Genomic DNA, 72,089 nt, shown 5'->3' on the forward strand with positions numbered 1-72,089 from the left:
AATAAAGATGTTTACAGCAGAAATAAATATGTTTACTGCAGAAATAAAGATGTTTACAACCTGGTACAATTAATAGGTCAGGTTTACCTTCATGACAACTATGGGGGGAGTGAATTTTTTTCTAACTCATCGTTTAAAAGTAATTTAATCTCGAAATTTGGCATATTTAGGGGCGTGTCCTTTTGATTGACAGGTACCCGATCAGAAGAACGTAGAACAACCGCGGTTTTTAGCCGGTTAACAACGTGACTTAGCTTTAGCCCGCTTACCTCCGTTAGCTGGTTAGCTTCTGTTAGCTCCGGGTTAGCTCGGTTAAGTCTTAGCTACAGGCAGCTGGGAGTTCGCTCGATGTCAATCATCCACCATGATGCTCACAGCCCCCCTCTCAGCCACCTCTTTGCCCATATTTGTATTTTCCGGGTGAGGCGAAACACATGCCCCTGCCAAGATGGCGATGGTAGGAACCGCCCACCGAGCTTCAATTCAGCTCTTCAGAAACCTACGGGTGACGTCACGGAGGCTCCGCCCATCTTTTTATATGCAGTTTGATTTTCAATGATAAAATATGTTTAATATTATATCTTAAAGCTGGAAAACTATGGTTTTTCAACTTTAAGGTTTTTCTGGTTGAATCTATTCACTGCTGTGATAAAACACGTACATGTTCAAAATCAGCTTCTCTAGTATAAATGATGCCAAATTCAACTGTTTATGACACGTTTACTAACTTTTTTTTTTTTAGTTGTAGGTTTAAAATCATTCAGGTGCAAATTTCACAGATTTATCAACATTAATAGTTTAATCTCGACAGGCCTGGTAAAAACCACCAATTAATTTAATAAATATGGGACATATGCATTTTTTACAATAATTTGGCAACCCCCAGTTTGAGAAACGCCAGGCTAGAAATCTGATGGCCCCCATGCAGGGTAATCGTGAAAAGGAAGATACATATCTTTACCCCTTAAATACACACACACTCAAGGATGACACTTGACTGATGATTTTTAGGTTTGATGACAGTAAACCCACAAATTCCCTGTCAGAGCTGGGGAAATACACAGAAAAGGTACATAAGCTACGATCCATACTCTTACATAATTTTCCATTAATTTAAATCTGTCAGTAAACTCAGAAAATGTATCTATTTGTCAAAATAAACATTTAAATAATCCTCTTATCAACATGCTAAACATACCTTGTTCTTCTAACAACGGGGCTGCTAATGAAAAAAATAAAAATATATTTTCATCGAGAACTCCCTATCAAACACCTTTTTATTGTCTTTTCATTGCCGTTAAGTTGGCTTGCACCTCAACTGATGGGCGGAAGTACCTTCAAAATGAAAGTGTTAACAGAAAGTTAACTGTAGCTGATGGCAAAAAAAAAAGACAAATACAAAAATAAAAGATTATGTTGAGCGATTACTAGGAGGTATACCATGGTCCTGGAGAATACTTGATTCTGATTTGTTGCAGGGTGTCCATTAAAAAGTGACATAGGACACCAGTTAAAAAAGTTGCGTCAAATAGCCAAATGACTCTAAATTACTGCACCGGCTCAAACATCAATTGGTAACCGTGGCAACAGAAATTTTAACCGACAAACGGACAAAACATCCATCCATCCATCCATCTTCTGCCGCTTATCCGGGGTCGGGTCGCGGGGGCAGCAGCCTAAGCAGGGAAGCCCAGACTTCCCTCTCCCCAGCCACATTTGCCAACTCTGCGGGGGGGATCCCGAGGCGTTCCCAGGCCAGCAGAGAGATGTAATCCCTCCAGCGTGTCCTGGGTCTTCCCCGGGGTCTCCTCCCAGAGGGACGTGCCTGGAACACCTCACCAGGGAGGTCCAGGAGGCATCCTGACCAGATGCCCGAGCCACCTCAACTGGTTCCTCTCGATGCGGAGGAGCAGCGGCTCTACTCTACTCGACCCGGAGAGGGCAATACACCCTATTCTGGCTGAGGACCATGGTCTCAGATTTGGAGGTGCTGATTCCCATCCCGGCCGCTCAAGTGAGAGCTGGAGATCACGACCAGATGAAGCCAACAGGACCACGTCATCTCCAAAAAGCAGGGACCCAATCCTGAGGCCACCAAGTCAGATCCCCTCAACACCTCGGCTGCACTTAGAAATTCTGTCAAATAAGTTATGAACAGAATTGGTGATAAAGGGCAGCCTTGGCGGAATCCAACCCTCACCGGAAACGAATCCGACTTACTGCCGGCAATGTGGACCAAGCTCTGACACCTGTTGTACAGGGATCGGACAGCTCGTACAAGGGGGTCCGGTACTCCATACTCCCGGAGTACCCCCCACAGGAGCCCCCGGGGGACTGTAATTGGAACACACCCTCCGGTTCCCCTTCTTAAAAAGGGGGACCACCACCCCAGTCTGCCAATCCAGCGGTACTGCCCCCGATGTCCACGCGATGCTGCAGAGGCGTGTCAGCCAGGACAGCCCCACAGCATCCAGAGCCTTAAGGAACTCCGGGCGGATCTCATCCACCCCCGGGGCCTTGCCGCCAAGGAGCTTTTTGACCACCTCAGCAACTTCAGCCCCAGAGATAGGAGAGTCCACCCCTGAGTCCCCCAGCTCTGCTTCCTCATCGGAAGACGTGTTGGTAGGATTGAGGAGGTCTTCGAAGTATTCCTTCCACCGACCCAACCTCAACCTCAAATCGGGACGGACAAAACAGAAAACAGAATATCTGGAAGGATTATGTTAAACAGCGGCCCATGGTTACTGATTAATGTATCTGATCTGCCAGCTTTTAAGGTATTTTATTTTTTCAGTTAAATCTAGACCATCGGTTGAACAATAACCAGTAGAAAAGGAGAAAGGGGAAAAAAGTCTCCTAAACCATCCCCATCTCACTACTGTCTCATGTTCATGTTCTACCGAGATCGTTAGTTGAAATCAGTCACTGAAGGTAAAATATCCATCATATTGTTTAAACCATATTACATAATATTTAATCAGTTAGTTTGTGATGAAGGTCCAGATCTCTGAAAGAGGGACAGAGCGGCTCTGACGTCACCCTGCAGCGGACCGTGTTTCTCTTCATTGATGCTCCAGCGGTTACGCCAATTTCACAGCCATCTTCATGAATTAAAAAGGTTCGTGCTGTATTTAGATTTTTCCACCGCCGAATTTTTCTTATGCTGTTATAGAAACCAACCATCGCACGCCCTTCCCGATTTTCATTGGAATCCGTTAAAAGGAGGGGGCGGCACTTCCATTCAACACTCTTATCTTTCAGGCTCGATTACCTGACGGCCCACCGTGCACACACTCACTCACGTTCATACACACTGATCTCCCTGGACCACACAGTTACACACATCCCGCAACACCATCATGTTTCACCATCATCAGTGATTTGTTGCAATAGTATCTGCTGCCGAACGAGCTGCAGGTGCTGCCAATGGCGGTTACCTTGGCGACATTAAGAGACATTAAATAGTCCGCTCCGCCGCTTCTTGTTAAAAACATGATTTTAACAGTAAAAACATTAGTAATTGATCCTATATTATTTCCTGACCATTGTATAAGCAGGATAATACCTTCCGAGATGTCTATTATCAGAAACTAATGGACGTTCACGCCTCCACGTCGTCCAATAATTTCTCATAATGGACACCTTGTCAGGCGTTATTCCCTACTTCTTTACACACACACACTGTTTCCATGTTTCCACGTCTTCCTGCTACTATCTACCTGCTGTCCTCACTGCAGCACCTCCACCTCAGCTGCATCCCAAACGTCTTCTTGGCTTTATTCCAGCCATAGAGGATCATTATTTTCCTGCTTTTCTCATCACTTGTTGATCTTTGGCTGCTCCTGATTGGACGTTACCGTCAGTTTAAGCTCTCTGATTGGTGGAAAGTCTGACAGGAAGTGTCTTCATGATCATGTCCAGGTGAAAATAGAGGTCTCTTAGCAACATGGTGGTGATGGTGATGTGATAAATAATGGTGTTATCATGATGGATTTACTATGTTGCAGGAATCACCAACTCTGGACCTTTCAGGCCTCCTTCTGCAGGTTTTCCATGTTTCCCTGCTGCCACACACCTGACTCAGATGAATGGGTCATTAAGAGGCTGCTGCAGAACTGGACAACAAGCTGCTAGAGAACCTTTTCATCTGGATCAGGTGTGATGCAGCAGGGAAACATCTAAAACCTGCAGGACCCTGGACCAAGAGGTCAGAGTGGCTCATCCCTGCAGAACATCTAGAGGCTGGATTGTAGATCTCCTGGACGGATAGAAACGCTGGAAAACCTCCGTAGACCAGCTGGAGAAAGAGAAACTGGGAGCAAGGATCCATGAAAAAGTTTATTCATCAGAGCAGATTATTGATACGCAGCTGGACTACATGGGCCTCCGTAGGCCGACCTGAGACTGAGCCTGATCTCCCCTTTCATCTTACAAATATAGAAAAAGTCATTTCTAGAAAAGAAGCATTGGCCTTGTGCACCGTGTTTCTGTGGAAGAGTTGCAGGTTTGTATCTTTGCATTACATTCACAACAAAAAGTTTTAACATGCAAATCAATATGGCTTCCTTTTCCTCCTGGACATGGCTTCCTGTGCAGCACAGAGGGACCCCGGACGCCGGTCACTGCTCCGATTGTCTTCTCTTTCTGCTGGAGGAAAGAAAGTCACATCAGATGAAGTCTAAGCAGGAAAAGGACGTCCAATCAGCCGTTACCTTTCCCCGGAGGGCTTTGAGGTCATGACCCAGAGTAAATACTCTTTGGCAGCTATGGAGTCCAGCACCTTGTTGACGTCGCTGGTGAAGCTTCCGTCTACATGCCGCTCCGATCTGAGAGCACACAGGGACAGGACGTAAACACCCCCATTGGGGTCGGCAGCGCACCAGGAAGAAAGCGGGGGGGGGCTCTATGTTGCATCAGGAAATCATCTCTACTGATTGTTTCGTGTCTGATTGTGTTGAAGGTGCAGGGATTCATGAATCAACACAGCCAAAAGGTTCAGGGGATTTATTCAAGCAAACATGGAGAGGAGCGAAGGGAAAGGAGGAAGCGACAAGAAGCGGCTGATTGGCTGAGATCACTCTGTCCCGGTCCTTGTGGCTGGCGGGGCTTTCTGGAAGGACGGAGGGTCAGCCTACACTCTTCGGACTTGTCCAGACTTCAGCTTGGCCACGAAGTCCTTGATGGCCTGGTCTTTGAGGTAGGAGCTGACATCGCTGGTGAAAGTCCCGTCTGCGTGGCGTTTATCTGCAGCTCTGCAACACAAAGAAGCTTTCACACCGAGCATCTCCCGCTTCGTGGGCTTCAGAATGGCGGGAGAAAGCTGTATAAACGGGGTCACATGACATCAAATGCTGGTCAAATGCTCCTCAGACCAGCAATGTGCAGATCAATACTAACTGCAGATCAATACTAACTGCACATCAATGCTAAATGCAGATCAATGCTAACTGCAGATCAACGCTAACTGCAGATCAACGCTAACTGCAGATCAATGCTAACTGCAGATCAATACTAACTGCCGATTAACACTAACTGCTGATCAATGCTAACTGCAGATCAATGCTAAATGCAGATCAATGCTAAATGCAGATCAATACTAACTGCAGATCAATGCTAACTGCTGATCAATGCTAACTACTGATCAATGCTAAGTGCAGATAAATACTAACTGCAGATCAATGCTAACTGCAGATCAATGTTAACTGCAGATCAATGCTAACTGCAGATCAATACTAACTGCAGATCAATGCTAACTGCAGATCAAAACTAACTGCAGATCAGTGCTGACTGCTGATCAATGCTAACTGCAGATCAGTGCTGACTGCTGATCAATGCTAACTGCAGATCAATGCTAACTGCAGATCAATGCTAAATGCAGATCAATACTAACTGCAGATCAACACTAACTGCTGATCAATGCTAACTGCAGATCAATGCTAACTGCAGATCAATGCTAACTGCAGATCAACACAAACTGCAGATCAACGCTAACTGCAGATCAATGCTAACTGCTGATAAATGCTAACTGAGATCAATGCTAACTACAGATCAATGCTGACTGCAGATCAATACTAACTGCAGATCAGCGCTGACTGCTGATCAATGCTAACTGCAGATCAATGCTAACTGCAGATCAACACTAACTGCTGATCAATGCTAACTGCAGATCAATGCTAACTGCAGATCAATGCTAACTGCAGATCAACACAAACTGCAGATCAACGCTAACTGCAGATCAATGCTAACTGCTGATAAATGCTAACTGAGATCAATGCTAACTACAGATCAATGCTGACTGCAGATCAATACTAACTGCAGATCAGTGCTGACTGCAGATCAATACTAACTGCAGATCAGTGCTGACTGCAGATCAATGCTAAATGCAGATCAATACTAACTGCAGATCAACACTAACTGCTGATCAATGCTAACTGCAGATCAATGCTAACTGCAGATCAACGCTAACTGCAGGTCAATGCTAACTGCAGATCAATGCTAACTGCTGATAAATGCTAACTGAGATCAATGCTAACTACAGATCAATGCTGACTGCAGATCAATACTAACTGCAGATCAACGCTGACTGCAGATCAACGCTAACTGCTGATCAATGCTAACTGCAGATCAATGCTAACTGCAGATCAATGCTAACTGCAGATCAATGTTAACTGCTGATCAATGCTAACTGCTGATCAATGCTAACTGAGCTCAATGCTAACTACAGATCAATGCTGACTGCAGATCAATACTAACTGCAGATCAACGCTGACTGCAGATCAACGCTAACTGCTGATCAATGCTAACTGCAGATCAATGCTAACTGCAGATCAATGTTAACTGCTGATCAATGCTAACTGCTGATCAATGCTAACTGCAGATCAATGCTAACTGCAGATCAATACTAACTGAAGATCAATGCTAACTGCTGATCAATGCTAATTGCTAACTTCCAGTACGTTTCACCTCAGTTTAAACTGTTTTACATCTGTTTTCTAAACACGACGTTTTTGCATCGATCAGTTACAGCAACAGAGTTTTACTTCGTATCGTCTCGGACAGAATACTAGTGGTTCTTCACGTCAGCGACCTAAGACTACACTCTGGTTGTAAATCATGTAAACCTCTGTAGGTCTAAATCTTCTGCTTTTAGCTCTTTGTTCCAGTTTTATCCTGTTTGCTGCTGTTTTCATCTCCTTCTGTTTTAAGTTTGATTAATTGAACTTCATGTAGCCGTAATCGAAGCTGGCATGATGTCAGCTGCTATATGAAGCAAAACCAAAGTTTAAATGTTGTAAACCAGAAGGTCCAAATCTGTAAATAACAGATCAAATCCATTAATATTCTGACTTGATCTATATTTTCCATCTTTCAGACCTCGGTTTGTATATATATATATATATATATATATATATATATATATGTATATATATATATATATATATATATATATATATATATATATATATATATATATATATATATACATACATATATATATATATCCTGTTTGCTGTATATATATATATATGTATATGTATATATACATATATATATATATATATATATATATACGTATATATATATATATATATATATATATATATATATATACGTATATATATATATATATATATATATATACGTATATATATATATATATATACGTATATATATATATATACGTATATATATATACAATTCAGTAACACAAATGCATAAATATAAAAATATTTAAATTATTATTAAAAATATGATATTTGAGATATTTTAAACATTCTATATTTCCATTTGTGAAAATTTAGTTGAAACTTATTTTTTCGTTATTTTCAGGTTGTTTGTAATATTTTCTTAAAGTATCATTAGAAGTAAACGTTCTGATGATGTACTTGTACGTGTCTGTTGTAAAACAATATGTGTTTTACTATGCTGATAGTTTACTGGTCTGGTCCAGCTGGAGACCAGTTTGTTCTGGTGGTGCACCCTGGACTGGGAGGACTGGGACCTTCTGGTTTACGTGGTGGTCTGAACAGCGATGCTGCACCAACCCGCTCCTCTTGTTGTTCATGAGCCACTGAACAAAGTCCTGCGCCTTCCTGTCCTCCAGGTATCTGCTGTAGTCGTTGGAGAACGTTCCCTCTGAGTGGCGCTTGATGCTGGACGGACCTCTGGACTCGTCCGCTGACCAATCAGCCGCCTCCAAACTGCACAACATCAGAACACCAAAACATTTCCATTAAACCCAAACTACTGAAAATCAGTCCAGTTTCTCTCAGAGAAAATAAAGTTTGAGTTTTTCCTCCTAACTTGGAAAATCATTTTTAAAGCAGGTTGTGTCAAACATCAGCCCCTCGCCTTTTATTAAAAACCTCATTAATCCGATTAAAATCCTCCAAAAGGTTTATTTTTAATCATTAAACCACAACGTTTCCTTTGGTAACAGAACTCTGATGATTATGTCAAAGTAAGAAATTAATTGTTTAAGAAACTGAGTGATGAACCATCTGAAAATGATGACAGATTTACTTTGTATTCATTTTATTTCGTCATGTTTTGAGGGAAAATATGTCAAATGTTTGTATATTTTCATGTTTAGTCAGAATCTACACTGTAAAAATGCAGCCTTCACTTTAAAATACAATAATAGAAAACATTAATAATATTTATTAACATTAAGTAGAATATATCCAGCTTGTTTTAATCTGAATGTTATTAACACTTAAATCAGAAAAATGTTGAATAAATTACTAAACAAGGTGAATTATTGTAAATAAGATGATGATCGAAGAATTTTTTACTTTCAACCATTTTTTTTAAAAGTTGCACCTGTTCAATAATTTACAAGGAATAAATATATTTATAAATATTTTAGAGGAAAGTAAAAAGGTTTCCTGTTTAAACTTTTTTCTTTTTGGTTCCGACTGAGAAATTAAACCAAGTTATTTAGAAATAATAAAAAAGTAAAAATGTATTTTAGTAATAAAATAGTTAATATGTTGATGATGTGAGATTATTTTACTAAAAATAAAAGCGACTTCCTGCGGCTGAACGGGTTAAATGACCAGTTGAAGCTTCTCGGATCCTTTCCAGACTCTTTTCATCTTCCCTGTTAGATGTTTTGAGTTGAGATGAAGCGAAGCTGCGAAGCTGCGAAGCCTGACCTGGCGGCGGCGTCGGCCTGCAGCAGAGCCACCTGCCGGCTGCTCTGGACGAAGCCGAGGACCAGGAGGAGGCCGGCCAGGAGCTGGATGCTTCTCATGCTGGGAGCCTGAGACGGGAAGCAGCACATCGTGACACAAACACGACATGAAGCTTCTCCTCCTGCAGGAAGATGAAACTCACCTTTTCTTTTCCTTCCAACAGCGACGTTAATCCCTCTGGTCGGTGTCTGGGTCCAGCAGCGTCGGACTTTGGGCCTTTTATACCGACTCATCCTGTTACTCTCGAGCCATTAGACACGGGGCCCCTCTGCAAGGGCCCAATCAAGCCGGCCGTTTGTCCGTGGAAGGAAAGGCGGCAGCCATGCGTGATGCTCGCTCGTACTTAGGTGTCAAGATTAAACAACTGCTGCTCATCCTGTCAAACAAACGTCGGAGAGCAGCTTTAATGTACTACTGTGTCCTGTGTGTGTGTGTGTGTGTGTGGCTTTTATCTGGATGGACAGTCAGTATTTACCAGCTCTCTCTCATCACACTCTGAAAAACTGATCCGTTTCTGCATCAGTGACTGATCAGAGTTTTACAGCTGCCGCAGCTTTTTATTTTATTTCAGGGAAAATTTCAGGTTTTATTCAGGAGAAATGATTCCTGCTGCGTCGTTCCTTTCCAGAGATGTCGACCATACGTCATCCGAATGATCACCTGGAGGCGTCTGCCGAATTTCACAACTTCTCAGGAGGGTTTAGGGTCAAGTCTGAGCAAGTTGTGCTGACAATAATAATAAATAGGGCCATAAAAATGTACCAATATGAAATATATGATATACTATACAGGAGAAATGTAAATAAAAATATAAGTTTGATTATAAGTTTTAGGAAACTTTATTCAATTCAGTGGAAAATTTTAGGACAAGTTATGTAGAACAAACATGAGTGAGCAGATTTATGTAAATATTTTGGATAAAACTACACAAAATATTTGTTTCATGGTAAAATATTTGAACAGACGGCGCTTCGATGTTTGCTGATGTCTCAGATTCAGTCCTGATCCGGTTTCAGTTGAATGATCTGAAACCATATCGCAGCTAAATAACTTTTTTATTCCTAAACTCACATTTCTAAATGAATCAATTTAAATGAAAAAGATAGTTTAATAAACAAAAACAACTCAAAATGCAGCCACTTTCAAAATAAAAGTGCATTTGATATTGATGTTTACAATATGGGTCAATGTCATCGACTCATGAACCAGATGATAGATCTATTGATGAATGAGAAACAAACGGAGAAAACTAGCTGCTGTTAGTGAATAAACCTGCAGACGTCTCGGTGACTGTGACACATGCAGAACATGCAGAGTGGAACGTGTTCAGAGAAGATCATGCCAATGTGGCCCCGCCCACACACTGTGGCCCCGCCCACACAAAGGCAAGAGGCGCGCCGGCAGTACCCCCGAGACCTGTGAAATCTGTGAAATAAACACGTTAATTTCCTCTGCATAAACAGAGTTCCTAAACTTTATAACGTTTCTGAAATTTTCTTCTTTTTTTTTAATTTGGAATATTTTTCATCACTGGTCCAGAAACATGACGGTTCTGTCAGAAGCTGAACTTTGGCAAACTGGTTCTGTGGCATAATCCATTAAAAACACCTTAATTTTGATTCTAATGAAGATTTGGAGAGATTTTCTGTGTGAACATGCAGGATGGCCGCCGGACGATTTACCGTTCAGTCGACGCTCGAACGCGTTACTGTCGGGTTTTAGACCGCTGAGCTTCTGGTGACTGGAGGCCGTTGGAGTTCAGAGAATACATCGTCATGTTGGAGATCAGTTCAGATCATCTTAAAATATCCAATATTTATCCATTTTATTGATTTTGTAATGTGGCCAAACTTTATTTATGTCCGTAAATGTCTGCCCTACAAACCAACATGAGTTCTGATAAAGTCAACAGTACACGCTGAAAGTTTTTATTAATTACACAAAGTAAACATGTAAACAATAAACAGTTCCGGTAGATAATTAACAAATCATTCAATACAGTCATTTTTATTCTGTGTAAGGCACATTACATATCAAATTTACACACTGCATGAAATGAATTGTATTTTGATGTAAATTTAAAGACTAAACATTCCTGTTCTAATTTTCAGCTTTTCTTTATGAAGAAATTTAACAGACAGAAAAAAACTTTTTCATTAAACTTTTGACTAAAAAATGGGGGAAAAAAAGAGTGAAATGCATTTAGAATATTTTTTTATTTACATCAAAATCAAAATAATCTCATAAAGTCAAAATATGTGCCAAAAAGTTCTATTTATCAATCACTCAATCAATATAAACAGCAAACAATCTTTAATTTTTAAAAATGTAAAAAATTGTATTTTAGTGCAAAATTCTTCACATAATTTTGGTGACATTTTAACTTTCAGGTCCATACATACATTTCTTTGTTGGTTATGGCATTTTTAAATATAAATTTACAAACTATGTAAAATAAACAGTATGTAGATTTTGTGAAAATATTTTTCTTCATAAAAGACACAAACATGTAGTTTGGCTTGTTTTCATTCAACTTTGACCCAGAATGAAGATGAAAGCGTTTAGAATAACAATAATCTGTTATTCACACCAGAGATTTGTTGAGGGAATTATTTTGCTGATGAAGTGGATTTCATGCGAAGCAGCGCTGCAGGAAGTGGCTCATGTGGGTATAGACGTGCTGATTGGCTGAGCCGTCGAGCCCATGATCCTTGTCCGTGTACCACTGGAAGAACATCACAAGTAGGGATCAAAATTTACTAAATGTGATAAAACAATAAGAAACATCGAAGTAGAAGAAATAAAAAACTTAATTTAATCTGAAAGTAAAAAAGTTCTGATTTCATTAACGACTGAATTGTTTGAACAGAAGAAGAAAATGGAGGATTTCTGATGTTTTAAGTGACAAACGGTGAAATCTTTTCAGATTTGTGTCTGCTGATGGATGCAAACATTAAACGTCCTTTTTAATTTCAACCGTCTCCATGACAACCACGAGCATCGTAAGGACTGAGGTGAGTTTAAGATGTTGTCGCAGCAACATGTAGCGTCTCCGTCAAACGTTTGTAGCAAGATGAAACCGTAAAGATGGCCGATTCTATGGAAAATGCTCCAAGAAAGAAAATAAATAAAAAACAAAAAACCTCCTTTCCTATTGGTGGAAAAATGCACCACATCAACCTCTTGGTAATATTTTCCGTATAATATTCATTTTCACAGCTTGGCGGAGACACCCAGCTCCACCTCTCCAGCGAATCAAACCCCCCCCCCCCGATCTTGAAACTTGTTAAATACTCTGCAAAAAGCTGAAACTTTGTTTTTGTTCTTGTTGACTCAAGAATGAAAAATGTAGTAAGGTCAGAGGTCATAGTTCCAGCCAGGTATTTAAACTTGTGACCTGGATATTCAGACTGTAGAGTTGAGGTTGTGGAACACATGTTTGCTGTCTACGCCGGTTCTCCTTTAACATACAGAGTTTTGTCCCTTCAGAAACACCGTAGTAAAAATGGCAGCAGCTGTTATGTACATGAGGAGCTAGAAAGGCTTCACTGAGAGAACACGTTATTTTATTTAAGAGACTTAAATGGTTTACGAGTAGTTTTATGTTAAATGGAGGATTGTAATTATTACTTAACGCAACATTGTGGGAATTTGTAAGATTTTAAATTGGCAGATTGAAATCTTAAAGTTGACTTCTGGATATTAGAAATGAAAACACATCACTCCTTTAATTCATACTATGGATTGTCTAGACCAGGGGTGTCCAAAGTCGGTCCTCGAGGGCCGCTGTCCTGCAGGTTTCCCATGTATTCCTGTTCCAACACATCTAGCTTCCACTAAATGGATCAAACAGCCAATGACGTGCACAACTGATTAAGCTCCACTACTAATTAATTTGAATCAGGTCTGTCTGAGCAGGGATACATAGAAAACTTGCAGGATTATGGCCCTCGAGGACCGGAGCTGGACACCTCTGGTCTAGATGACTCACCATGGCCTCGAAGTCCACCTGTTCCTTCACCAAAGCCTCTGAGATCTCAGCTGCCTGCTGGAAATGAACATTGTCTACAAAATAAGAAGTAAAGTTCAACAGAAAAGTTTGATCCGATGACAGGGAAGTTCAAATCTTTACGGAACTCACCGTCAGCCGTTCCATGAACCAGAAGATACTGAACCGATTGGAAGTTCTTGGCCCTGGCCATTACTGTGGAATTCTGCAAACAGCCACATCGACAGTAAAGAAACGGAACAATAATGAAGAAATGTTCTGATAATAGTGTGAACCTTACAGCGTAGGCGTCGGGATTCTCCGAAGGCTGCATCATGTAGCGCTCCGTGTAGATTGAATCTGAAATGAGCCAATGAAGCCGATATTTTAATGCAATGTTCAGAAAGTACACTGGAAAGTTGACTGGTCTAGAAAATCAAAGCACTGAAATGATCAAAACCAGATCTTTGGAATAATCTGATTACTGTGGTAGTCTACTTCTGAAATACGATATGTCAAAAATTGTTGGCATTCCATTATCGGATTAATTTTGGAGAACATATGTGCTTTCTAATACTGGGAGAGATTGCTGCCTTAGCATTAGCTGCTAATGTGAGGCTGCTGCCCCCTTCTTAAAAAGGGGGACCACCACCCCAGTCTGCCAATCCAGCGGTACTGCCCCCGATGTCCACGCGATGCTGCAGAGGCGTGTCAGCCAGGACAGCCCCACAGCATCCAGAGCCTTAAGGAACTCCGGGCGGATCTCATCCACCCCCGGGGCCTTGCCGCCAAGGAGCTTTTTGACCACCTCAGCGACTTCAGCCCCGGAGATAGGAGAGTCCACCCCTGAGTCCACCAGCTCTGCTCCCTCATGGGAAGACGTGTTGGTAGGATTGAGGAGGTCTTCGAAGTATTCCCTCCACCGACACACAACGTCCTGAGTTGAGGTCAGCAGCTCCCCATCTCCACTGTACACAGTATTGATGGAGCACTGCTTCCCCCTCCTGAGCCGCCGGATGGTGGACCAGAATCTCCTCGAAGCCGTCCGGAAGTCTTTCTCCATGGCCTCGCCGAACTCCTCCCATGCCCGAGTTTTTGCCTCGGCAACAGTCGAAGCCGCATGCCGCTTAGCCCGCCGGTACCCATCAGCTGCCTCCAGAGTCCCACAGGCCAAGAAGGCCCGATAGGACTCCTTCTTCAGCTTGACGGCATCCCTCACTGCTGGTGTCCACCAACGAGTCCTGGGATTACCGCAACGACAGGCACCAACGACCTTACAGCCACAGCTCCGGCTGGCCGCCTCAGCAATAGAGGCACGGAACACAGCCCATTCAGACTCAATGTCCCCCGCCTCACTCGGGACATGGTTGAAGCTCTGCTGAAGGTGGGAGTTGAAGCTCGCTCTGACGGGGGACTCAGCCAGACGTTCCCAGCAGACCCTCACACCACGTTTGGGCCTGCCAGATCAGACCGGCTTCCTCCCCCACCATCTGAGCCAACTCACCACCAGGTGGTGATCAGTTGAAGCTCCGCCCCCCTCTTCACCTGAGTGTCCAAGGCATGTGGCCGCAGGTCCAACGATACGACTACAAAATCGATCATCGAACTGCGGCCCAGGGAGTCCTGATGCCAGGTGTACATATGGACACTCTTATGTTAGAACATGGTGTTCGTTATAGACAATCCATGACGAGCACAGAAGTCCAATAACAAAACACCATTTGGGTTCGGGGCGGGGGGCTCCCAATCACTCCCCTCCAGGTCTCACTGTCCCCCACCCAAAGGCAGAGGGAAACTACCCTTTCATCCACCGGGGTAAACCCCAACGTGCAGGCACCAAGCTGGGGGCTGATGAGAATGCCCACACCTGCTCGGCGCCTCTCACCATGAGCAACTCCAGAGTGGAAGAAGGTCCACCAGATGCTCGCTCTCGTACCCCACCTCCAGGCCTGGCTCCAGAGGGGGGGTCCCGGTAACCCGCGTCCGGGCAAGGGAACATTTATGCCCAGGTTTGTTGTCATCATAGAGGTCTTTGAGCCGTACTTAGTCTGGTCCCTCCCCTAGACACCTGTTTGCCATGGGTGACCCTACCAGGGGCATAACGCCCCCGACAACATAGCTGCTAGGATATTTAAGATCCAAGCAGAAGGGGGACCGGAGGGTGTGTTCCAATTACAGGGGAATCACACTCCTCAGCCTCCCTGGTAAGGTCTATATTTAGGGGTCCTGGAGAGGAGGGTCCGCCGGATAGTCGAATCTTGGATTGAGGAGGAGCAGTGTGGTTTTCATCCTGGTCGTGGAACAGTGGACCAGCTCTATACCCTCTTTGGGGTCCTGGAGGGGGCATGGGAGTTTGCCCAACCAGTCTACATGTGCTTTGTGGACCTGGAGAAGGCATTCGACCGTGTCCCCCGGGGGCTCCTGTGGGGGGTACTCCGGGAGTATGGGGAACCGCACCCCCTTGTACGGGCTGTCCGGTCCCTGTACGACAGGTGTCAGAGCTTGGTCCACATTGCCGGTAGTAAGTCGGATTCGTTTCCGGTGAGGGTTGGACTCCGCCAAGGCTGCCCTTTATCACCGATTCTGTTCATAACTTATATGGACAGAATTTCTAGGTGCAGCCGAGGTGTTGAGGGGATCCGACTTGGTGGCCTCAGGATTGGGTCCCTGCTTTTTGCAGATGACGTGGTCCTGTTGGCTTCATCTGGTCGTGATCTCCAGCTCTCACTTGAGCGATTTGTGGCCGAGTGTGAAGCGGCTGGGATGGGAATCAGCACCTCCAAATCTGAGACCATGGTCCTCAGCCGGAATAGGGTGGATTGCCCTCTCCGGGTTGGGAGTCAGGTCCTGCCTCAAGTGGAGGAGTTTAAATATCTCGGGGTCTTGTTCACGAGTGAGGGAAGGATGGAGCGTGAGATCGACAGACGGATCGGTGCGGCGTCTGCAGTAATGCGGACTCTGCGCCGGTCTGTCATGGTGAAGAAGGAGCTGAGCCAGAAGGCGAAGCTCTCCATTTACCAGTCGATCTACGTTCCTACCCTCACCTATGGTCATGAGCTGTGGGTCGTGACTGAAAGAACGAGATCTCGTATACAGGCGGCTGAAATGAGTTTCCTCCGCAGGGTGGCCGGGCTCTCCCTTAGAGATAGGGTGAGGAGCTCGATCATCCGGGAGGAGATCAGAGTAGAGCCGCTGCTCCTCCGCATCGAGAGGAACCAGTTGAGGTGGCTCGGGCATCTGGTCAGGATGCCTCCTGGACGCCTCCCTGGTGAGGTGTTCCAGGCACGTCCCTCTGGGAGGAGACCCCGGGGAAGACCCAGGACACGCTGGAGGGATTATATCCCTCGGCTGGCCTGGGAACGCCTCGGGATCCCCCCCGCAGAGTTGGCAAATGTGACTGGGGAGAGGGAAGTCTGGGCTTCCCTGCTTAGGCTGCTGCCCCCGCGACCCGACCCCGGATAAGCGGTAGTAGATGAATGGATGGATGGTAAGGCTGCTACCTTAGCATTAGCTGCTAATATAAGAGCCTGTGGTCTTAGTGTTAGCTGCTCATGTGAGAGATCTGTGGTTTTAGCATTAGTTGCTAATGTAAGAGAGCAGCTGACATGTTTGAATGATGCTTTTTTTTGCTTCAAAGTTTGATCGAATCAAAATTTCTGTGTAAACGTAGCTAATGAAACATATGAAGGATCACTTTTCTTTTTCAGAGAAATTGTCGTTCCTTCATTTCTACGACCAATCAAAACATGCTCGGTGAAATTCGAAAAAAAAATGTACACTGATTCAGTGTTAGCCAGTGTCAGAAATTCAGTCACGATCCAATTTCAATTCAAGTTAGGACCGAACAATATGAAACTATCTTACAGGTAAAGCAACAAAAACATCATCAAACATTTTTATTCCTGAGATCAGATATTGGAATTAATGTAAGTAACAAAATTATTTCTCATACTGAAGACAGATTAATAATAAACAATAACTCAAAATGTCAGTTTTCAAAATAAAAGTGTGACTGATAAATGGTGATTGTATGGATTTTTGCAAGTTGGATTGATATCATTGGCTCATTGACCACACGATAATCATATTGATGTAGATAACTGTGTCATTATACCCCAGCAGTTATCTCTTTAAAGATAATGGGATTATGCTGTTTTTTTTGGTGTCCATGGAAACAGGCCTATCGAGTTAAAGGATGATACCATAAAACTCCCATTTGGATACTGGAGCGACCGCCATCCCACATTTGAAAACTCCACTGCCAGAACCCAGAACCATGGAGGTGACGTATCCTCCGTACGACTGAGGAAGAGAAACGGCTGGTCAAACATTAACTCGTCTTCACATTTCATGACCTTTGAACGACATCTTCAGCACATCTTTATTGACTTTTTAAAAAAATTTTTTTTAATCATTTCTACTCACCCATCCCCAAATAGCAACTCTTTCCCGGTCTATGAAGCCCATTTTGATGAATTCCCTTTAAGAAAAAGGATAAATATTTTATGACGCATCAGGAAACAGTTGGTCAAAAACCTAATCACAAAGAAACTAGTCAAATCCAGTTCTGGTGAGTTTTCCTGGTAGGGGTTGTGTGTGTGTGTGTGTGTGTGTGGGGGGGGGGGGGGGGGGGGGGGGGTCGTGCTGATTTGTCCAAACTGCTCCTCTCACCTTGTTGCTATTATCTGATCTTCCACCTCATAGGTTCCCAGACGTTTGTAGATTTCAAACATTAGCTCGTCGCCCTGGTAACCGCTTCCCCTGCCATCAAAGCTGGCGACGATGATTCCCTCAGTGCTGGCCAGGTAGGTGGACCAGCTGACCCGGTATCTGAAGTCCACTTTCTGGCTGCAGGGACCTGCATATCTTCAGAGTCGAACATGTCCAGTCAGATAAAGAAGTGGTTTATTTGTTGAATTAAATATGATTAAAAATGCAAAGTCTTACACGTCAATCAGCAAAGGGTACTTTTTGGATTCATCGAATTCTGGAGGCAAAAACATCTGATACCACAGATCTGTTAATGAAAACACGTAGATTAACCCCTAAAAGCCTAAATTTATTCTGTTATATAAAGCATACAAGGCAAAAAATAAATATATAAACAAACATGTAAAAATAAACAAAACAAAATAAACAAAAATGTGAAAAGAAAATACATACAGTACATTATAAGTACATTTTAAAAAACAAATAAGGGTAAATGAAAAATATATTGTAAATATGAAAATTTACAATAAATAAAACAAATTCATAAGTAGAAATGAAAAATCTTTTTAAAAAAATCAATAAAAGTAAATAAATAGAATAACTCTGTTACATGAACATATAAAAAAAGTGGTTTGTAACAAAATTGCCACAACAGGTAGCAAGTAGACAGTACAATAATTCTGATAAAATCCTTTTAAATGGGTGAATTCCTCCTGGTTGCACAACAGATTGCATGAAGACCTCTGACTTTCCACTAAACGTTTCTTACAGCCTTGTTTTCTTTTCTCTACGCATGACACAGATTTTCCGTTTGCTGAGTCATGAAACTACGCCGCCTGATCAGATCATTTTATTACTGCAGGCTGAAACACACACGCGCCAGTAGATGATGGAAAACGTGTCTCATTTACAGCTCAACTAAAAAACAAAACAGTCAGGATCCCTGTTATATAAGTTGAGTTGGTCTGGTTAAACTATCCTGAACGCTGACAACTCAATAATCGGTTCTGCAAAACATTAATGAAATGAATCAACATCTGTTTTTGTGAACATTCATGAAAAAAGCCCACTGTCTTAATGTTAACTGCTAACGTTGGAGCCCACTGTCTTAATGTTAACTGCTAACGTCGGAGCCCACTGTCTTAATGTTAGCTGCTAATGTTGGAGCCCACTGTTTTAATGTTAACTGCTAACGTTGGAGCCCATTGTCTTAATGTTAGCTGCTAATGTTGGAGACCACTGTCTTAATGTTAACTGCTAACGTTGGAGCCCACTGTCTTAATGTTGACTGCTAACGTTGGAGCCCACTGTCTTAATGTTGACTGCTAACGTTGGAGCCCACTGTCTTAATGTTGACTGCTAACGTTGGAGCCCACTGTCTTAATGTTAACTGCTAATGTCAGAGCCCACTGTTTTAATGTTAACTGCTAACGTTGGAGCCCACTGTCTTAATGTTAACTGCTAACATCGGAGCCCACTGTCTTAATGTTAACTGCTAACGTTGGAGCCCTCTGTCTTAATGTTAACTGCTAACGTTGGAGCCCACTGTCTTAATGTTAACTGCTAACGTCGGAGCCCACTGTCTTAATGTTAACTGCTAACGTCGTAGCCCACTGTCTTAATGTTAACTTTAAATGTTGAAGCCCACCGTCTTAACATTAGCTGCTAACGTTGGAGCCCACTGTCTTAATGTTAACTGCTAACGTCGGAGCCCACTGTCTTAATGTTGACTGCTAACGTTGGAGCCCACTGTCTTAATGTTAACTGCTAACGTCGGAGCCCACTGTCTTAATGTTGACTGCTAACATCGGAGCCCACTGTCTTAATGTTAACTGCTATCGTTGGAGCCCACTGTCTTAATGTTAACAGCTAATGTTGGAGCCCACTGTCTTAATGTTAACTGCTAACGTCGGAGCCCACTGTCTTAATGTTAACTGCTAACGTCGGAGCCCACTGTCTTAATGTTGACTGCTAACATCGGAGCCCACTGTCTTAATGTTAACTGCTATCGTTGGAGCCCACTGTCTTAATGTTAACTGCTAACATCGGAGACCACTGTCTTAATGTTAACTGCTAACGTTGGAGCCCACTGTCTTAATGTTGACTGCTAACGTTGGAGCCCACTGTCTTAATGTTAACTGCTAACGTCAGAGCCCACTGTCTTAATGTTGACTTCTAACATCGGAGCCCACTGTCTTAATGTTGACTGCTAACGTTGGAGCCCACTGTCTTAATGTTGACTGCTAACGTTGGAGCCCACTGTCTTAATGTTGACTGCTAACGTTGGAGCCCACTGTCTTAATGTTGGCTGCTAACGTTGGAGCCCACTGCTTAATGTTAACTGCTAACGTTGGAGCCCACTGTCTTAATGTTAACTGCTAACGTTGGAGCCCACTGTCTTAATGTTAACTGCTAACGTTGGAGCCCACTGTCTTAATGTTAGCTGCTAATGTTGGAGCCCACTGTTTTAATGTTAACTGCTAACGTTGGAGCCCACTGTCTTAATGTTAGCTGCTAATGTTGGAGACCACTGTCTTAATGTTAACTGCTAACGTTGGAGCCCACTGTCTTAATGTTGACTGCTAACATCAGAGCCCACTGTCTTAATGTTGACTGCTAACGTTGGAGCCCACTGTCTTAATGTTGACTGCTAACGTTGGAGCCCACTGTCTTAATGTTGACTGCTAACGTTGGAGCCCACTGTCTTAATGTTGACTGCTAACGTTGGAGCCCACTGCTTAATGTTAACTGCTAACGTTGGAGCCCACTGTCTTAATGTTAACTGCTAACGTTGGAGCCCACTGTCTTAATGTTAACTGCTAACGTTGGAGCCCACTGTCTTAATGTTAGCTGCTAATGTTGGAGCCCACTGTTTTAATGTTAACTGCTAACGTTGGAGCCCACTGTCTTAATGTTAGCTGCTAATGTTGGAGACCACTGTCTTAATGTTAACTGCTAACGTTGGAGCCCACTGTCTTAATGTTGACTGCTAACGTTGGAGCCCACTGTCTTAATGTTAACTGCTAATGTCAGAGCCCACTGTTTTAATGTTAACTGCTAACGTTGGAGCCCACTGTCTTAATGTTAACTGCTAACATCGGAGCCCACTGTCTTAATGTTAACTGCTAACGTTGGAGCCCTCTGTCTTAATGTTAACTGCTAACGTTGGAGCCCACTGTCTTAATGTTAACTGCTAACGTCGGAGCCCACTGTTTTAATGTTAACTGCTAACGTCGTAGCCCACTGTCTTAATGTTAACTTTAAATGTTGAAGCCCACCGTCTTAACATTAGCTGCTAACGTTGGAGCCCACTGTCTTAATGTTAACTGCTAACGTCGGAGCCCACTGTCTTAATGTTGACTGCTAACGTTGGAGCCCACTGTCTTAATGTTAACTGCTAACGTCGGAGCCCACTGTCTTAATGTTGACTGCTAACATCGGAGCCCACTGTCTTAATGTTAACTGCTATCGTTGGAGCCCACTGTCTTAATGTTGACTGCTAACGTTGGAGACCACTGTCTTAATGTTAACTGCTAATGTTGGAGACCACTGTCTTAATGTTAACAGCTAATGTTGGAGCCCACTGTCTTAATGTTAACTGCTAACGTCGTAGCCCACTGTCTTAATGTTAACTGCTAACGTCGGAGCCCACTGTCTTAATGTTGACTGCTAACATCGGAGCCCACTGTCTTAATGTTAGCTGCTAATGTTGGAGCCCACTGTTTTAATGTTAACTGCTAACGTTGGAGCCCATTGTCTTAATGTTAGCTGCTAACGTCGTAGCCCACTGTCTTAATGTTAACTTTAAATGTTGAAGCCCACCGTCTTAACATTAGCTGCTAACGTTGGAGCCCACTGTCTTAATGTTGACTGCTAACATCGGAGCCCACTGTCTTAATGTTAACTGCTATCGTTGGAGCCCACTGTCTTAATGTTAACAGCTAATGTTGGAGCCCACTGTCTTAATGTTAACTGCTAACGTCGGAGCCCACTGTCTTAATGTTAACTGCTAACGTCGTAGCCCACTGTCTTAATGTTAACTTTAAATGTTGAAGCCCACCGTCTTAACATTAGCTGCTAACGTTGGAGCCCACTGTCTTAATGTTAACTGCTAACGTCGGAGCCCACTGTCTTAATGTTGACTGCTAACGTTGGAGCCCACTGTCTTAATGTTAACTGCTAACGTCGGAGCCCACTGTCTTAATGTTGACTGCTAACATCGGAGCCCACTGTCTTAATGTTAACTGCTATCGTTGGAGCCCACTGTCTTAATGTTAACAGCTAATGATGGAGCCCACTGTCTTAATGTTAACTGCTAACGTCGGAGCCCACTGTCTTAATGTTAACTGCTAACGTCGGAGCCCACTGTCTTAATGTTGACTGCTAACATCGGAGCCCACTGTCTTAATGTTAACTGCTATCGTTGGAGCCCACTGTCTTAATGTTAACTGCTAACATCGGAGACCACTGTCTTAATGTTAACTGCTAACGTTGGAGCCCACTGTCTTAATGTTGACTGCTAACGTTGGAGCCCACTGTCTTAATGTTAACTGCTAACGTCAGAGCCCACTGTCTTAATGTTGACTTCTAACATCGGAGCCCACTGTCTTAATGTTGACTGCTAACGTTGGAGCCCACTGTCTTAATGTTGACTGCTAACGTTGGAGCCCACTGTCTTAATGTTGACTGCTAACGTTGGAGCCCACTGTCTTAATGTTGGCTGCTAACGTTGGAGCCCACTGCTTAATGTTAACTGCTAACGTTGGAGCCCACTGTCTTAATGTTAACTGCTAACGTTGGAGCCCACTGTCTTAATGTTAACTGCTAACGTTGGAGCCCACTGTCTTAATGTTAGCTGCTAATGTTGGAGCCCACTGTTTTAATGTTAACTGCTAACGTTGGAGCCCACTGTCTTAATGTTAGCTGCTAATGTTGGAGACCACTGTCTTAATGTTAACTGCTAACGTTGGAGCCCACTGTCTTAATGTTGACTGCTAACATCAGAGCCCACTGTCTTAATGTTGACTGCTAACGTTGGAGCCCACTGTCTTAATGTTGACTGCTAACGTTGGAGCCCACTGTCTTAATGTTGACTGCTAACGTTGGAGCCCACTGTCTTAATGTTGACTGCTAACGTTGGAGCCCACTGCTTAATGTTAACTGCTAACGTTGGAGCCCACTGTCTTAATGTTAACTGCTAACGTTGGAGCCCACTGTCTTAATGTTGACTGCTATCGTTGGAGCCCACTGTCTTAATGTTAACAGCTAATGTTGGAGCCCACTGTCTTAATGTTAACTGCTAACGTCGGAGCCCACTGTCTTAATGTTAACTGCTAACGTCGTAGCCCACTGTCTTAATGTTAACTTTAAATGTTGAAGCCCACCGTCTTAACATTAGCTGCTAACGTTGGAGCCCACTGTCTTAATGTTAACTGCTAACGTCGGAGCCCACTGTCTTAATGTTGACTGCTAACGTTGGAGCCCACTGTCTTAATGTTAACTGCTAACGTCGGAGCCCACTGTCTTAATGTTGACTGCTAACATCGGAGCCCACTGTCTTAATGTTAACTGCTATCGTTGGAGCCCACTGTCTTAATGTTAACAGCTAATGATGGAGCCCACTGTCTTAATGTTAACTGCTAACGTCGGAGCCCACTGTCTTAATGTTAACTGCTAACGTCGGAGCCCACTGTCTTAATGTTGACTGCTAACATCGGAGCCCACTGTCTTAATGTTAACTGCTATCGTTGGAGCCCACTGTCTTAATGTTAACTGCTAACATCGGAGACCACTGTCTTAATGTTAACTGCTAACGTTGGAGCCCACTGTCTTAATGTTGACTGCTAACGTTGGAGCCCACTGTCTTAATGTTAACTGCTAACGTCAGAGCCCACTGTCTTAATGTTGACTTCTAACATCGGAGCCCACTGTCTTAATGTTGACTGCTAACGTTGGAGCCCACTGTCTTAATGTTGACTGCTAACGTTGGAGCCCACTGTCTTAATGTTGACTGCTAACGTTGGAGCCCACTGTCTTAATGTTGGCTGCTAACGTTGGAGCCCACTGCTTAATGTTAACTGCTAACGTTGGAGCCCACTGTCTTAATGTTAACTGCTAACGTTGGAGCCCACTGTCTTAATGTTAACTGCTAACGTTGGAGCCCACTGTCTTAATGTTAGCTGCTAATGTTGGAGCCCACTGTTTTAATGTTAACTGCTAACGTTGGAGCCCACTGTCTTAATGTTAGCTGCTAATGTTGGAGACCACTGTCTTAATGTTAACTGCTAACGTTGGAGCCCACTGTCTTAATGTTGACTGCTAACATCAGAGCCCACTGTCTTAATGTTGACTGCTAACGTTGGAGCCCACTGTCTTAATGTTGACTGCTAACGTTGGAGCCCACTGTCTTAATGTTGACTGCTAACGTTGGAGCCCACTGTCTTAATGTTGACTGCTAACGTTGGAGCCCACTGCTTAATGTTAACTGCTAACGTTGGAGCCCACTGTCTTAATGTTAACTGCTAACGTTGGAGCCCACTGTCTTAATGTTAGCTGCTAATGTTGGAGCCCACTGTTTTAATGTTAACTGCTAACGTTGGAGCCCACTGTCTTAATGTTAGCTGCTAATGTTGGAGACCACTGTCTTAATGTTAACTGCTAACGTTGGAGCCCACTGTCTTAATGTTGACTGCTAACGTTGGAGCCCACTGTCTTAATGTTAACTGCTAATGTCAGAGCCCACTGTTTTAATGTTAACTGCTAACGTTGGAGCCCACTGTCTTAATGTTAACTGCTAACATCGGAGCCCACTGTCTTAATGTTAACTGCTAACGTTGGAGCCCTCTGTCTTAATGTTAACTGCTAACGTTGGAGCCCACTGTCTTAATGTTAACTGCTAACGTCGGAGCCCACTGTTTTAATGTTAACTGCTAACGTCGTAGCCTACTGTCTTAATGTTAACTTTAAATGTTGAAGCCCACCGTCTTAACATTAGCTGCTAACGTTGGAGCCCACTGTCTTAATGTTAACTGCTAACGTCGGAGCCCACTGTCTTAATGTTGACTGCTAACGTTGGAGCCCACTGTCTTAATGTTAACTGCTAACGTCGGAGCCCACTGTCTTAATGTTGACTGCTAACATCGGAGCCCACTGTCTTAATGTTAACTGCTATCGTTGGAGCCCACTGTCTTAATGTTAACTGCTAATGTTGGAGCCCACTGTCTTAATGTTGACTGCTAACGTTGGAGCCCACTGTCTTAATGTTAACTGCTAACGTCGGAGCCCACTGTCTTAATGTTGACTGCTAACATCGGAGCCCACTGTCTTAATGTTAACTGCTATCGTTGGAGCCCACTGTCTTAATGTTAACTGCTAATGTTGGAGACCACTGTCTTAATGTTAACTGCTAATGTTGGAGACCACTGTCTTAATGTTAACAGCTAATGTTGGAGCCCACTGTCTTAATGTTAACTGCTAACGTCGTAGCCCACTGTCTTAATGTTAACTGCTAACGTCGGAGCCCACTGTCTTAATGTTGACTGCTAACATCGGAGCCCACTGTCTTAATGTTAGCTGCTAATGTTGGAGCCCACTGTTTTAATGTTAACTGCTAACGTTGGAGCCCATTGTCTTAATGTTAGCTGCTAATGTTGGAGACCACTGTCTTAATGTTAACTGCTAACGTCGTAGCCCACTGTCTTAATGTTAACTTTAAATGTTGAAGCCCACCGTCTTAACATTAGCTGCTAACGTTGGAGCCCACTGTCTTAATGTTAGCTGCTAATGTTGGAGACCACTGTCTTAATGTTAACTGCTAACGTCGTAGCCCACTGTCTTAATGTTAACTTTAAATGTTGAAGCCCACCGTCTTAACATTAGCTGCTAACGTTGGAGCCCACTGTCTTAATGTTAACTGCTAACGTCGGAGCCCACTGTCTTAATGTTGACTGCTAACGTTGGAGCCCACTGTCTTAATGTTAACTGCTAACGTCGGAGCCCACTGTCTTAATGTTGACTGCTAACATCGGAGCCCACTGTCTTAATGTTAACTGCTATCGTTGGAGCCCACTGTCTTAATGTTAACTGCTAATGTTGGAGACCACTGTCTTAATGTTAACTGCTAATGTTGGAGACCACTGTCTTAATGTTAACAGCTAATGTTGGAGCCCACTGTCTTAATGTTAACTGCTAACGTCGTAGCCCACTGTCTTAATGTTAACTGCTAACGTCGGAGCCCACTGTCTTAATGTTGACTGCTAACATCGGAGCCCACTGTCTTAATGTTAGCTGCTAATGTTGGAGCCCACTGTTTTAATGTTAACTGCTAACGTTGGAGCCCATTGTCTTAATGTTAGCTGCTAATGTTGGAGACCACTGTCTTAATGTTAACTGCTAATGTTGGAGCCCACTGTCTTAATGTTAACTGCTAACGTTGGAGCCCACTGTCTTAATGTTAACTGCTAACGTTGGAGCCCACTGTCTTAATGTTAACTGCTAACGTTGGAGCCCACTGTCTTAATGTTAACTGCTAACGTTGGAGCCCACTGTCTTAATGTTGACTGCTAACGTTGGAGCCCACTGTCTTAATGTTGACTGCTAACGTTGGAGCCCACTGTCTTAATGTTAACTGCTAACGTTGGAGCCCACTGTCTTAATGTTAACTGCTAACGTTGGAGCCCACTGTCTTAATGTTAACTGCTAACGTTGGAGACCACTGTCTTAATGTTAACTGCTAACGTTGGAGACCACTGTCTTAATGTTAACTGCTAACGTTGGAGCCCACTGTCTTAATGTTAACTGCTAACGTTGGAGCCCACTGTCTTAATGTTGACTGCTAACGTCGGAGCCCACTGTCTTAATGTTAACTGCTAATGTTGGAGCCCACTGTCTTAATGTTGACTGCTAACGTTGGAGCCCACTGTCTTAATGTTGACTGCTAACGTTGGAGCCCACTGTCTGAATGTTAACTGCTAACGTCGGAGCCCACTGTCTTAATGTTAACTGCTAATGTTGGAGCCCACTGTCTTAATGTTAACTGCTAACGTTGGAGCCCACTGTCTTAATGTTAGCTGCTAATGTTGGAGCCCACTGTTTTAATGTTAACTGCTAACGTTGGAGCCCATTGTCTTAATGTTAGCTGCTAATGTTGGAGACCACTGTCTTAATGTTAACTGCTAACGTTGGAGCCCACTGTCTTAATGTTGACTGCTAACGTTGGAGCCCACTGTCTTAATGTTAACTGCTAATGTCAGAGCCCACTGTTTTAATGTTAACTGCTAACGTTGGAGCCCACTGTCTTAATGTTAACTGCTAACATCGGAGCCCACTGTCTTAATGTTAACTGCTAACGTTGGAGCCCTCTGTCTTAATGTTAACTGCTAACATTGGAGCCCACTGTCTTAATGTTAACTGCTAACGTCGGAGCCCACTGTCTTAATGTTAACTGCTAACGTCGTAGCCCACTGTCTTAATGTTAACTTTAAATGTTGAAGCCCACCGTCTTAACATTAGCTGCTAACGTTGGAGCCCACTGTCTTAATGTTAACTGCTAACGTCGGAGCCCACTGTCTTAATGTTGACTGCTAACGTTGGAGCCCACTGTCTTAATGTTAACTGCTAACGTCGGAGCCCACTGTCTTAATGTTGAATGCTAACATCGGAGCCCACTGTCTTAATGTTAACTGCTATCGTTGGAGCCCACTGTCTTAATGTTAACTGCTAATGTTGGAGACCACTGTCTTAATGTTGACTGCTAATGTTGGAGACCACTGTCTTAATGTTAACAGCTAATGTTGGAGCCCACTGTCTTAATGTTAACTGCTAACGTCGGAGCCCACTGTCTTAATGTTGACTGCTAACATCGGAGCCCACTGTCTTAATGTTAACTGCTATCGTTGGAGCCCACTGTCTTAATGTTAACTGCTAACATCGGAGACCACTGTCTTAATGTTAACTGCTAACGTTGGAGCCCACTGTCTTAATGTTGACTGCTAACGTTGGAGCCCACTGTCTTAATGTTAACTGCTAACGTCAGAGCCCACTGTCTTAATGTTGACTGCTAACGTTGGAGCCCACTGTCTTAATGTTGACTGCTAACGTTGGAGCCCACTGTCTTAATGTTGACTGCTAACGTTGGAGCCCACTGTCTTAATGTTGACTGCTAACGTTGGAGCCCACTGTCTTAATGTTGACTGCTAACGTTGGAGCCCACTGCTTAATGTTAACTGCTAACGTTGGAGCCCACTGTCTTAATGTTAACTGCTAACGTTGGAGCCCACTGTCTTAATGTTAACTGCTAACGTTGGAGCCCACTGTCTTAATGTTAGCTGCTAATGTTGGAGCCCACTGTCTTAATGTTAACTGCTAACGTTGGAGCCCACTGTCTTAATGTTAGCTGCTAATGTTGGAGCCCACTGTCTTAATGTTAACTGCTAACGTTGGAGCCCACTGTCTTAATGTTGACTGCTAACGTTGGAGCCCACTGTCTTAATGTTAACTGCTAATGTCAGAGCCCACTGTTTTAATGTTAACTGCTAACGTTGGAGCCCACTGTCTTAATGTTAACTGCTAACATCGGAGCCCACTGTCTTAATGTTGACTGCTAACGTTGGAGCCCACTGTCTTAATGTTAACTGCTAACGTCGGAGCCCACTGTCTTAATGTTGACTGCTAACATCGGAGCCCACTGTCTTAATGTTAACTGCTATCGTTGGAGCCCACTGTCTTAATGCTAACTGCTAATGTTGGAGACCACTGTCTTAATGTTAACTGCTAATGTTGGAGACCACTGTCTTAATGTTAACAGCTAATGTTGGAGCCCACTGTCTTAATGTTAACTGCTAACGTCGTAGCCCACTGTCTTAATGTTAACTGCTAACGTCGGAGCCCACTGTCTTAATGTTGACTGCTAACATCGGAGCCCACTGTCTTAATGTTAGCTGCTAATGTTGGAGCCCACTGTTTTAATGTTAACTGCTAACGTTGGAGCCCATTGTCTTAATGTTAGCTGCTAATGTTGGAGACCACTGTCTTAATGTTAACTGCTAATGTTGGAGCCCACTGTCTTAATGTTAACTGCTAACGTTGGAGCCCACTGTCTTAATGTTAACTGCTAACGTTGGAGCCCACTGTCTTAATGTTAACTGCTAACGTTGGAGCCCACTGTCTTAATGTTGACTGCTAACGTTGGAGCCCACTGTCTTAATGTTGACTGCTAACGTTGGAGCCCACTGTCTTAATGTTAACTGCTAACGTTGGAGCCCACTGTCTTAATGTTAACTGCTAACGTTGGAGACCACTGTCTTAATGTTGACTGCTAACATCGGAGCCCACTGTCTTAATGTTAGCTGCTAATGTTGGAGCCCACTGTTTTAATGTTAACTGCTAACGTTGGAGCCCATTGTCTTAATGTTAGCTGCTAATGTTGGAGACCACTGTCTTAATGTTAACTGCTAATGTTGGAGCCCACTGTCTTAATGTTAACTGCTAACGTTGGAGCCCACTGTCTTAATGTTAACTGCTAACGTTGGAGCCCACTGTCTTAATGTTAACAGCTAATGATGGAGCCCACTGTCTTAATGTTAACTGCTAACGTCGGAGCCCACTGTCTTAATGTTAACTGCTAACGTCGGAGCCCACTGTCTTAATGTTGACTGCTAACATCGGAGCCCACTGTCTTAATGTTAACTGCTATCGTTGGAGCCCACTGTCTTAATGTTAACTGCTAACATCGGAGACCACTGTCTTAATGTTAACTGCTAACGTTGGAGCCCACTGTCTTAATGTTGACTGCTAACGTTGGAGCCCACTGTCTTAATGTTAACTGCTAACGTCAGAGCCCACTGTCTTAATGTTGACTTCTAACATCGGAGCCCACTGTCTTAATGTTGACTGCTAACGTTGGAGCCCACTGTCTTAATGTTGACTGCTAACGTTGGAGCCCACTGTCTTAATGTTGACTGCTAACGTTGGAGCCCACTGTCTTAATGTTGGCTGCTAACGTTGGAGCCCACTGCTTAATGTTAACTGCTAACGTTGGAGCCCACTGTCTTAATGTTAACTGCTAACGTTGGAGCCCACTGTCTTAATGTTAACTGCTAACGTTGGAGCCCACTGTCTTAATGTTAGCTGCTAATGTTGGAGCCCACTGTTTTAATGTTAACTGCTAACGTTGGAGCCCACTGTCTTAATGTTAGCTGCTAATGTTGGAGACCACTGTCTTAATGTTAACTGCTAACGTTGGAGCCCACTGTCTTAATGTTGACTGCTAACATCAGAGCCCACTGTCTTAATGTTGACTGCTAACGTTGGAGCCCACTGTCTTAATGTTGACTGCTAACGTTGGAGCCCACTGTCTTAATGTTGACTGCTAACGTTGGAGCCCACTGTCTTAATGTTGACTGCTAACGTTGGAGCCCACTGCTTAATGTTAACTGCTAACGTTGGAGCCCACTGTCTTAATGTTAACTGCTAACGTTGGAGCCCACTGTCTTAATGTTAGCTGCTAATGTTGGAGCCCACTGTTTTAATGTTAACTGCTAACGTTGGAGCCCACTGTCTTAATGTTAGCTGCTAATGTTGGAGACCACTGTCTTAATGTTAACTGCTAACGTTGGAGCCCACTGTCTTAATGTTGACTGCTAACGTTGGAGCCCACTGTCTTAATGTTAACTGCTAATGTCAGAGCCCACTGTTTTAATGTTAACTGCTAACGTTGGAGCCCACTGTCTTAATGTTAACTGCTAACATCGGAGCCCACTGTCTTAATGTTAACTGCTAACGTTGGAGCCCTCTGTCTTAATGTTAACTGCTAACGTTGGAGCCCACTGTCTTAATGTTAACTGCTAACGTCGGAGCCCACTGTTTTAATGTTAACTGCTAACGTCGTAGCCTACTGTCTTAATGTTAACTTTAAATGTTGAAGCCCACCGTCTTAACATTAGCTGCTAACGTTGGAGCCCACTGTCTTAATGTTAACTGCTAACGTCGGAGCCCACTGTCTTAATGTTGACTGCTAACGTTGGAGCCCACTGTCTTAATGTTAACTGCTAACGTCGGAGCCCACTGTCTTAATGTTGACTGCTAACATCGGAGCCCACTGTCTTAATGTTAACTGCTATCGTTGGAGCCCACTGTCTTAATGTTAACTGCTAATGTTGGAGCCCACTGTCTTAATGTTGACTGCTAACGTTGGAGCCCACTGTCTTAATGTTAACTGCTAACGTCGGAGCCCACTGTCTTAATGTTGACTGCTAACATCGGAGCCCACTGTCTTAATGTTAACTGCTATCGTTGGAGCCCACTGTCTTAATGTTAACTGCTAATGTTGGAGACCACTGTCTTAATGTTAACTGCTAATGTTGGAGACCACTGTCTTAATGTTAACAGCTAATGTTGGAGCCCACTGTCTTAATGTTAACTGCTAACGTCGTAGCCCACTGTCTTAATGTTAACTGCTAACGTCGGAGCCCACTGTCTTAATGTTGACTGCTAACATCGGAGCCCACTGTCTTAATGTTAGCTGCTAATGTTGGAGCCCACTGTTTTAATGTTAACTGCTAACGTTGGAGCCCATTGTCTTAATGTTAGCTGCTAATGTTGGAGACCACTGTCTTAATGTTAACTGCTAACGTCGTAGCCCACTGTCTTAATGTTAACTTTAAATGTTGAAGCCCACCGTCTTAACATTAGCTGCTAACGTTGGAGCCCACTGTCTTAATGTTAACTGCTAACGTCGGAGCCCACTGTCTTAATGTTGACTGCTAACGTTGGAGCCCACTGTCTTAATGTTAACTGCTAACGTCGGAGCCCACTGTCTTAATGTTGACTGCTAACATCGGAGCCCACTGTCTTAATGTTAACTGCTATCGTTGGAGCCCACTGTCTTAATGTTAACTGCTAATGTTGGAGCCCACTGTCTTAATGTTAACTGCTAATGTTGGAGACCACTGTCTTAATGTTAACAGCTAATGTTGGAGCCCACTGTCTTAATGTTAACTGCTAACGTCGTAGCCCACTGTCTTAATGTTAACTGCTAACGTCGGAGCCCACTGTCTTAATGTTGACTGCTAACATCGGAGCCCACTGTCTTAATGTTAGCTGCTAATGTTGGAGCCCACTGTTTTAATGTTAACTGCTAACGTTGGAGCCCATTGTCTTAATGTTAGCTGCTAATGTTGGAGACCACTGTCTTAATGTTAACTGCTAATGTTGGAGCCCACTGTCTTAATGTTAACTGCTAACGTTGGAGCCCACTGTCTTAATGTTAACTGCTAACGTTGGAGCCCACTGTCTTAATGTTAACTGCTAACGTTGGAGCCCACTGTCTTAATGTTAACTGCTAACGTTGGAGCCCACTGTCTTAATGTTGACTGCTAACGTTGGAGCCCACTGTCTTAATGTTGACTGCTAACGTTGGAGCCCACTGTCTTAATGTTAACTGCTAACGTTGGAGCCCACTGTCTTAATGTTAACTGCTAACGTTGGAGCCCACTGTCTTAATGTTAACTGCTAACGTTGGAGACCACTGTCTTAATGTTAACTGCTAACGTTGGAGACCACTGTCTTAATGTTAACTGCTAACGTTGGAGCCCACTGTCTTAATGTTAACTGCTAACGTTGGAGCCCACTGTCTTAATGTTGACTGCTAACGTCGGAGCCCACTGTCTTAATGTTAACTGCTAATGTTGGAGCCCACTGTCTTAATGTTGACTGCTAACGTTGGAGCCCACTGTCTTAATGTTGACTGCTAACGTTGGAGCCCACTGTCTGAATGTTAACTGCTAACGTCGGAGCCCACTGTCTTAATGTTAACTGCTAATGTTGGAGCCCACTGTCTTAATGTTAACTGCTAACGTTGGAGCCCACTGTCTTAATGTTAGCTGCTAATGTTGGAGCCCACTGTTTTAATGTTAACTGCTAACGTTGGAGCCCATTGTCTTAATGTTAGCTGCTAATGTTGGAGACCACTGTCTTAATGTTAACTGCTAACGTTGGAGCCCACTGTCTTAATGTTGACTGCTAACGTTGGAGCCCACTGTCTTAATGTTAACTGCTAATGTCAGAGCCCACTGTTTTAATGTTAACTGCTAACGTTGGAGCCCACTGTCTTAATGTTAACTGCTAACATCGGAGCCCACTGTCTTAATGTTAACTGCTAACGTTGGAGCCCTCTGTCTTAATGTTAACTGCTAACATTGGAGCCCACTGTCTTAATGTTAACTGCTAACGTCGGAGCCCACTGTCTTAATGTTAACTGCTAACGTCGTAGCCCACTGTCTTAATGTTAACTTTAAATGTTGAAGCCCACCGTCTTAACATTAGCTGCTAACGTTGGAGCCCACTGTCTTAATGTTAACTGCTAACGTCGGAGCCCACTGTCTTAATGTTGACTGCTAACGTTGGAGCCCACTGTCTTAATGTTAACTGCTAACGTCGGAGCCCACTGTCTTAATGTTGACTGCTAACATCGGAGCCCACTGTCTTAATGTTAACTGCTATCGTTGGAGCCCACTGTCTTAATGTTAACTGCTAATGTTGGAGACCACTGTCTTAATGTTGACTGCTAATGTTGGAGACCACTGTCTTAATGTTAACAGCTAATGTTGGAGCCCACTGTCTTAATGTTAACTGCTAACGTCGGAGCCCACTGTCTTAATGTTGACTGCTAACATCGGAGCCCACTGTCTTAATGTTAACTGCTATCGTTGGAGCCCACTGTCTTAATGTTAACTGCTAACATCGGAGACCACTGTCTTAATGTTAACTGCTAACGTTGGAGCCCACTGTCTTAATGTTGACTGCTAACGTTGGAGCCCACTGTCTTAATGTTAACTGCTAACGTCAGAGCCCACTGTCTTAATGTTGACTGCTAACGTTGGAGCCCACTGTCTTAATGTTGACTGCTAACGTTGGAGCCCACTGTCTTAATGTTGACTGCTAACGTTGGAGCCCACTGTCTTAATGTTGACTGCTAACGTTGGAGCCCACTGTCTTAATGTTGACTGCTAACGTTGGAGCCCACTGCTTAATGTTAACTGCTAACGTTGGAGCCCACTGTCTTAATGTTAACTGCTAACGTTGGAGCCCACTGTCTTAATGTTAACTGCTAACGTTGGAGCCCACTGTCTTAATGTTAGCTGCTAATGTTGGAGCCCACTGTCTTAATGTTAACTGCTAACGTTGGAGCCCATTGTCTTAATGTTAGCTGCTAATGTTGGAGCCCACTGTCTTAATGTTAACTGCTAACGTTGGAGCCCACTGTCTTAATGTTGACTGCTAACGTTGGAGCCCACTGTCTTAATGTTAACTGCTAATGTCAGAGCCCACTGTTTTAATGTTAACTGCTAACGTTGGAGCCCACTGTCTTAATGTTAACTGCTAACATCGGAGCCCACTGTCTTAATGTTGACTGCTAACGTTGGAGCCCACTGTCTTAATGTTAACTGCTAACGTCGGAGCCCACTGTCTTAATGTTGACTGCTAACATCGGAGCCCACTGTCTTAATGTTAACTGCTATCGTTGGAGCCCACTGTCTTAATGCTAACTGCTAATGTTGGAGACCACTGTCTTAATGTTAACTGCTAATGTTGGAGACCACTGTCTTAATGTTAACAGCTAATGTTGGAGCCCACTGTCTTAATGTTAACTGCTAACGTCGTAGCCCACTGTCTTAATGTTAACTGCTAACGTCGGAGCCCACTGTCTTAATGTTGACTGCTAACATCGGAGCCCACTGTCTTAATGTTAGCTGCTAATGTTGGAGCCCACTGTTTTAATGTTAACTGCTAACGTTGGAGCCCATTGTCTTAATGTTAGCTGCTAATGTTGGAGACCACTGTCTTAATGTTAACTGCTAATGTTGGAGCCCACTGTCTTAATGTTAACTGCTAACGTTGGAGCCCACTGTCTTAATGTTAACTGCTAACGTTGGAGCCCACTGTCTTAATGTTAACTGCTAACGTTGGAGCCCACTGTCTTAATGTTGACTGCTAACGTTGGAGCCCACTGTCTTAATGTTGACTGCTAACGTTGGAGCCCACTGTCTTAATGTTAACTGCTAACGTTGGAGCCCACTGTCTTAATGTTAACTGCTAACGTTGGAGACCACTGTCTTAATGTTGACTGCTAACATCGGAGCCCACTGTCTTAATGTTAGCTGCTAATGTTGGAGCCCACTGTTTTAATGTTAACTGCTAACGTTGGAGCCCATTGTCTTAATGTTAGCTGCTAATGTTGGAGACCACTGTCTTAATGTTAACTGCTAATGTTGGAGCCCACTGTCTTAATGTTAACTGCTAACGTTGGAGCCCACTGTCTTAATGTTAACTGCTAACGTTGGAGCCCACTGTCTTAATGTTAACTGCTAACGTTGGAGCCCACTGTCTTAATGTTAACTGCTAACGTTGGAGCCCACTGTCTTAATGTTGACTGCTAACGTTGGAGCCCACTGTCTTAATGTTGACTGCTAACGTTGGAGCCCACTGTCTTAATGTTAACTGCTAACGTTGGAGCCCACTGTCTTAATGTTAACTGCTAACGTTGGAGACCACTGTCTTAATGTTAACTGCTAACGTTGGAGCCCACTGTCTTAATGTTAACTGCTAACGTTGGAGCCCACTGTCTTAATGTTAACTGCTAATGTTGGAGCCCACTGTCTTAATGTTGACTGCTAACGTTGGAGCCCACTGTCTTAATGTTGACTGCTAACGTTGGAGCCCACTGTCTGAATGTTAACTGCTAACGTCGGAGCCCACTGTCTTAATGTTAGCTGCTAATGTTGGAGCCCACTGTTTTAATGTTAACTGCTAACGTTGGAGCCCATTGTCTTAATGTTAGCTGCTATCGTTGGAGCCCACTGTCTTAATGTTAACTGCTAACATCAGAGACCACTGTCTTAATGTTAACTGCTAACGTTGGAGCCCACTGTCTTAATGTTGACTGCTAACGTTGGAGCCCACTGTCTTAATGTTGACTGCTAACGTTGGAGCCCACTGTCTTAATGTTAACTGCTAACGTCAGAGCCCACTGTCTTAATGTTGACTGCTAACGTTGGAGCCCACTGTCTTAATGTTGACTGCTAACGTTGGAGCCCACTGTCTTAATGTTGACTGCTAACGTTGGAGCCCACTGTCTTAATGTTGACTGCTAACGTTGGAGCCCACTGCTTAATGTTAACTGCTAACGTTGGAGCCCACTGTCTTAATGTTAACTGCTAACGTTGGAGCCCACTGTCTTAATGTTAACTGCTAACGTTGGAGCCCACTGTCTTAATGTTAGCTGCTAATGTTGGAGCCCACTGTTTTAATGTTAACTGCTAACGTTGGAGCCCACTGTCTTAATGTTAGCTGCTAATGTTGGAGCCCACTGTCTTAATGTTGACTGCTAACGTTGGAGCCCACTGTCTTAATGTTGACTGCTAACGTTGGAGCCCACTGTCTTAATGTTAACTGCTAATGTCAGAGCCCACTGTTTTAATGTTAACTGCTAACGTTGGAGCCCACTGTCTTAATGTTAACTGCTAACATCGGAGCCCACTGTCTTAATGTTAACTGCTAACGTTGGAGCCCTCTGTCTTAATGTTAACTGCTAACGTTGGAGCCCACTGTCTTAATGTTAACTGCTAACGTCGGAGCCCACTGTCTTAATGTTAACTGCTAACGTCGTAGCCCACTGTCTTAATGTTAACTTTAAATGTTGAAGCCCACCGTCTTAACATTAGCTGCTAACGTTGGAGCCCACTGTCTTAATGTTAACTGCTAACGTCGGAGCCCACTGTCTTAATGTTGACTGCTAACGTTGGAGCCCACTGTCTTAATGTTAACTGCTAACGTCGGAGCCCACTGTCTTAATGTTGACTGCTAACATCGGAGCCCACTGTCTTAATGTTAACTGCTATCGTTGGAGCCCACTGTCTTAATGTTAACTGCTAATGTTGGAGACCACTGTCTTAATGTTAACTGCTAATGTTGGAGACCACTGTCTTAATGTTAACAGCTAATGTTGGAGCCCACTGTCTTAATGTTAACAGCTAATGTTGGAGCCCACTGTCTTAATGTTAACTGCTAACGTCGGAGCCCACTGTCTTAATGTTAACTGCTAACGTCGGAGCCCACTGTCTTAATGTTGACTGCTAACATCGGAGCCCACTGTCTTAATGTTAACTGCTATCGTTGGAGCCCACTGTCTTAATGTTAACTGCTAACATCGGAGACCACTGTCTTAATGTTAACTGCTAACGTTGGAGCCCACTGTCTTAATGTTGACTGCTAACGTTGGAGCCCACTGTCTTAATGTTAACTGCTAACGTCAGAGCCCACTGTCTTAATGTTGACTGCTAACATCGGAGCCCACTGTCTTAATGTTGACTGCTAACGTTGGAGCCCACTGTCTTAATGTTGACTGCTAACGTTGGAGCCCACTGTCTTAATGTTGACTGCTAACGTTGGAGCCCACTGTCTTAATGTTGACTGCTAACGTTGGAGCCCACTGCTTAATGTTAACTGCTAACGTTGGAGCCCACTGTCTTAATGTTAACTGCTAACGTTGGAGCCCACTGTCTTAATGTTAACTGCTAATGTTGGAGCCCACTGTCTTAATGTTAACTGCTAACGTTGGAGCCCACTGTCTTAATGTTAACTGCTAACGTTGGAGCCCACTGTCTTAATGTTGACTGCTAACGTTGGAGCCCACTGTCTTAATGTTGACTGCTAACGTTGGAGCCCACTGTCTTAATGTTAACTGCTAACGTTGGAGCCCACTGTCTTAATGTTAACTGCTAACGTTGGAGCCCATTGTCTTAATGTTAACTGCTAACGTTGGAGACCACTGTCTTAATGTTAACTGCTAACGTTGGAGCCCACTGTCTTAATGTTAACTGCTAACGTTGGAGCCCACTGTCTTAATGTTGACTGCTAACGTCGGAGCCCACTGTCTTAATGTTAACTGCTAACGTTGGAGCCCACTGTCTTAATGTTGACTGCTAACGTTGGAGCCCACTGTCTTAATGTTGACTGCTAACGTTGGAGCCCACTGTCTGAATGTTAACTGCTAACGTCGGAGCCCACTGTCTTAATGTTAACTGCTAATGTTGGAGCCCACTGTCTTAATGTTAACTGCTAACGTCGGAGCCCACTGTCTTAATGTTAACTGCTAACGTCGGAGCCCACTGTCTGAATGTTAACTGCTAACGTCGGAGCCCACTGTCTTAATGTTAACTACTAATGTCGGAGCCCACTGTCTTGATGTTAACTGCTAACGTCGGAGCCCACTGTCTTAATGTTAACTGCTAACGTCGGAGCCCACTGTCTTAATGTTAACTGCTAACGTTGGAGCCTACTGTCTTAATGTTAACTGCTAACGTTGGAGCCCACTGTCTTAATGTTGACTGCTAACGTTGGAGCCCACTGTCTGAATGTTAACTGCTAACGTTGGAGCCCACTGTCTTAATGTTAACTGCTAATGTTGGAGCCCACTGTCTTAATGTTAACTGCTAACGTCGGAGCCCACTGTCTTAATGTTAACTGCTAACGTCGGAGCCCACTGTATTAATGTTAACTGCTAACGTCGGAGCCCACTGTCTTAATGTTAACTGCTAACGTCGGAGCCCACTGTCTTACTTACAGAGTAAGAGTCGTGGATTTTTTGTGAATTTTGTTTGTGTCCTTTAAATATGCAGAAGAGTCCTGTTGTGGTTGCTGCCATAAACATCGTTGGTCCACAAACAAGACGAGATTGTTTTCCAACTACTGAAGAGACAAAAGCCCAGAAAAATGTGATCACTGATTGTGGCTATCAAGTGTCTCAATGCCGATGGGAGACCTTAAAGTTGTTGAAAATTCCCGACTGGTGAGTAAATAATTTATTACGAGTTATAGCAGAAGTTCTGTAACCTGTAAAAATGAAGGGATTAATGATGGTTGCAACTTTAAATTAGAGAATCATCATTCAGTGATTGAAGTCAACTTTTTGCATGAACTTTTTTCTGAGGGACTGTTATTTTTTATAACCAATCGTGTTCCTGACCTGTTTACCAGCTGACCTTGTAACCCAAGCTGTTTCTTTGTAATATCACCAACATTTTCCTTTTTTTTTTTTTTTTTTTTTAATGAGACCTCAAATTTAAGATGAATTTTAATTCAAATACTATTTTAATCTGCGATACTTTACATTTTTAACAGCATCCAATTAAGTGCCTTGTAAATGACGTGTACTAGAGTGGGATGAATTTACTCACTGTATTTGCCAAGTTTGATGGTGTCTCGACGCATGGTGGGCATTGCAAATTCAGATATCTCCTGTTTAAAGGCAGAGTTGTCCTCCAACACTTTGATCTCTACAAATATAAAGATGATAAATACACATTTTCTGCCTGATTACATCATTCCACTGTTGATCCCCAAGATCACAGGTTACGTACGTTTATTGTCTCTGGCATCCATGAGTGAATAGGAAGGAATGTCGGGACCTGCATGCAGAAAAGACAATATTAATTATATAAATAGGAATTATGAAACAAAGAGACTTAAAGTTATAACTGACCAGTGCAGCTCAGATGGTAGTAGGATGCAGCGTGGCTGAAATAAACCGAGTTATATTCACAGTGATCTTGAAAAGAACAAGTCAGACACGTCTTTATTCCATTCGTCCACCTGAAGCACAACAACACACATTAAGGCATAATTCATATTTAAAACAGATTTTTAAAGAGCAGTGAAATATATCCTTACTTGTAAACATTTCTTCCTCCTGGCTTGCCGTCCTTTTCATTGCTTGAATAATAACTGTGGAGAAGAGATGGTGTTGATATGTGTTTAGTTTGTTTCCTTAATTATTCCTCTGATCTGTTAATGTCAGTGATCTGAATCAGTGTGTGGAATATGATAGAAGACCCGATATAATCATTGTAACATGAGAAACCTACAAAAGGGGTTTCTTGTGTTAAAAGGGGTGGAGAGGTTTGTGCATCCTGAAGATCCTAGCAGCTATGTTGTCGGGGGCTTTATGCCCCTGGTAGGGTCACCCATGGCAAACAGGTGCCTAGGGGACCAGACCAAGCATGGCTTATCAACCCCTATGATGACGACAAACCTGGGCATAAATGTTCCCTTGCCTGGACGCGGGTTACCGGGACCCCCCTCTGGAGCCAGGCCTGGAGGTGGGGTATGAGAGGAAGCGTCTGGTGGCCGGGCCTTCGCCCATGGGGCCCGGTCGGGCTCAGCCCGAAAGGGTTACATGGGCCCCACCTCCCGTGGGCTCACCATCTGCGGGAGGAGCCGTAGGGGTCGGGTGCAGTGTGAGCTGGGCGGCAGCAAGGGGCGGGGACCCTGGCGGTCCGATCCCCGGCTGCAGAAGCTGGCTCTAGGGACGTGGAACGTCACCTCTCTGGTGGGGAAGGAGCCTGAGCTTGTGCGCGAGGTTGAGCGGTTCCGACTAGATATAGTTGGACTCACCTCCACGCATGGCTTGGGCTCTGGAACCAGAACCCTCGAGAGGGGCTGGACCTTCTTCCACTCTGGAGTTGCTCATGGTGAGAGGTGCCGAGCAGGTGTGGGCATTCTCATCAGCCCCCAGCTTGGTGCCTGCATGTTGGGGTTTACCCCGGTGGATGAAAGGGTAGTTTCCCTCCGCCTCCAGGTGGGGGGACGGGTCCTGACTGTTGTCTGTGCATTGAGTCTGAATGGGCTGTGTTCCGTGCCTCTATTGCTGAGGCGGCCAGCCGGAGCTGTGGCTGTAAGGTTGTTGGTGCCTGTCGTGGCGGTAATCCCAGGACTCGTTGGTGGACACCAGCAGTGAGGGATGCCGTCAAGCTGAAGGAGTCCTATCGGGCCTTCTTGGCCTGTGGGACTCTGGAGGCAGCTGATGGGTACCGAGGCAGAAACTCTGGCATGGGAGGAGTTCGGCGAGGCCATAGAGAAAGACTTCCGGACGGCTTCGAGGAGATTCTGGTCCACCATCCGGCGGCTCAGGAGGGGGAAGCAGTGCTCCATCAACACTGTGTACAGTGGAGATGGGGAGCTGCTGACCTCAACTCGGGACGTTTTGAACTCTCCTATCTCTGGGGCTGAAGTCGCTGAGGTGGTCAAAAAGCTCCTTGGCGGCAAGGCCCCGGGGGTGGATGAGATCCGCCCGGAGTTCCTTAAGGCTCTGGATGCTGTGGGGCTGTCCTGGCTGACACGCCTCTGCAGCATCGCGTGGACATCGGGGGCAGTACCGCTGGATTGGCAGACTGGGGTGGTGGTCCCCCTTTTTAAGAAGGGGGACCGGAGGGTGTGTTCCAATTACAGGGGAATCACAGTCCTCAGCCTCCCTGGTAAGGTCTATTCAGGGGTCCTGGAGAGGAGTGTCCGCCGGACAGTTGAATCTCGGATTGAGGAGGAGCAGTGCGGTTTTCGTCCTGGTCGCGGAACAGTGGACCAGCTCTATACCCTCTTTGGGGTCCTGGAGGGGGCATGGGAGATTGCCCAACCAGTCTACATGTGTTTTGTGGACCTGGAGGGGGTACTCCGGGAGTATGGGGTACCGGACCCCCTTGTGTGAGCTGTCCGGTCCCTGTACGACAGATGTCAGAGCTTGGTCTGACACCAGCTCTCGATTTACCAGTCGATATACGTTCCTACCCTCACCTATGGTCATGAGCTGTGGGTCGTGACCGAAAGAAGGAGATCTTGTATACAGGCGGCTGAAATGAGTTTCCTCCGCAGGGTGGCCGGGCTCTCCCTTAGAGATAGGGTGAGGAGCTCGGTCATCCGGGAGGAGATCAGAGTAGATCCGCTGCTCCTCCGCATCGAGAGGAACCAGTTGAGGTGGCTCGGGCATCTGGTCAGGATGCCTCCTGGACCTCCCTGGTGAGGTGTTCCAGGCACGTCCCTCTGGGAGGAGACCCCGGGGAAGACCCAGGACACGCTGGAGGGATTATATCTCTCGGCTGGCCTGGGAGCACCTCGGGATCCCCCCCCCCCCCCCCCCCCCCCCCCGCAGAGTTGGCAAATGTGGCTGGGGAGAGGGAAGTCTGGGCTTCCCTGCTTAGGCTGCTGCCCCCGTGACCCGACCCCGGATAAGGGGCACGAAGACTAACCTACAAAATAGGCGTAGCACTGCATGTGGTTTATTATGTTTATTGTGTTTTTGTCTGCAGTAATTTGTTTTTGCCTTCATAAGGAGGAACCGTTAAACATCCCAACTGAACTGAATCTGCGCTGCCTTTCCATTGCAGTTTTGCGTTGAATAAAAGCAATACTTCCAAAATTTAGACAAACTACAGTTGCAATTTGCAGGTGTAATGGAAATTCCAGTTTATCTCAGCAGTGGCATGTGACGTCCTTCATGAGACTGTGGCTAAGATACAGATGCAACACCCGAATGCATTCGTTGTCATATCAGGGGATTTCAATAATGTCTGTCTGTCCTCCCACTTGCCCGGTTTTACTCAATATGTGGACTGCACAACGAGAGGAGGCAGCACTCTGGATTTATGTTATGGAAATGCTAAGGATGCCTATAGTGTATCAGCTTTACCACCCTTAGGCAAATCTGATCATAATCTGGCTTTTCTTCAACCCACATACAAGCCACTCGTTGTAAGGCTGCCGGTTCCCACATGTTCCATTAGGAAGTGGACAGTGGAGGCCAGTGAAATGCTCAGGGATTGTTTTGGGTGTACTGATTGGACTGTGCTACTAGAGCCTGAGGACTTAGACATGGACATGGACAGGAGGGTGGACATCCTCACTGAATACATAAACTTCTGTAGAGATATGGTGGTCCCAGCCAAGACAGTACAGTGTTTCCCCAATAATAAACCCTGGGTCAACACAGACATCAAGCAACTTCTTAACCAGAAAAAGTTTGCACTCAAGGAGAGGAACAGAGAGAGGCTTAGGATGGTCCAGCATGAGCTGAAGGCGAGACTGAGGCAGGGAAGAATGGACTATAAAAGAAGGGTTGAGAGCAAGTTGCAGCATAATAACATCAGAGAGGTGTGGAAGGGGATGAAGGCCATCACTGGCTATTCTAAGAAGACTGGCCAGGTCATGGATGGAGATGTAGGGAGAGCCAACGACTTCAATCTGTTTTTTAACAGGTTTGATGGTGGTGCCACCTCAACGTCCACTCAGCCACCCATGGGGGCAGCTGGTGCAGCTGCTATTCTGTCTCCAGCAGGTGGCTCTTCCCCCGGCACTTCTATTAACAGTCTGTCAAACTCTGAAGCCACAGCTCCACTGTCTGACACTCATGAGCGACCACCGCTGTCCTTCACCGCTGATGAGGTGAGGGCCGAGCTTGGAAGGTTACGGACAGGGAAGGCAGCAGGACCAGATGGAGTGTGTCCAAGACTTCTCAAGGAATGTGCTACTCAGCTAGCAGAGCCTCTTCATTGGATGTTCAATGAAAGTCTTTGTGTATGTAAAGTCCCTGTGCGGTGGAAAACATCTTGTCTGGTACCTGTGCCCAAAGTAGGGAGGCCAGCTGGACTTAATGACTTCCGGCCGGTGGCCTTAACATCACATATTATGAAGACTATGGAGCATCTGGTCTTACGTGCAATGAGAACTGAGGTCACGGCTGCAACAGACCCCCTTCAGTTTGCCTATCAGGAGCATATTACAGAACAACAGCACACAAGAAGTGTGGAGGGGCATGAGGGCCATTACAGGCTTTAAGGAGAAGGGAAAGATGGAACCTGGTAACACCAACATGGCCAATGATTTCAATCGCTTCTACAACAGGTTTGACTCTGCCCTTTCAACATGTCCACCCAGCGGCTACTCCACCGCTGCCTTTTCAGTGGATGAGGTGCGTTGTGAGCTACGGAGGGTTCGCATCGGGAAGTCTGCTGGACCTGATGGAGTCAGGAATCCTGAGGGACTGTGCTTCTGAGCTGGCAGTGCATCTACAAACTATCTTCAACCGTAGTCTTCAAACCGGATGTGTCCCTGCCCTGTGGAAGACCCCATGCCTTGCACCAGTTACCAAGGTAGCAAGGCCGGCAGGGATGAAGGACTACAGACCAGTGGCCCTGACGTCTGTTGTTATGAAGACTATGGAGAGGCTGCTGCTGCGAATGCTCAGACCTCAGGTGGAGCCGGCACTGGACCCTCTGCAGTTTGCTTACCAGGAGAAAATGGGGGTGGATGACGCAGTCCTGTACATGCTTCACCGGTCTCTGTCATTCCTGGGTGGGACTGGGGGCTATGTGAGGCTGATGTTTTTTGATTTTACCAGTGCTTTTGATACCATTCAGCCTCAGAGGTTAAAGGAAAAGCTAGAGAGGATGGGTGTGGATCCCACTTTTGTCAGGTGGATTCACAGCTATCTGACAGACAGGCTGCAGTATGTCAGGCTGGGGACCAGTGTGTCGCAAACCCTGGTGAGCAACACTGGGGCGCCGCAGGGGACAGTACTGTCTCCATTCCTTTTCACACTCTACACGGCAGACATCACCTACAGTTCCACGGCATGCCACATCCAGAAATACTCTGATGATACAGCTGTCATGGCATGTGTGAAAGAAGGGGATGAACGGGAGTACAGAGGAGTCGTCTCTTCATTTACAGAGTGGAGCAGGAGCGATGGTCTCATCCTGAACACATCAAAGACCAAGGAGATGATCACTGACTTTAGCAGGAAGCCCTCACATCAACCAATCACCACTGATGGAGAGACAATGGAGGTGGTTAAGACATACAAGTACCTTGCAGTCAACGCTTTGTACAAGAAGGGACAGAGCAGGCTCCATTTCCTGAGAAGGCTCCGGGCTTTTGATGTGAGCAGAGACCTGCTATATATTTTCTATCAGTCTGTTGTAGCCAGTGCAGTGTTTTTTGGGGTCATCTGTTGGGGGGGCAATATGACCCTGAGGGACAGGAACAGGCTGGATAGACTGATCAGGAGATGTGTTTCTGTGATGGGGAGGAGGGTGGACACTGTGGGAGAGATCCTGGAGAGAAGGATGAGGTCTCTCATGCAGGGCATCCTGAGTAACACCAGGTACCCACTACACCAATGTCTGTCTGCTCAGAAGAGCAAGCACAGCGACAGGCTTCTCTCCCTACGGTGTAGAACGGAACGCTTCAGGAAGTCCTTCCTTTCTGCTGCTATAAGACTGTATAACAGCTCAGTCTGATCATGTGCACTTTTTATTACTATTGCTAGTAACTTTGAACTTTTTAACCTGTACTGAATGTGAATTTGTGTGAATGTACAGCTGCTGGACACTTGAATTTCCCCTACGGGGGATTAATAAAGTATCTATCTATCTATCTATCTATCTATCTATCTATCTATCTATCTATCTAGAGGCTGTGCTTTACATGTTACACCGGGCCTACACCTACCTGGAGGAACCACGATGCTGCGTTAGACTCCTTTTCTTTGATTTCTCCAGTGCGTTCAACACAATCCAGCCGTACATACTACGAGACAAGTTGACAGGGATGGGCGTAGATGATTCCATGACCTGTTGGATTACAGACTACCTGACAGATCGGCCTTAATATGTCAGGCTTGGGAACTGTGTCTCTGAGACCATCAGGAGTAGCACTGGAGCGCCACAGGGGACGGTGCTTGCACCTTTCCTGTTTACCCTCTACACAGCGGACTTTCGGTACAATTCAGAGTCCTGCCACATACAGAAATACTCTGATGATACAGCTATTTTGGCCTGTATCAAGGATGGGCAGGAGTTTGAATACAGGAACTTGGTGAACTCCTTCAGAGACTGGTGTCACAGGTGCTGCTTGCACTTGAATCCAGCAAAGACAAAGGAGGTGATCCTGGATTTCAGAAAGGGGAAGCTTCCCCATCATCCAGTCTCCTTACAGGGGGAGGAACTTGAGGTGGTGCACAGTTACAAATATCTGGGCGTTCACATTGATGAACGGCTGGACTGGTGCTGCAATACTGATTCCCTCTATAGGAAGGGACAGAGTCGCCTGTTCTTCCTGCGCTCGCTGAGGTCCTTTGACGTGTGTGTAGACATGTTGGTCATGTTCTATCAATCAGCCAGGTCTCTCTTTTATGCTGCGGTGTGCTGGGGGCACAGCCTTACTGACAGAAACTGCAAGAGGCTGGAGAGACTAGTCAAAAAGGGGGGCTCAGTGCTGGGTAGGAGACTGGACTCTCTGGGAACAGTAGTGGAGAGACTCACGCTGAATAAACTGAGAACAATAATGGATAACAGCAAACACCCTCTCCATGGATTCCTGAGGGAGCAAAGGAGGAACCGCAGCAGTCGATTTCTCTCACCACGCTGCAGAACAGAGCGTTTCAGGAGATCTTTCAACTATTCACAAAAAGTTAGGGATATTCAGCTTTTGGGTGAAATTTCACAACAAGCCTAAAATGCATTCAAACCTGTACAGGTGAACTTAATGTGATCTTCTCTAAGCTTTTAAATGCACATGTCCAACTGTTAAATGTTTCAATAAATTTTGCACAAGTTGCTGTTCTCTAACAAGGAGCTTAACGGCAAAAATCACGGCAGGTGTGTGATCCTTGAATTGACCAATAAATGTCCTGGTTCAATTAGAGCTGGTGTTTAAACAGTTGTCCTCATCATGCTGTTCACATTTTGACTTCATGAGACCAAGACGACACCTAACAATGGAACAACAGTCCCTTGCCATTGCCATGCTTCAAACAGGACGTTCTCAGACAGAAGTGGCCACTGAGCTTGGAGTGTCACAGAGTGTCATCAGCAGGTTGCAACAGAGATATGGAGAGACTGGAAGAGTCACAGAAAGGCCTAGAAGTGGACGTCCTTTGGCCACATCCCGTGCTGATGACCGCTACATTGTGAACACTGCCCTGAGAAAGCGGATGATGAATGCCACTCAACTCCAGGCACGTTTAAGAGAGGTGAGAGGCACCCAAGTGTCACGTCAGACCATTCCAAACCGTTTCCATCAGCGTGGTCTGCGTGCTAGACGACCTGCACGGGTACCTGACCACACCACCAGGCACAGGCGTCATCGTCTTGCATGGGCCAGGGAGCATTTACGCTGGACGAGGAACCAGTGGGCCTCAGTGCTGTTCTCTGATGAAAGTCGATTCACACTGAGCAGAAATGATGGCCGGCAACGATGTTGGAGACGTCAGGGAGAGCGCTATGCATCAGCCACTGTTGTCACCAGGCCAGCTTTTGGTGGTGGCGGTGTTACAGTGTGGGCAGGGGTGTCCACTTGGTACAGAACTGCCCTACACTTTGTGAATGGTACAGTGACAAGCCCATACTACCTGAATAACATCATTAATCCAGTGATTGTGCCCCTACATGAACAGCACAGGCCTAATTTCATCTTCATGGACGACAATGCTCCTGCTCATCGAGGCCGCATCATCAGGGAACGGCTGTTGGAGACTGGTGTACCTCAAATGGAACGGCCTGCACTCTCTCCAGACCTGAATCCCATTGAAAACCTGTGGGATCAGCTGAGCCGTCGTGTAGAGGCTCGAGACCCTGCACCCCAGAACCTCAATGACCTGAGGGCTGCCCTTCAAGAAGAGTGGGGTGCCATGCCTCAGCAGGCAATAAGTTGCCTTGTGAACAGCATGAGACGTCGTTGTCAAGCTGTAATTGATGCTCAAGGACACATGACCAGATATTGAGACGTTCACATTTTTTGTTGTGGTGTAACTACCATTGTTGTTACCTTTTGTGTTGAATGAATTTTTTGAGATGAGGAAATCAGTAGTGCATCCTTCTACTTAAATGTCTTACTTTTATGATATTATATCACTGTAGCATGAACATATTGCATTTTCCATAAATTTCACCTGAAAGCCAAATATCCCTAACTTTTTGTGAGTAGTGTAATAAAACCTCCTGAACTGCACCCCCACATGTACATGCATCTACAAGGGAGAGTGGCTTGTGCTGTTTTTATTGTGTTTTTAAGGAGTTTTTAACCTATGTCTGTCTGAGCAATTATTTATTTATGTTTAATACGCACTGAGAGGTGGAAGAGTGAGTGTTTTACTGTTTTAGTGTTTTATTGAGTCGCCAGAAAATTTGAATTTCCCTTTTAGGGATGAATAAAGTCATATCTATCTATCTATCTATCTATCTATCTATCTATCTATCTATCTATCTATCTCACCATAACTCACCCTAGCTCACCATAACTCACCTTAGCTCACCTTAGCGCACCCTAGCTCACCTTAGCTCACCATAACTCAAACTAGCTCACCTTAGCGCACCCTAGCTCACCATAACTCACCCTAGCTCACCTTAGCTCACCATAACTCACCCTAGCTCACCATAACTCACCCTAGCTCACCTAAGCGCACCCTAGCTCACCTAAGCGCACCCTAGCTCACCATAACTCACCCTAGCTCACCATAACTCACCCTAGCTCACCTCTCACCCTAGCTCACCTAAGCGCACCCTAGCTCACCTTAGCTCACCATAACTCACCCTAGCTCACCTTAGCGCACCCTAGCTCACCATAACTCACCCTAGCTCACCTCTCACCCTAGCTCACCTAAGCGCACCCTAGCTCACCTTAGCTCACCATAACTCACCCTAGCTCACCTTAGCGCACCCTAGCTCACCATAACTCACCCTAGCTCACCTTAGCTCACCATAACTCACCCTAGCTTACCGTAGCTCACCATAACTCACCCTAGCTCACCATAACTCACCCTAACTCACCTTAGCGCACCCTAGCTCACCATAACTCACCCTAGCTCACCATAACTCACCCTAGCTCACCTCTCACCCTAGCTCACCTAAGCGCACCCTAGCTCACCTAAGCGCACCCTAGCTCACCATAACTCACCCTAGCTCACCATAACTCACCCTAGCTCACCTCTCACCCTAGCTCACCTAAGCGCACCCTAGCTCACCTTAGCTCACCATAACTCACCCTAGCTCACCTTAGCGCACCCTAGCTCACCATAACTCACCCTAGCTCACCTCTCACCCTAGCTCACCTAAGCGCACCCTAGCTCACCTTAGCTCACCATAACTCACCCTAGCTCACCTTAGCGCACCCTAGCTCACCATAACTCACCCTAGCTCACCTTAGCTCACCATAACTCACCCTAGCTTACCGTAGCTCACCATAACTCACCCTAGCTCACCATAACTCACCCTAACTCACCATAACTCACCTTAGCGCACCCTAGCTCACCATAACTCACCATAGCTCACCATAGCGCACCCTAGCTCACCTTAGCTCACCATACCTCACCCTAGCTCACCATAACTCACCCTAACTCACCATAACTCACCTTAGTGCAACCTAGCTCACCTTAGCTCACCATACCTCACCTTAGTTCACCATAACTCACCCTAGCTCACTGTAGCTCACCATAACTCACCCTAACTCACCATAACTCACCTTAGTGCACCCTAGCTCACCTTAGCTCACCATAACTCACCCTAGCTCACTGTAGCTCACCATAACTCACCCTAACTCACCATAACTCACCTTAGTGCACCCTAGCTCACCTTAGCTCACCATACCTCACCTTAGCGAACGGTAACTCACCCTAGCTCACCCTGGCTCACCATAAGTTACCATTTCTAACCATAACTCACCCTAGCTCATCGTAGCTTATCGTAGCTCACAGTAACTCACTGTCACTCTCCGTTATCTCAGCTCTTTTGCAGCAAAGGTTTGTTTCAAGCAGACTGGGATTCCTCCATATTGGTTTATAAGTTGTGTATTTTCGGGGAAATTCTAGGTTTGAAACACATTTAAAGCATTTTGGGCTGACTTTGCATTTTTCCTAAACCATAACCTGCGATTGTGTGAAAACCATGAAATACATAAGAATCTCCTTCTAGTCACTAAACGTTTTATCTTGTGTGACCCATTTAAAGTTTGAGGATATTTCTCGGAAAAAGTTGACCTGAGCGGTGAGTTTACAGAGTAGGGTGGGTTTTTGGCTCATGTCGGCCAAATCCCATCAATGCTATAGGAAAAAATTCACAATGTTTTGCGAATTACTTTGAAGTCATTGGACACTTTTCTAGATTGAGAGACTTTTTTAATGGATAGGTTTGGTGAGGTGGGGTTGAAGCTGTGGGTGGAACAGCTAGTAGAGGTGGTGGGATGGGGGGCTCGACATTATTATTGTGGATAAAAAGGAGGTCCTGCAGGCAAAGTGTGGGAACCCCTGCAGTAACTTACACACAGTCTGCAGTTACTTTCAGGATGTCGATGACCTCCCACTTCCCTGACGTGATGGCTGTAGCTACTCCCTGAATGAAAGGAGCAGACTGAGTGACGCTGGACATCACCATGAATTAAACATGACAAATACTCCAGTTTGACCCACCTCAACCACATGATGGATGTGTTTATACCCGCTGCCGTCACTCATAAGGAGGTAGAAGCTGTTTTTATCTGCAGCAAACACTGGAATGGGTGGCGAGAACTAAGATAATGAGATTAGTTCAGGATCAGATAAAATCTGCAGGTTGGACTCATCACAACGATAAAACAGACATGGATAACATACCCGTCCAATCCAGCCGCTGCTTGTTATCTCCAGGTGCTGTAAAAGGATAAAGCAGGTGTATTTATAGGTACATCAGCTCAGCAGCTACAAGCCACAAATAACCTTTTCCAGCAGATGTGGAAAAAGTCTGAATAATAAAGCTGTTTTCTGTTCTAATTTCATATCTTTTCCATCTAAACCAGCTTTGTCATCGTTATAAAGTGGAACCTGGACAGGTTGAATCGAAAGTCTCCACCTGGATTTAACTAAAACAAAGTCAGGGTGACTTTGGTGTGTTGGATCAGGAACGTTTCAGGCTGACCAATGAGCTCCTGACATCCCAGCGCATGTTGGGCGATACCAAACTGTTTCCTGTCAATGCAGTGCCATTCGTTTATGGGACTTTTTTATTGATAACTGGATTGATACAGCCCTCCCACAACTTCTCTTCTTCCTTAGCAACCAGATGCATCATGTTGTCATGGAATTTTCTGATTGGCTGATGTGGTGCATTTTTCCACCAATGGGAAAGGAGATTTTTTAGACTAATTCTTTTCTTAATTATGGGACTTTCCTTAGACTCGGACGTTTTTACCGTTTCTTTCAGCACCAATATCCACGTTTAAATAAACACAACTGGTTTTACTGGTTTATGAACACGGCTTATGAACTGGCTCAGAGTCTGAAGACTGGACTGTGGACAGAAAGCTGAGACGGAGACTCTGATGCTGATATGCAATCTGGACGTGTTTGTTGACCTCAGAGAGATAAAAGTACGAACAACTTCACCTCGACGGGATCCCAGGTGGATCCACTGAAGTTGTAGATCTGCAGAATGAGGTGGTTCTGGACCCGCTTCAGCCACTGAACCGCCAGGCGCTTGTCTGTCACCCAGGTGACTGTTGCCAGGTAGTGCTCGCTGTAAAGAAAAAATGAATAAGTAGCTGGAGAATAAATCAAACGGTTCTGCGTGTCTCAGAGGAGGTGGTATCATTACACTGAGCTGAACGATGCTGGAACAACAACTTCTGTCTTTTCTGTTGTATTTTCAGCATCCACAACAAACAGCTTCACTTCAGGGTTGGGAGTACCTGCCTGCAGCGAGGACAAACACAAGAGAAGACATGAAGCAGATATTTGGTAATATATCTAAAGAATGGAGATTTGGTGTCCCACCTTAGGATATGGAATGAAAGCGGTGCTGGGGTACTGGTGGTCGCCGTACCACGTGTACTCTATATTAGGCACCTTGGTGTCATTGAACTCAGCGTAGGCCAGGTACTTCCCTCCAGGTGACCACCAGAGGCCCTGACTGGAGGAAAACATCTCCTCTGAAGGGATGAAAACACAAAGTTGAACTGAAAACAGCTGAATTTAGTCAGACCATCGTAAATTTACCAAACAAAGACACTGTGTCAAACTGGATCTAAAAACTCTGGATCTACTTCACAAAGATCTTCCTCATATGATGAGGATCTCACTGTCTACAGTGTCCCGTAAAACTTCAGAGAATCTAAAGGAATCTCTGTGTGCTGGGGACGGCATGCAACCTCTGTTACAAATAAAAATACAAAGTGGAAAACTGGATAAAAGTGTGAAATCAAATCTGTCAAATAAATTCCTTTTTCTTCTGTGAAAATCTGCTGATTGACAGAAACATCGGCTCGCATCCAGACGACGTGTCTTTCAGGGAAGAACTTGCAGATTTCAGCAAGACGATGCTGAAGCACATCCTGCAACCCTCCCATGTATAACACAATGTGTGTGTGTGTGTGTGTGTGTGTGTGTGTGTGTGTGTGTGTGTATTCTGCAGTAAAACATCAGCAGAATTAGTTTTTCCTGTATTTTTAAATATGGAAAACGTAGTGATAAGATTACAGAACATGACCACAAACACGAGTGTAAAATAGGAAAAAGTGAGTGTTGGGCCTGGAAGGATGTGATATTTTTCCTCAGGTGCGTCCTGACTGATTAGCTGCAGCTGTTCCTCGTTCCAGCCTGGCTGATAAGACTGAGGACTGCTCTCCAGCCATTGCCAGTTCGTCTGCTTGCCAGCGGTATTGTATGGCCAACCAGCGTTTGGTGTTGGTAGACTGAATAAGAGTCTAAAGAATCCTCCCTGTCTTGTTTTCCAGTCTTCAGCCTGCCTCCTGCCTTCCAGTCTTCAGCCTGCCTCCCTGCCTTCCAGTCTTCAGCCTGCCTCCTGCCTTCAGCCAGTCCTTCACTGCCCCAACCAGTGACCAAAATAAAGGAATCAGGTTGAGAAGCATCTGTGTGCCTGACTTCTTGGAGGCTCTTTCCTACACTATTCCTTTACAGTGAGAAAATGGACAGAATTACTATTTTAGAAAAGGAAAAATAATTCTATTTTACATTTTTAAAAAAAACTAAAAATGCATTTTCAAAATGATCATATAGAAATAAAACGTCTTTTTTTTAAATCAAGACGTTGCAGTCAAACGACTAAAGTCAAGTTTAAAGCTCTCCTCCCAGTAGACGTGTTGTTCTGGAGTGAGTTTGCGGCAGGCTTTATCAGGACAGGGTTAGGAGGGAAAGAGGGATCTGGTCCTTTGGGTCCTCATTCAGACCTCTTGTGAATCTGCGCCGTGGCTGTATCTCCAGGTTCTGCAGACTTCCAGGTGAGGATTCATCGGCTGCATACGCCATAGTGGCGCCACGTTCCGTCCCAGTTCAAAGGCTCCTCCCAATCCTCCCAGTCCGCCCTTCGTCTGGCTCCAGATCAGCTTAAAACGAAGGCGACCGGAGATGCATCCTAAGCGCCCTCTCCTATCCCACAATGCATTGCGCTCCTGACAGAACAGAATGAGCAGCAGAGCGCCGGTGTAAGTACCACACCAGCCAGACCCTTTATTTATTTATTTTTATGTATAAACACACATATCTGTCCCAGTACACAAACTGGGAGGACTGGAAGGAGCCTTTGAACTGGGACAGACCTTGGTGCCATTATGATGAATCCGCACCTGGAAGTGTGCAGAAGCTGAATTGGGACGCGGCCCACATGCAGCAGACAGAACGTTGTATGATGTCGGTTCCACATGATGGTTTTATGTTAACTACGTTATTTATCATTCTTTAGCCACCATAAAACGTTGTTTTAATACTTTTAAGTTTTAAATGCTTCTGTGACACTAGCAAGCTGAAGTCCCAGAGTAGAGCATGTAGTGAAGGCTTCATTGTTTTACTGTGATCTTATGATTTATGGTTTTATTTTAGTTTAATTACAGTATTTGTCTGAAATACCAGAATAGTTCTGTTGTTTTCTATACACTCTGGCTGTGCATGGCTCTTTGTTTGTTTGCAGTGAGCGTACTTTGCCCTCCGCTGGCGGTGTGCAGAACCTGACGTTAGACACAGCCTACATCTGTCTGTGTGTGAACACTAGCAGCTAAAAGTAAAACTAATTTAATTCCCTACAGATGGTACGATATTAGTATTTGTACATGGAGATCCACATCTGGAAGTGGGCATGCACACATCTGGATGTGAAAAGCCAAACAAAGATCCAGGCCAGGTGTGTCTCTCTTTAAGCAGGAGTATGGCGTTGATCTTAAAAAAGCTGCAGTTTGTTGTATTCTAGGAATTCATTTCTAAGTACATGTTCCTCTTACCTTCATACACCCAGTCCGTAATCCCATTAAATATCTGACTGGCCTCTCCGCTGAACGTTACTTGGTCTGCTGCGGATTGTGGGCTGCTTTTTATATAAACATTATTTCCCCATACAAAAGCCTGGAAATACAAACACATGTGAAAGGAAAATGGACAAAGACACATTTCTGTCCAGATGAAGTGTTTTATCTCTCTCCCACATAAAAGCATCTGCACCATTTACAACATTATCTGCATGTCTGTCATAGACGTACCAGTTTGCTCCCTTCAGGGGCCCAGGAGAAGAACTGGATTTCATGAGGAATGCCAGAAGGGCTGATAAATTTGCTGAAAGACATTTGTGCACCTGGAGTGAGTTTTGCTTGCTGGATATTTTAGATATGCACTTTAAAAAGCATGAGTGGAATTTCCTGCATCCTTACAAAAGCATGAGAAGCATCTTCAGTCTTTATGTAGGTGAGATAAAAAGTGTAAAATGATGTTTTACACTCACTTTAATGTCCGGTCATACAGAGAATATGAGGCTGTAAATGAATGTCTCCACACCTGAGGGAAAACAAATAATGTTATTCAATAATTATCAGAGGGTAGAAATGCAGTTACGCTGAAAAAAAAAGAGATTCTGACATTAGCATGCTTTGGTGTAAAAAGTCCAAATTGAATGTATTAACTTTTTAAAAACAATGCAGTAAAAATAAATTTTCCATGTGGGAATGATTTAGCGTTAGCTACTAAAAGCTAATCAGACCGCTACACATTTTCCATGTGGGAATGATTTAGCGTTAGCTACTAAAAGCTAATCAGACCGCTACACATTTTTTATGTGGGAATGATTTAGCGTTAGCTACTAAAAGCTAATCAGACCGCTACACATTTTCTATGTGGGAATGATTTAGCGTTAGCTACTAAAAGCTAATCAGACCACTACACATTTTCTATGTGGGAATGATTTAGCGTTAGCTACTAAAAGCTAATCAGACCGCTACACATTTTCTATGTGGGAATGATTTAGCGTTAGCTACTAAAAGCTAATCAGACCGCTACACATTTTCTATGTGGGAATGATTTAGCGTTAGCTACTAAAAGCTAATCAGACCGCTACACATTTTCTATGCAAGATTGAGTTAGCGTTAGCTACTAAAAGCTAATCAGACCGCTACACATTTTCTATGTGGGAATGATTTAGCGTTAGCCACTAAAAGCTAATCGGACCGCTACACATTTTCTATGTGGGAATGATTTAGCGTTAGCTACTAAAAGCTAATCAGACCGCTACACATTTTCTATGTGGGAATGATTTAGCGTTAGCTACTAAAAGCTAATCAGACCGCTACACATTTTCTATGTGGGAATGATTTAGCGTTAGCTACTAAAAGCTAATCAGACCGCTACACATTTTCTATGTGGGAATGATTTAGCGTTAGCTACTAAAAGCTAATCAGACCGCTACACATTTTTTATGTGGGAATGATTTAGCGTTAGCTACTAAAAGCTAATCAGACCACTACACATTTTCTATGTGGGAATGATTTAGCGTTAGCTACTAAAAGCTAATCAGACCACTACACATTTTCTATGTGGGAATGATTTAGCGTTAGCTACTAAAAGCTAATCAGACCACTACACATTTTCTATGTGGGAATGATTTAGCGTTAGCTACTAAAAGTGAATCAGACCAGTAAACATTTTTCAATGGAGGAATAACTGATCTTTAGCTACAAACTATAACTAATTATGATTGGCAACTTTGAGTGAGATGTGAGTGCTAATATGATAAATGGTGATAAAATCATTGTTTCTTCCTCGACATATGAGGTAAATGAGAGGAGTTATGAATGCATTCACTATAAAACAGAAATAAATATTACAATTGGTCTGTGTAGCTTATTGTGCTGGTCAATAATAAAACTTTTAAACAGAATTAATCATATCCAGTGATAATTGAAAACGGAGTAAAACAAAAAGGGACCTTATTTCAGACTTTAAACCCAGAACTAACACAGTGTATGAGCCATTGCCATTAGCAGACATAGCTTTAAAACAGTTTTAATTTGTTTCATTCTGGCTTTAGTTGCAGCTCTCCATTATAATTTCTGATGAAAACATTTCTCACATTAATATTTGAAATGTAATGTGAGTAAAATGTTGTTGTACCTTGCTGTAGTTGCTCATAAATGCAACATACTTGTGGTCAGCAGACAGCTGGTAATCATTAGCGCCTACGTCATCCTGTGTTACAGAGAAAAGAAAGTATGAGTTTCCCCTACATGACCTCCTGGACTGCAATGCATGTGTGTGCACGCTGGAATCAGGGAGAATCAGAGCGTCATGCAGACCCCGAGGAGTCGAAGTGGGCGACTTACAAATGTTTTGTGGCTTAAGAATTCAGTGACTTCGTCTTTGGTTACGTCGTGGAGGAAGACGGAGCCCTTGTATTTATGCAGATATTCGTGATCTGAGGAGAAAAAAAAAAAACACAGGAAAGTAAAAGGAGAACAATTATACTCCGTGAGTGAAAACGCATGTTTAAATGGTGAGTAATGCGTGACTCATGCTGGCGGAGTTCATGTTGTCAGCTGGTTAAAGGGGGTCGTATCCACAGGTCCCTGAAGAGGTTTTCATTTCCACTGAAATATGTCTGATGATGATTTCAGGACTCCAGATGTCGCCCCTCAGTTAACTGGCCTCTGCTTTATATGATCTTTTACTTCCTTGTCAGGTGATTACTTCGTTTTCTTTGTAAGGCTAATGCTAACAGGTAACGCTACCAATGCTAACACAAGTCGAAATGTTTTTTACCTTTTAACCTTCTGGATGTGTCTTCAGGTCCCAGGATTTCTACTTACACGCCATCTACGGAAGGGAAGTTACGGCGTTGTATGTTCTGCGTAGATCTATGGAGGCGTGCACATCTTCCAGGCCTCACGTGCACTGCTACTTGCAGTGCGTTTACACAGAAGTACTCGTTTGTGATTAGTCGGTTTGTATTTACGTGTTTCTGGAGCTTCTCAGTAAATTTGTGCAGAAAGCACAACAAGACGCGGCAACCCGAGGCTCAGCATGTCACCTGCAGCCGCAGCGCCGGCCCCACTGCATGCAGACGCCGTGATGATGCGCTCCATTAACATATTCCTCCGATCTATCGTCGGAAGTGATTCAGTTTTTCTGAACGACTAACTTGTTACTTTCACAAACTGCATTTCATGCAGAATCTGTAGATGTTATTTTTTTCCATAGAGGATCATTATTTTCCTGCTTTTCTCATCACTTGTTGATCTTTGGCTGCTCCTGATTGGACGTTACCGTCAGTTTAAGCTCTCTGATTGGTGGAAAGTCTGACAGGAAGTGTCTTCATCATCATGTCCAGGTGAACATAGAGGTCTCTTAGCAACATGGTAGTGATGGTGATGATTTGTTTGGAGGAAAATGTGATTAATAATCCCCAGTGGTGCTGAGGTGGTCGAGCGGGGCCCCTGCAGCTAATTCTGCTTAGGGCCCCATTAAGATTTGGGCCGGCCGTGCTCCGTTGCTTTAAGATACCTTGTTTGTTGACGATAACTTATTATTTAGTTAGATGAGTTTTTAACTTCAACAGTTCCACTTTAGATTCATAAGAAGGTGGACAGGACTCCTGGCGTTATCAGTACGGTGAACCAGTAACCAGACCAGCGACTCTGTAAACGATGTGTGTCGGCACATTTACAGTTTCAGAGACACACCTGGCTGCTATCTGCTCATATCTACGGTTCCTCCCACCTGAGATCCACTGCATGCTGAAGGACTTTGGCTTGAGGGAGCTGTTGAAGACATCCTGCAAGGTGAAAGTCCTCCTGCTGACCTCTTCGTCCTCTGAAACAACAAGAGCTGATGATGAAGATGAAGATGATGATGAAGGAATGTTCCTGGTGTGGAAAAAGCTCACCAACACTTAAAAACAGAGATTTTACAGGATAAATGTACTTTTCTCTCAGACTGAAGAATCGTCCATGAGAGCAAAGCGCGTTCCCTCCATCTAATGGAAACTAAAGGCTCGTGCGTCATGACGCGCGCGCCTCGCCAGCGCGTGATGCAGCCTGGATAAAACTCACCCCTCAGGAATATGACGGTGGGCACCACGATGAGGACGACGACCACCGCGACCCCCAGCAGCCCGAGGAGCAGCTTGGCGACGGAGACCTGCGGGGGGAGGACAGGAGTCAGCACGCGGCTGTGCGCGCGGCGGAACGCGGGACTGGACGGACCACTGACCATGTTCCTGGTTCGGATCCCTGAAGCTGAAGTTCCACGCAGCCTCACCAGTCCGGATCTGCGCGCGGAGCACAAAGTTATGCACGCGCTCTGCTGTAAAACATTATCTCAAGTTCCAAAGGTGGTGTTGCGAGGAGTTTGGCTCCCCAGACGATCTGCTGCTCCGTCTGCACATCAAAGGTTCCAGCTTTTCACGCGTGAAATGGTCACGCTGGATGCCAGAGGCTCTGATGTGGAGCCGGAAGTGAGAGATGCTGGGTAAACAAACAAACAAACAAACAAACCGCCTGATGGGCGAGATAAACAACTTCCTGTTCAGATCTGAGCGGGTCGGTGTCACCTGAACCAAGTCTGTTCATCTGGCCCAGTTCGGCCCAGTTCAGTCCAGTTCAGCCCAGTTCGGCCCAGTTCGGCCCAGTTCAGCCCAGTTCGGCCCAGTTCAGCCCAGTTCGGCCCAGTTCAGCCCAGTTCGGCCCAGTTCAGCCCAGTTCGGCCCAGTTGTCTTATTTCAGTTAAAGGTGGAGTTTGTAAGATTTTCAATATTTACAAAATAAATTAACTAATAAAATAACTGCAATCACAATTAGAAAGTTTTTTTAACATGTCAGTTTGATGCGTTATTAAATTACAAGTTTAATTAATGACAAATGACAAAAAGCACTTTTCTTTTTTTACTGGTAGGAAAACATTCAAGAAGGGTCTTTGTACAAGTCAAATCATACAAGTGTTCTAAAATCATGAACATCAGCTCCTCTTTAACAGTGGAAATGACCAAGTCTGATCTGAGTCCATGTAAAGTCACACCCATCTGGAACAATCCGGCAAAACAGAAAGATAAACTTCCCTCAGTGGAAGAATAAAGAAGTAAAGCAGAACATACAATAGAAAATGGAAACTTTGATGTCATTTCTTCACAATAATCAGCAGCACCACATTTTTAGAACACCTGGCTTTATCTGAACTACATGGTTTATATTTATATTCTCAGTCTCTGGTACTCCTGGCAGTTGTTTGTCCTCCCTTGGGGGTAAGGGGTGAGTTCTATACGGTTTCCACAAAGCACATGTAAACTGGTTGGGCAAACTCCCATGCCAGAAATGGGGACCACCACCCCAGTCTGCCAATCCAGCGGTACTGTCCCCGATGTCCACGCGATGCTGCAGAGGCGTGTCAGCCAGGACAGCCCCACAGCATCCAGAGCCTTAAGGAACTCCGGGCGGATCTCATCCACCCCCGGGGCCTTGCCGCCAAGGAGCTTTTTGACCACCTCAGCGACTTCAGCCCCAGAGATAGGAGAGTCCACCCCTGAGTCCCCCAGCTCTGCTTCCTCATCGGAAGACGTGTTGGTAGGATTGAGGAGGTCTTTGAAGTATTCCCTCCACCGACCCACAACGTCCCGAGTTGAGGTCAGCAGCTCCCCACCTCCACTGTACACAGTATTGATGGAGCACTGCTTCCCCCTCCTGAGCCGCCGGATAGTGGACCAGAATCTCCTCGAAGCCGTCCGGAAGTCTTTCTCCATGGCCTCGCCAAACTCCTCCCATGCCCGAGTTTTTGCCTTGGCGACAGCCGAAGCCGCATGCCGCTTAGCCCGCCGGTACCCATCAGCTGCCTCCAGAGTCCCACAGGCCAAGAAGGCTCGATAGGACTCCTTCTTCAGCTTGACGGCATCCCTCACTGCTGGTGTCCACCAACGAGTCCTGGGATTACCGCCACGACAGGCACCAACGACCTTGCAGCCACAGCTCCGGCCGGCCGCCTCAGCAATAGAGGCACGGAACACAGTCCATTCGGACTCAATGTCCCCCACCTCACTCGGGACATGTTCGAAGCTCTGCTGGAGGTGGGAGTTGAAGCTCGCTCTGACGGGGGACTCAGCCAGACGTTCCCAGCAGACCCTCACAACACGTTTGGGCCTGCCAGATCTGACCGGCTTCCTCCCCCACCATCTGAGCCAACTCACCACCAGGTGGTGATCAGTTGACAGCTCCGCCCCCCTCTTCACCCGAGTGTCCAAGGCATGTGGCCGCAGGTCCGACGATACGACTACAAAATCCATCATGGAACTGCGGCCCAGGGAGTCCTGATGCCAGGTGTACATATGGACACTCTTATGTTGGAACATGGTGTTCGTTATGGACAATCCATGACGAGCACAGAAGTCCAATAACAAAACACCATTTGGGTTCAGAGGGGGGGGACCATGCTTCCCAGTGGAAGAAAGTCCAGCCCCTTTCGAGGGTTCTGGTTCCAGAGCCCAAGCCATGCGTCGAGGTGAGTCCAACTATATCTAGCTGGAACCGCTCAACGCGCAAGGCCCGGTCACCAGACGCTCGCTCTCGTACCCCACCTCCAGGCCTGGCTCCAGAGGGGGGCTCCGGTAACCTGCGTCCGGGCAAGGGAACATTCATGCCCAGGTTTCTGTTCATTGTAGGGGTCAATGAGTCGTACTTGGTCTGGTCCCTCCCCTAGACACCTGTTTGCCATTGGTGACCCTACCAGGGGCATAAAGTCCCCGACAACATAGATGCTAGGATCTTCAGGATGCACAAACCCCTCCACCATGATAAGGTGACGACTCAGGGAGGGGTAAAGTAATTCACATCTTCTATTATTATAAAATTCATTGTAGATTGAGGTTAGTTCCATTCAATTTGTCCATGTCACCTCACCATCACTTTTACAGACGATCTGCTCACGTAAAATAAAAACTTTATGATTCTAAGTCCAGTTTGTACCAACTGGTTCATCAGAACCAGAACCAAGACTGGGAAGAACAGCCATGGCATGAAGATGGCATGATCATTGCGTGATGACAGGGAGGTGATATCATGATAATAGCAAAATGATAACATGATACTATCATGATAGCGTGACGATAGCATGATGATAGTGTAACGATAGCGTGACCATAGCGTGATGATTGCGTGATGATAGCATGACCATAGCGTGATGATAGCGTGACCATAGCGTGATGATAGCGGGACGATAGCGTTACGATAGTGTGACCATAGCGTGCCCATGGCGTGACCATAGCATGATGATAGCATGATGATAGTGTGACCATTGCGTGATGATAGCGTGATGATAGCGTGACCATAGCGTGATGATAGCGTGACCATAGCGTGATGATAGCGGGACGATAGCGTTACGATAGTGTGACCATAGCGTGCCCATGGCGTGACCATAGCATGATGATAGCATGATGATAGCGGGACCATTGCGTGATGATATCTTGACCATAGCGTGATGATAGCATGACCATAGCGTGATGATAGTGTGACCATAGCGTGACCATAGCGTGATGATAGCGTGACGATAGCGTGATGATAGCGTGATGATAGCATGACCATAGCGTGATGATAGCGTGACCATAGCATGATGATAGCGGGACGATAGCGTTACGATAGTGTGACCATAGCGTGCCCATGGCGTGACCATAGCATGATGATAGCATGATGATAGCGGGACCATTGCGTGATGATATCTTGACCATAGCGTGATGATAGCATGACCATAGCGTGATGATAGTGTGACCATAGCGTGACCATAGCGTGATGATAACGTGACCATAACGTGATGATAGCATGACCATAGCGTGATGATAGTGTGATGATAGTGTGACCATAACGTGACCATAGCGTGATGATATCTTGACCATAGCGTGATGATAGCATGACCATAGCGTGATGATAGTGTGACCATAGCGTGACCATAGCGTGATGATAGTGTGATGATAGTGTGACCATAGCGTGACCATAGCGTGATGATAACGTGACCATAGCGTGATGATAGTGTGACCATAGCGTGACCATAGCGTGATGATAACGTGACCATAACGTGATGATAGCGTGACCATAGCGTGATGATAGTGTGATGATAGTGTGACCATAACGTGACCATAGCGTGATGATATCTTGACCATAGCGTGATGATAGCATGACCATAGCGTGATGATAGTGTGACCATAGCGTGACCATAGCGTGATGATAGTGTGACCATAGCATGACCATAGCGTGACGATAGCGTGATGATAGTGTGACCATAACGTGACCATAGCGTGATGATAGTGTGACCATAACGTGACCATAGCGTGACGATAGCGTGATGATAGTGTGACCATAACCTGACCATAGCGTGATCGTAGTGTGATGATAGTGTGATGATAGCGTAATGAGAGCGTGACCATAGCGTGACCATGGCGTGACCATAGCGTGATGATAGTGTGACCATAACGTGACCATAGCGTGATCGTAGTGTGATGATAGTGTGACGTTAGCGTGTTGATAGCGTGATGATAGTGTGATGATAGCGTAATGAGAGCGTGACCATAGCGTGACCATGGCGTGACCATAGCGTGATGATAGTGTGACCATAACGTGACCATAGCGTGATCGTAGTGTGATGATAGTGTGACGTTAGCGTGTTGATAGCGTGATGATAGTGTGATGATAGCGTAATGAGAGCGTGACCATAGCGTGATGTGTGCACGGTCCATCATATGAAGTATTCGTGACTTGTTGTTGATTGACAGATAATTTTTGCAGTAACTGTTTTACGACATCTGAGATAAAGACCGTCATAAATGCCATAAAATTAATATTGTTTGTTGACATGATGATATATGTCCATCGGCTGCTGCGGGTGAAACTATGTCTCTGGCTGCACATGTCTAAAACCACGTATGAAGGAAAGAAGTGTGTTCTCATTAAACACTGCAGAGGCAGAAAGCATCTGTTTTTTCTTCGTACGTAGCACGCCAACGGTAACGCTAAGAGCCCGTTAAAAGCTTAACAAACAGCCAGCTGAGCCTTTATGAGGAGCAGACATCATATTGTCCTCTCGCACCGGACGTCCTCGGCAAACAAACATCTTCTCTAATGCAGCGTGGCTTGTTTGAGCTGCAGATGCCTCCATTTACAGACACTTAACTCCTTTATAGTCGTCACTCTCCATGCATTTGCTCTGATTGGACACCTGATGGAGGGGAAATGGAAACCAAACAGTTTGCAATGAAGCAACATGATGCATAATACTCCTCTTAAATTATTTATTTAGCTGGTTTTTAAAATATTTTTGTCACAAAATGTGGAAGAAGAACATCCTGATGAAGCCAAACAAGCTAAACTTATACTCAGTTAAACTGTTAATTATAAACAAACTATAGTAATCCAGACCAGTACAATATAACCATCATAACATGTAAATGAACTTTTACCACAAACAAGTATCAATACATGATTATAATACTGTATTTATATTTTAGAAAATATTATGAACAACCAGAAAATATCTGGGCCAGATATTTACGTGTGTATATATATATATATATATATATATATATATATATTCATTCATTCATTCATTCATTTACCGAACCGCTTATTCCAATTCAGGGTTGCGGGGAAGCTGGAGCCTATCCCAGCCAGCTTTGGGTGACAGGCAGGGTACACCCTGGACAGCTCGCCAGTCCATCGCAGGGCCACACAGAGAGACGAACAACCACTCACACTCACTCCTAGGGGCAATTTAGAGTGACCAATTAACCTATCATGCATGTCTTTGGATGGTGGGAGGAAGCCGGAGTACCCGGAGAGAACCCACGCATACACGGGGAGAACATGCAAACTCCACACAGAAAGGCCACTGACCAAACCAGCCAAGAATTGAACCAGTGACCTTCTTGCTGTGAGGCCACAGTGCTAACCATTGCACCACCGTTTTTTTAATATATATATATATATATATATATATATATATATATATATATATATATATATATATATATATATATATATATATATATATATATATATATATATATATATATATATATATATTTATATATATATATATATATATATATATTTATATATATTTATATATTTATATATATTTATATGAATATGTAAAGTATGTTTTTAAACTTTAAAAGAAATATTTTAATTGATTTTACATTCATTTATCATCCTAACCGCTCAGTCTGATGAAGGGTTGCGGGAAGCTGGAGCCTATCCCAGCAGTCTCTGGGCGAAAGGTGGGTACTCCCTGGACAGCTCGATTTTACATGTATAGTGTATATTATGTTTATCAATAAATGAATTTGAAAAAATTGAAATTTTTATTAATTTTTAAATTTTATTTGTAAAATGTAATGTTTTACATTAAATTTGAAACTTATTTGATTTGTTACATCTTATTTCATCTTTCATATATGTACTTTTTTTAATCTTTTCTTTTTTTATTGATTCATCTATTTTATTTTTTGTAGGTTTAGTCCAGCTTCCAGATCTTCATGGATCCATAAAACCAAAAAACATTTAATTGCAGGAATCTGGAAAAGTAAAATCCAGAGTTTCACATGACAGATACTAAAACTTGTACATACGTGTACATTTCCACATGTGTGTAGTCATCCTGAACAGACTCCTCTCATCATGCAAACTGCTCAGAAACAGTGGAAGCAGAGATCCTGCTGTAGAACAAACGTTTTATCTTTCAACTGCAAACACAAAACCTCACATGGACACAACACGTTACACGTACTTTCATCAGATTACACTTACATTTATTAGATTAAAGGGTTTTTTTTTTGTGTGTTTTTTTTACCAGATTACAGTTACTTTTAGCAGATTACACTTATATTTATTAGATTATAGATACTTTTATTAGATTATAGTTACTTTAGTAGATTATAGTTACTTTTTTATTGTAGTTACTTTTACCAGATTATAGTTACTTAAAAGCAACAAGAAGATGAATGAATAGATGGACTTTTATTAAAACACTACAGTTAATATTTTCTCCATTATTTCCATATTAAATTCATCCAGTGGACTGGACTGGACCATAATGGACCGGAATGGACCAGATTGGATTAGATTGGATTAGATTGGACCAGACTGGACCGTTTTGGCCCTCATACCATAAGTCTGACGCCTCTAATCTGTAATTAATGTAACAATGATGTCGGAACATGAAACGCTTGTAAACACCTGAATGTAAAACAACCACAGTTTCTAGTTTCCAGTTAGACAGTAAAGAAACACCAGAAAACTTTATTTTTACTTTTTAATTCCGCGTCAGGTTCATGTTTTCTGACTGAAACATGTCTTCTGGCTTCATGTTCCTGAACATGATGATCTCTTTGTGACAGAAAGCTCTGCTTCCTCTGCTTCTGTTTATCTCCTGCAGAGGATGCTGGCTAATCATGCAGGAAGCTTTCTATGTTTATCCTCAGAATAAACACACACGCTGGACTGGTGCTGCTGTCGGCTTCGTCACATTCTTGGCTGCAAGATGAATCACATTAGAAGTTTTTATTTGGGAAGATGTCCATAAAACCAGGAAGTTTTTATTGACAGTTGGTGAAACTTTTGTTTACCTTTTTGTCTGGATCTATGTTGTAGAAGTCCGACTGCACAGAAAAACTTCAATTTTATAGCTTAGTACATACCCTTTCACTGAATGAAGAATGAATGAAGTCATTTTATTTAACAGAATACAATAAAATCACTTCAAGAACAAATTTAGCAAAGAAATAAATCTTACATTTAAGAAGCAACTGTGCATTTAGTGGAGCAGGTAAAAAAATAAATAAAGCAACAACCACAACAAAAAAACCCCCAAATAATTAAATTTCAAAACTACAACAACAAAAACAAATTATTTGAATTAAAATGAAATTAAATTAATCCCTTTTATTCTATTTCCACCTCTCATATTATTCTAATATCCTCAATGAAATTTGTATTTTATTATTATCTGTTCATTTGATTGTATTTAATTGTAAATACACTTTTTGTTTATTTCTGTATTTATTTATTTATTGTAAATAAATAAAATTCCTCTTTATAAAAGCCACCGTGGATTCAGTGGCGCCATCTAGTGGTTAATGTCATAAAAGACTGTCTGAAAAACAGATATTTTATTTAAATGGTATAGGTCAAATACTTTAACATCAACATAAACACACAACATATTATTTTAATTGATTGTATTTACACATTTGTGTTCAACTTTGTGTCTTTATCGCGGTTTTATGGTCACCAGTTCAGTTTAGTCTCAAGTAATAGGCGGGGTTTACAACTGTCTTGCTTTTTCATTGGTCGGCTGCCCTGTCAGTCAGCTGACTTCCTGGAACGCGAGCCTTGCGGATGTGACGTAACAGTTGCGCGGAGTTGTGGGAAGTTGGAGGCTTGAAACGGATTAAAAACTTTAAAAACGGATTAAGACTGTTTTTAAGAACATTTTCCAGCCTGTAAACGTGCTGAATCCGCGGTGTTGCACCAGATGGCTTACCCAGGATACGGTGGGGTGAGTTTAAGCCTCCAGCGGGGTGTTAAAGTGGCTAAATGTGTTAGCTTAGCTAACATCACGCTCGCGCTGAAACGAGTTTCTGAGTTTTTAACCAAAAAAAAAAAAAGTTTTTAAAGTAAAGTTTGAAGTTTTTGCTCGTAAGAAACAAATATTACACGTTCCAGAAGAGAAGTCTTTTTCCTTCAGCTGGGGGTAAAATAAGAAGTAAAGCGACTTCCGGGTTGGTAGATCTGTCCAATCAGAGCAGCTGTTCGGGAACTAGTTAGTTTAGAGTTAACCTGGTTATTTAGTAGTTTTTTCTAACTAAATACCCAGAAAAGGTGGTGCTGTACTTTATTCTTTCCCGGCAGGCCTTTTCCTGCTGACCTTGTGATAAACGTTGAGCTTAACGTCAGATTTTAAGCCCGTAAAAAGTTTATAACTCAGAAGTTATAACTCAGGTGTTCAACATGAGGTCCGCGGACCCAAAGCGGCCCACCTTATTTCTTCTTCTTCGTTGTTTTGTTGAAATGTAACATATTTCATAGCGGGAAGGTAGCATGTTGAATCTTTCTGACTTCCGTTGGCATGACGACACATGTGGAAATGAACATGTATGTAGATGTTTCTGTGTCCTCGAGAGGTTTTCTGGTTTTATTGATCCGTGGTGATCCGGAAGGTTTTCATTCGTAATTATTTAACTCTGCAGATCTGTTACTAAAAGCATCAAAATAAAATATATGAACTCAAATGTTTATTTATGAAGTTTGAATTAAAAATAGTTTTTATTTTAATTTAAAAATCTAAATAATATTAAATTAAAAATATAACACGTAGAATTTTTCTATAAATACACTTTTTTGTACTAACTAAACTTTTAAGATACATTTAATAAAATATGTAAATAAATGAAAATGGAAATGAAATAATTGTGATTAACTGAGTATATTGATGAAGTATTATTAGTTTGCCGTAAAACCAGAGGAACTTGTTGTTTCTGTGTTTATAATGAGCTGAACCGACTCGGACCCGGTTTAAAGCCGGACCCGGTTCCTGGTTCATTATGGTGTCTGATGAAAACTGATTTCTTTCAGTATGGAGCTCCAATGCCAGGCATGCCCGCTCAGGGGATGCCCCCACAAGGCATGCCAGGGGGCCCCATGGGGGGCCACATGGGAAGTATGGGTGTGCCAATGGGAGCCGGACCACCGCAGGGAGGATATCCTGGATATGGAGGAGGGTATCCAGGTGGATACGGGGCCCCGCCCCCAGCTGCTAATGACCCCATGTGGGGCTACTTCACCGCTATAGCTGGACAGGTGAGTGTGGAGCGTCACCGTTTCTTCTCTGTTTCATCGGGTGACCATAACGGCGGTTTCTGTGCAGGACGGGGAGATCGACGGCGAGGAGCTGCAGAGGTGTTTGACGGAGGCCGGCTTCACCGGCAGCTACGCTCGTAAGTTTAACCTCCAGCAGGTGTTCCTCCTGTAGCGGTCCGGACCTTCGATTCCCCCCACGACGTAGGCCCCCATGCTACGTAGCTCCCGCAGGACGCAACATTTAGTCCCATCCGCTCTGTAGATGCTGCAGAGGAAGTCTCAGACTCTACATAAACTAACAGACCACCCTGCAGTGGGCGTGTCCCCCCCGTAGCGAGCAGGGTCACCCCCTGCAGTGGGCGTGTCCCCCGTAGTGAGCAGCGTCACCCCCTGCAGTGGGCGTGTCCCCCCGTAGCGAGCAGGGTCACCCCCTGCAGTGGGCGTGTCCCCCCGTAGCGAGCAGGGTCACCCCCTGCAGTGGGCGTGTCCCCCCGTAGCGAGCAGGGTCACCCCCTGCAGTGGGCGTGTCCCCCGTAGCGAGCAGCGTCACCCCCTGCAGTGGGCGTGTCCCCCCGTAGCGAGCAGCGTCACCCCCTGCAGTGGGCGTGTCCCCCCGTAGCGAGCAGCGTCACCCCCTGCAGTGGGCGTGTCCCCCGTAGCGAGCAGCGTCACCCCCTGCAGTGGGCGTGTCCCCCGTAGCGAGCAGGGTCACCCCCTGCAGTGGGCGTGTCCCCCGTAGCGAGCAGGGTCACCCCCTGCAGTGGGCGTGTCCCCCGTAGCGAGCAGCGTCACCCCCTGCAGTGGGCGTGTCCCCCGTAGCGAGCAGGGTCACCCCCTGCAGTGGGCGTGTCCCCCGTAGCGAGCAGGGTCACCCCCTGCAGTGGGCGTGTCCCCCCGTAGCGAGCAGGGTCACCCCCTGCAGTGGGCGTGTCCCCCCGTAGCGAGCAGCGTCACCCCCTGCAGTGGGCGTGTCCCCCCGTAGCGAGCAGCGTCACCCCCTGCAGTGGGCGTGTCCCCCCGTAGCGAGCAGCGTCACCCCCTGCAGTGGGCGTGTCCCCCCGTAGCGAGCAGCGTCACCCCCTGCAGTGGGCGTGTCCCCCCGTAGCGAGCAGCGTCACCCCCTGCAGTGGGCGTGTCCCCCGTAGCGAGCAGCGTCACCCCCTGCAGTGGGCGTGTCCCCCGTAGCGAGCAGCGTCACCCCCTGCAGTGGGCGTGTCCCCCGTAGCGAGCAGCGTCACCCCCTGCAGTGGGCGTGTCCCCCCGTAGCGAGCAGCGTCACCCCCTGCAGTGGGCGTGTCCCCCGTAGCGAGCAGCGTCACCCCCTGCAGTGGGCGTGTCCCCCCGTAGCGAGCAGCGTCACCCCCTGCAGTGGGCGTGTCCCCCGTAGCGAGCAGCGTCAGCACAAACCGAAGGTGTGGGACGTTCCACAGACCAACCCCCGTGGCCCCGCCCCCTGGCTGTGAGCAGGTTTTCCAGTGTTGCGTTTGAGGTCGTGTAGGAAAGGGGGGCGTCCCACGGCGGGGTTGTGAGGGTTCTCTGCAGGCTACTTCCTGTGGCATGGCGTTTAAACCGGCTCTTCTTCCTCGCAGCCTTCAGCCTGGAGACGTGCCGGATCATGATCGCCATGCTGGACGTATCCTTTCCTCAGCTGAGCCTCGCCGCTCGCTGCGTGAACTTTCCGCTCGGTGTTGAAACTTAACCAGCTCCGCAGAGAGACTTCACGGGGAAGATGGGCTTCAACGAGTTCAAGGAGCTGTTCACGGCTCTGAACGGCTGGAAGCAGAACTTCATGATGTTCGACCAGGACCGCAGCGGCACCGTCGAGCCTCACGAGATGTCTCAGGCCATCAACGCCATGGGTGAGTCGTCCCGCCACTTTCATTCCTCTCTGCAGACCAGCGAGTTGCTTTCTCTTGAGATTCTACTCTCTGCTTTTCACATTAAAACGCTGCATCAGACGGAGAGCTTTTATTTTCTACGTCATCATGGTCGTCCTCTTCATCAGCTCCACCTGATGAAGGCTGAATCCCGTAGAAACGCCTCGGATATGGCGACTGTTCGCTGTTCCTTCTCCCCTAAACCGCTCGCTGGAACCGAAAGTAGGAGCAGTGTTTCTAATGTTTCTATCAGCTGTTCGTGTTGGCGAGGAGGAAAGTTGCTGCCTGTTGCAGGAGAGAAGATCCAAATCGCTGTGTTAAATATTAAATAAATAAAATTTAATTTAATTTAATAAAATAAAACATCTAATTAAAATAAACTGGAAGTATTGTTTTAATTGTGGAAAAAAAAAACTAAAACAAAATTAAACAAAACAGATTTTATACATATTTACTTACATTTGATGTATTTTAATTTAGCATAAATGTAAATATTTAAATGGATTAAATAAATTGAATATATTTGATCAAGAATTAAACAAGATAATTAATTTTTACGACATTTTAAAATAGTTATAAAAATGCATATAAATTTGTATCTGAAGCAAAATGGAGTTAAAAATTGACGTTTCAGTACAGGGACAGTTTATTATATGTATTTATAGGTTGTGTTCTGCTGTTTTACTGGTCCGTCTACTGGAGACCACATGGTTGTGGAGGTGCAACCTGCACTCAGAGGATTCATATCATAATACCTGATTTTAACCCTTTTTCATCCATTTATTTACAACCAAACGTTGGATCCTTCACCTCCGTACAGGTTACCGAGTCAGCCCGCAAGTCCTGAACGCCATCATAAAACGCTACAGCAAAGCAGGCCGGATTTTCTTTGACGACTACGTGGCGTGTTGTGTGAAGCTGCGAGCGCTGACAGGTACGGAGGCAGCGGCAGGACTTTTGCATGTGAGTCACGCTGCAGGAAAATGAGATTTGTTGACTTGTTTGTTTACTGGTCCTGCTGCAGATAACTTCAGGCGGAGGGATGCCATGCACCAGGGGTCTGTCAACTTCCAGTACGATGATGTAAGTTTCTGTTTTCATCTTCCTCGGTAGCATCAGTTACCATCTATTAAACGACCATAAGATGGCTGTAAAATGTCCGTAAAACGTCCGTAAGACGATGTAAAATGTCGTAAGACCATTGCAAAACGCCCGTAAAATATCCGTAAAACGTCCAAGACGGCTGTAAAATGTCTGTAAAATGGCTGTAAAACGTCCGTAAGACGGCTGTAAAACGCTCATAAGACGTCCCTAAAATGTCCATAAGACGGCTGTAAAACGCTCATAAGACGTCCCTAAAATGTCCATAAGACGGCTGTAAAACGTCCGTAAGACGGCTGTAAAACGTCCGTAAGACGGCTGTAAAACGTCCGTAAGACGGCTGTAAAACGCTCATAAGACGTCCCTAAAACGTCCGTAAGACGGCTGTAAAACGCTCATAAGACGTCCCTAAAATGTCCATAAGACGGCTGTAAAACGTCCGTAAGACGGCTGTAAAACGTCCGTAAGACGGCTGTAAAACGCTCATAAGACGTCCCTAAAACGTCCATAAGACGGCTGTAAAACGTCCGTAAGACGGCTGTAAAACGTCTGTAAAGTAGCTGTGGTATGTCCGTAAAACGTCCGTAAGACGATGTAAAACGTCTGTAAAGTAGCTGTGGTATGTCCGTAAAACGTCCGTAAGACGGCTGTAAAACGTCTGTAAAGTAGCTGTGGTATGTCCGTAAAACGTCCGTAAGACGGCTGTAAAACGTCCGTAAGACGATGTAAAACGTCTGTAAAGTAGCTGTGGTATGTCCGTAAAACATCCGTAAGACGATGTAAAACGTCTGTAAAGTAGCTGTGGTATGTCCGTAAAACATCCGTAAGACGATGTAAAACGTCTGTAAAGTAGCTGTGGTATGTCCGTAAAACATCCGTAAGACGGCTGTAAAACGTCTGTAAAGTAGCTGTGGTATGTCCGTAAAACATCCGTAAGACGATGTAAAACGTCTGTAAAGTAGCTGTGGTATGTCCGTAAAACATCCGTAAGACGATGTAAAACGTCTGTAAAGTAGCTGTGGTATGTCCGTAAAACATCCGTAAGACGGCTGTAAAACGTCTGTAAAGTAGCTGTGGTATGTCCGTAAAACGTCCGTAAGACGATGTAAAACGTCTGTAAAGTAGCTGTGGTATGTCCGTAAAACGTTCATAAGACGGCTGTAAAATGTCCGTAAATCGTCTGTAAAATAGCAGAAAAATGTCCGTAAAACGTCTGTAAAACGGCCATAAGACGTCCCTAAAATGTCCATAAGACGGCTGTAAAATGTCTGT

The 72,089-nt window shown here is 44.7% G+C and overlaps 3 protein-coding genes across 3 annotated transcripts in view; 1 reads left to right on the forward strand and 2 right to left on the reverse strand.

Moving 5' to 3' along the window:
- Positions 1-4,619: 4,619 nt before the first annotated feature.
- On the reverse strand, positions 4,620-9,286 carry LOC306774174 (uncharacterized protein; the record flags this gene model as incomplete). The annotated part of the gene is made up of 5 exons (XM_079264154.1): positions 4,620-4,644; positions 4,713-4,826; positions 5,136-5,252; positions 8,046-8,201; positions 9,159-9,286. 5 exons carry the CDS (start codon positions 9,284-9,286, stop codon positions 4,620-4,622), a joined length of 540 nt encoding a protein of 179 aa, XP_079120280.1.
- A 2,177-nt stretch (positions 9,287-11,463) lies between these two features.
- On the reverse strand, positions 11,464-58,279 carry LOC306773925 (dipeptidyl peptidase 4-like). Its single transcript, XM_079263870.1, has 26 exons — positions 58,223-58,279; positions 58,063-58,150; positions 57,731-57,823; positions 56,338-56,429; positions 56,129-56,203; positions 54,468-54,520; positions 54,229-54,301; positions 53,974-54,094; positions 51,518-51,672; positions 51,339-51,436; positions 51,131-51,260; positions 50,363-50,398; positions 50,180-50,278; positions 50,032-50,102; positions 39,622-39,675; positions 39,434-39,543; positions 39,312-39,359; positions 39,129-39,227; positions 18,133-18,202; positions 17,857-18,051; positions 17,611-17,665; positions 17,388-17,487; positions 13,487-13,545; positions 13,339-13,411; positions 13,189-13,262; positions 11,464-11,922 (listed from the first exon to the last, which is right to left on the reverse strand). Exons 1-26 carry the CDS (start codon positions 58,223-58,225, stop codon positions 11,830-11,832), a joined length of 2,217 nt encoding a protein of 738 aa, XP_079119996.1. The 5' UTR covers positions 58,226-58,279; the 3' UTR covers positions 11,464-11,829.
- Positions 58,280-66,380: 8,101 nt separating this feature from the next.
- Positions 66,381-72,089, forward strand: part of LOC306773926 (grancalcin-like) — a 54,905-nt gene continuing 49,196 nt past the window's right edge. The window contains exons 1-7 of the mRNA XM_079263871.1: positions 66,381-66,538; positions 67,615-67,839; positions 67,907-67,976; positions 69,429-69,472; positions 69,551-69,698; positions 70,537-70,650; positions 70,741-70,799. Of these exons, the coding sequence (XP_079119997.1) occupies positions 66,515-66,538; positions 67,615-67,839; positions 67,907-67,976; positions 69,429-69,472; positions 69,551-69,698; positions 70,537-70,650; positions 70,741-70,799 (684 nt within the window). The 5' untranslated portion in view covers positions 66,381-66,514. The remainder of the gene's footprint in view (positions 66,539-67,614; positions 67,840-67,906; positions 67,977-69,428; positions 69,473-69,550; positions 69,699-70,536; positions 70,651-70,740; positions 70,800-72,089) is intronic.

The sequence above is a fragment of the Telmatherina bonti genome (genome assembly GCF_933228915.1).
Source record: "Telmatherina bonti genome assembly, chromosome: 24".
Taxonomy (NCBI): domain Eukaryota; kingdom Metazoa; phylum Chordata; class Actinopteri; order Atheriniformes; family Telmatherinidae; genus Telmatherina; species Telmatherina bonti.

Bases quoted from the DNA above. Each gene is read 5' to 3' on its own strand.
- LOC306773925 (XM_079263870.1), bottom strand. The intron at 56,204-56,337 runs GTAAGTCGCCCA...TCTGTAACACAG, and splicing joins TCTTAAGCCACAAAACATTT to GATGACGTAGGCGCTAATGA. The intron at 50,399-51,130 runs GTGAAGTTGTTC...ATCCTTTTACAG, and splicing joins CCACCTGGGATCCCGTCGAG to CACCTGGAGATAACAAGCAG.